This window comes from Hevea brasiliensis, chromosome 10 (genome assembly GCF_030052815.1).
Source record: "Hevea brasiliensis isolate MT/VB/25A 57/8 chromosome 10, ASM3005281v1, whole genome shotgun sequence".
NCBI classification, from domain to species: domain Eukaryota; kingdom Viridiplantae; phylum Streptophyta; class Magnoliopsida; order Malpighiales; family Euphorbiaceae; genus Hevea; species Hevea brasiliensis.
In genome coordinates this window covers 12077886-12149974 of record NC_079502.1, presented here as the reverse complement: position 1 = coordinate 12149974, position 72089 = coordinate 12077886, and the positions used below count along the sequence as shown (strand labels likewise).

At 32.0% G+C, this 72089-nt stretch overlaps 4 protein-coding genes across 7 annotated transcripts; 2 read left to right on the top strand and 2 right to left on the bottom strand.

Annotated features, from left to right (window-relative positions):
• Nucleotides 1–29610: 29610 nt before the first annotated feature.
• Nucleotides 29611–34023, top strand: LOC110661399 (WRKY transcription factor 1). 2 transcript variants are annotated; one of them, XM_021820011.2, is made up of 5 exons: nucleotides 29611–29939; nucleotides 31674–32364; nucleotides 32458–32605; nucleotides 32693–32851; nucleotides 33336–34023. In XM_021820011.2, the coding sequence occupies exons 2-5, from the start codon at nucleotides 31764–31766 to the stop codon at nucleotides 33865–33867; spliced, it is 1440 nt and encodes a 479-aa protein (XP_021675703.2). In that variant the 5' UTR covers nucleotides 29611–29939; nucleotides 31674–31763; the 3' UTR covers nucleotides 33868–34023. The 2 variants fall into 2 exon arrangements, with proteins under 2 accessions (XP_021675703.2, XP_021675704.2); XM_021820012.2 differs by having other exon boundaries at nucleotides 29662–29939; nucleotides 32461–32605.
• A 626-nt stretch (nucleotides 34024–34649) lies between these two features.
• Nucleotides 34650–38620, bottom strand: LOC110661397 (scarecrow-like transcription factor PAT1). Of its 3 annotated transcripts, XM_021820008.2 has the most exons (3): nucleotides 38464–38618; nucleotides 38261–38315; nucleotides 34650–36873 (listed from the first exon to the last, which is right to left on the bottom strand). In XM_021820008.2, exon 3 carries the CDS (start codon nucleotides 36659–36661, stop codon nucleotides 35018–35020), a length of 1644 nt encoding a protein of 547 aa, XP_021675700.2. In that variant the 5' UTR covers nucleotides 36662–36873; nucleotides 38261–38315; nucleotides 38464–38618; the 3' UTR covers nucleotides 34650–35017. The 3 variants fall into 3 exon arrangements, with proteins under 3 accessions (XP_021675700.2, XP_021675701.2, XP_021675702.2); XM_021820009.2 differs by lacking the exon at nucleotides 38261–38315 and having other exon boundaries at nucleotides 38464–38620; XM_021820010.2 differs by lacking the exons at nucleotides 38261–38315; nucleotides 38464–38618 and adding an exon at nucleotides 37890–38233.
• A 9199-nt stretch (nucleotides 38621–47819) lies between these two features.
• LOC110661395 (uncharacterized) lies at nucleotides 47820–50643 on the top strand. Its single transcript, XM_021820006.2, has 5 exons — nucleotides 47820–48150; nucleotides 48246–48316; nucleotides 48498–48578; nucleotides 48723–48766; nucleotides 50311–50643. Exons 1-5 carry the CDS (start codon nucleotides 48048–48050, stop codon nucleotides 50408–50410), a joined length of 399 nt encoding a protein of 132 aa, XP_021675698.1. The 5' UTR covers nucleotides 47820–48047; the 3' UTR covers nucleotides 50411–50643.
• A 2432-nt stretch (nucleotides 50644–53075) lies between these two features.
• Nucleotides 53076–66588, bottom strand: LOC110661394 (histidine kinase 2). Its single transcript, XM_058129182.1, has 15 exons — nucleotides 65368–66588; nucleotides 63567–63776; nucleotides 62327–62821; nucleotides 58759–59034; nucleotides 57763–57932; nucleotides 57426–57638; nucleotides 57142–57328; nucleotides 56964–57015; nucleotides 56650–56879; nucleotides 56460–56558; nucleotides 55507–56174; nucleotides 54702–55208; nucleotides 54180–54582; nucleotides 53614–53742; nucleotides 53076–53540 (listed from the first exon to the last, which is right to left on the bottom strand). The coding sequence occupies exons 1-13, from the start codon at nucleotides 65761–65763 to the stop codon at nucleotides 54333–54335; spliced, it is 3753 nt and encodes a 1250-aa protein (XP_057985165.1). The 5' UTR covers nucleotides 65764–66588; the 3' UTR covers nucleotides 53076–53540; nucleotides 53614–53742; nucleotides 54180–54332.
• Between the last annotated feature and the right edge of the window lie 5501 nt (nucleotides 66589–72089).

Sequence of the window (72089 nt, the reverse complement as noted above, 5' to 3'; positions counted from 1 at the left end):
ACCGAACAGAACTTAAGATTATTAAAATTGGAAACCCGATTTAAACATTTAAGATCGGAAGCACCATTAAGCCGGATTGAAACCTTAATTTTATTAAACGATTATCCTCAATATATATATAAAAAAAAAAGGAGATGGAAAATAAGACTGGATAGCACGAAGACTTAATGTTGGTTTGATTTCGTTTGACTAGAGATTGAAAATGTGATCGACTGGCAAGGCGACTTGATAATTGGTTTGAGAGAATAGTAATGAAGACTTGGTGTTGGTTTTATCCCTTTGAAGAGAGATCGGTAATGAATTGAACGACATGGAGACTTGGTGTTGGGAATCGATTTCAAAGTCTATTGATTTCGGGGATCGGCCAAAATATGGTGTCGACAATTGCTATTATTATTTTATTTGTTATTTGTTTTATTATTATTATTATTGAAAATATATTTTCTATATATATATATATATATATATATATATATATATATATATATATATATATATATATATGTAAAAGAGATAAATGAATGAAATGAAAAAGTAATGATAGTGACAAGTGAGGATCTTGGGCAGTGTGTGTGTGTAGGAAATAAAAAATAAATAAAATAAAAAAATCCAGCTGTTCTCTCTCTCTCTCTTTCTCCCTCCCACATTCTTCCCTCTCCCTCTCATCACACTCTCCTCCCCCCTCCCTCTTTTGTGCACACTAGCAGTGGCTGGCAGGGGAGCCCCGCCACCCCACGATGCTGGCGAGCCACCAGCTAGCCAGAGCAGTTCCAGCAGCTGCGCGAATGGAGGAATTTCCTCCTTCAATGCACGCGCAAGGGTAGTAACTTCCAGATGTGATTCCAGCTTCATCTAATGCCCGATCAAAAGGATTTTAGTGGCGTTGCAAAGCTTATTCCGAGAGCTTTCTTTTAATACCAATTTTGCAGTATTTGGTGGTCAGTTGAGTGTGATAAAGAGGAGAGAAGTTTCAGGTTTTCTTGATTTTCTGGCTAGATCTCGGCCAACTGGCAGCCAATTTTGATGATCGGACCCTGGGATCATGATCTACACTCATCAAGCTTCATTTTGATACCAATTACACCTTGATCGGAGATCGAATGGAGAAGATGCTCATTGGAGAACCTAAATTAAATCGGTTGATATCGGGTGATCGGTGCATAGTCTGATGAACCGTCAGTGAACTCATCACCAATAGCTAATGGGCACCCTAAATATGCACTAGGATCAATGATAGCTCACCAGCACCTGAGACTAAGTTTTCAGCCTGATCTGACTGTCAAGCAGCTTGTCCCAGAATATAGTCAATATTACAGTTGATCTCAGTATTTTCAGACATCTCGAATGAAGGAGCGGAAGCATGAAAATTATTAGATTAGAACATTGAATTTAAAAATTTTCTTCTAGGGTCTCATGCATTATGCAAGATTCAATTTTTACCTATTGATTTCAATATTCAATTACATATTAAAACTCTTTTAATATGTATTTGGATCTATGTTTTCCATTTAATATTTTAGAATTAATAAATTAATTCATTAGAACCATAGATTAAATTAAAAACATATGCACTAACCTTTTGATGCACTGTAGTTGTGTTTGGTACCTTTGTGAAGCGTCTAGGACCCCAGATGTTGTCCCTCTAGCTTGTCCACACCAAGATCACTAATGGCAGCCCCTTGAACAGCTTCTAAAGCCTTGCCAACCAATTAGAAAATAGGGATTTGCCTTTAGAGAGGTTGTAGATATATACAGGACACTAGAAACGATTTCTACCAATTTTAATTCAAGAGAATATTGGCAATTCTCTTTGAATTGATGAGAGATGAAGAAGAAGAGAGGAAGAGAGGCTCAAAGGTGGCGGCACATATGAGAGAATAGCAAATTATTCTTTTACTTTTTCATAACATCACATTATATAATTAGGTCATCACTTAAAACCCTTGCTACATGTCATCTTCTGATTAGCCAGAATTTTAATTGACCTAATCACATTAAGCCAAGTGTCAAAGCTAAATTTAATCTTGACTTTGATCATATTATATGATTGGAAGATAAATGACAAGCTTATATGGTGCTATGTGTCACCATCTCATGATGCCACATGTCACCCTGTGAAATGACTAAATTATTCTTGTATTATAATTTTGAGTTCTAAATCCAAAATAATTATTTCTTCTCTTCTAATCAATTTATATCAAATATAAATTAATTAATTAATCTCTATTAATTAATTTATCATAATTAAATTCATATTTAAACACTTTAAATATAAATTTAACTTATACTATACATCCAATAACCTAGATTTGGTTTCAAGCCATGCTAGGGACTTTGCAATCTTATTGCAAACCAAACCTATTTAATTAATCAATTAAACTCTTTAATTAATTAATTAAATCATATTTAATTTGATGATTACTTGTGTATGTGTGTGACTCACTAGGCTCATCACTAATTGGCAATGAGATATGATATTAACTTTTAATATCATCAGAACTCTTTCTTACCATAAATGATTTCTCTAAATCATTTTATGTACCTCATAGACCATGGTTAACACCTACCATAGCATGCCATGGCCACCCAATTAGTAACAAGGAATACCTTAAATAAACATTTTATCATATATTACCATGCACTAGAATCTCTCTGTTACAAAATCCCAATTCGAGCTGGAGTTATAGTTTATGTCAAACTCCATTTGCTATGAATATTATACTCTCTTTTAATTCCACTTCTTGATTAAAAAGATTTTCTCATCAGAAACTCTTTCTGATTAAATCTGTTTATCATGACCAGGAACTTGAAACATCAAGAACAATTAAATGAACATAAGATTTTATCCCTATTTACTTAGAGCAACAGATTCCATCTTGATCAACACCTACCTCCATATATAAGTAGTAGGAGCCAACACATGCCCATATATTCATACACAGTACAAGTATGAAAGCAATATCAAACTCAAACCACCTATATACAAGATAACTGTGCTATCTCAGGTCTAAAGATTATATGCACTTATATGATTTATGACAATACATTGATAAGAGTAAACTCCATGTGCTTGTCATAAGTGTCACTGGTTCAGCCTACTTATCATGTATAAGTGCCTATCATGTTTGTTATATGGCATGAGACTCACAATTCCATCTTATTTATATCTCATATAAATAACTTGGGAACAAACATGATTACAATCTTTCTGGATAAGTCATGTTATTATTGTGAAGTATCCTCAATTGTGAACCAATTTATGATACTTTGTACTAGAAATACTGTCACTCATATTCTTAATAACTTAAGAATAGAATTTCTAACAAAATATCAATGGACCTTTTCTATTACACATAAATATATTATGTAAACGGAAAAGTGAAAATGTCTTTTTATTAATAAAACATGTATAAGATACATACTAAATGATGTGCTATAGGGCATACTACTAACAATCTCCCACTAGCACTAGAGCCATTCATTACAATATCTTAGACCCATCTTCTCAAGATGTCGGTTTAGTTGAGTTTGCGATATAGGCTTAGTGAATGGATCAGCTGGATTTTCAGCTGATGCTTTTTTCTGCATGGCTACATCGCCTCGTCCAATTATTTCTCTGATAATGTGGTAGCGCCTTCTATGTGATTGGATTTCTAGTGAGACCGGGGTTTCTTAGCCTGTATGACTGCTCCATTATTATTACAGTGAAGTGGAACTGCTGACTCAATGGAAGGAACTACTGCAAGTTCTGTCACGAACTTCTTTATCCAAACAACTTCCTTTGCAGCATCTGATGCAGTAATATACTCAGCCTTGATAGTGGAATCTGCAGTTGTACTCTATTTAGAACTCTTCCAACTGACTGCACCTCCATTACAAATGAACACATACCCAGAGGTAAACTTTCTATCATCGATATCTGATTAGAAATCAGAATCAGTATAACCATCCAATTGCAAGTCACCACCTCCATATATCAAGAATAAATCCTTAGTTCTTCTCAAGTACTTAAGGATATTCTTGACAGCTATGCAGTGTTCCAAACCTGGATTGGATTGATACCTGCTAGTCAAACTAATAGCATATGTGATATCCGGCCTAGTACACAACATTGCATATATCAAACTTCCAATAGCCGAAGCATATGGAATCCTGACCATTTTATCTATGTTTTCAGGAGTCGTAGGAGAGATCTCTTTAGAAAGGTGGATACCATGTCTCACTGGTAATAATCCTCTCTTGGAATCAAGCATGTTAAACCTCTTTAACACCTTTTCCAAGTATAGACTTTGGGATAAACCAATTATTCTTTTCGCTCTATCTCTATAGATGCGAATCCCAAGAATATAGGTTGTCACCCTAAATCTTTCATGGAAAATGTATTTGACAACCATACCTTTACAGTTGTTTACAGTTGTCAACATACCTGTGTCATTACCCATCAACAAAATGTCATCCACATATAAGACAAGGAAAGTGACAGCACTATCACTAACCTTCTTATATACACATGGCTCATCCTCATTTTTGATAAAATCAAATGACTTAATGGCTTCATCAAAACGGATGTTCTAACTCCTCGAGACTTGTTTCAACCCATAAATGGATTGCTTTAGTTTGCATACTTTGGAACTATCTTGGGATTCAAAATCCTTAGGTTGTTCCATGAACATGTTTTCTTCAATGTATCCATTGAGAAAAGCTATTTTGACATCCATCTGCTAAATCTCATAATTATAGTATACAGCTATTGCTAATAGAATCCTAATTTATTTAAGCATGGCAATAGGCGCAAAAGTCTCCTCATAGTCGATTCTTTACCTTTGGTGAAACCCTTTTGCTACCAGCCTTGCTTTATAGATCTCTACCTTTCCATTAGAACTAATTTTCTTCTTGAAAACCCATTTGTTCCCTATAGGTACAATACCTTCAGGTGAGTTAACAAGATCCCAAACTTGATTCTGATACATGGAATCATTCTCGGATTTCATAGCTTTAATCCATTTTGAAGAGTCTATATCTGATATAGCTTCTTCATAGGTAAGTGAATCATCTTCATAATCTGCTTCTTCATGAGTAAACAACTCTTGTTCATCTTCATGAAGGAAACCATATCTCACTGGTGGGTGAGATATCCTGGTTGATCTGCGAGGAATTATTGTAGATGTTTCATCAATAGGTGTAGGTTGACTAGATGGATCTATATCCATTTGATCTGTTGGTTGGTTAGAATTCTCCAATTCTAATTCTATTTGCCTTCCTTTACCTCCTTAAATAAACTGTTGTTCAAGAAATGTGGCATCTCTACTTACCACAACCTTTTGTGATGTAGGCAAATAAAAATAATATCCAAAACTCTCTTTTGGATATTCAACAAATCGACATTTTTCTGATCTGGTTTCCAATTTATCAGTGTTTAGCTTTTTGATATAAGCTGGACAACCCCAAATCCTAACATGCTTAAGACTTGGTTTTCTTCCATGCCATATCTCATAAGGTGTGGAAGATACTGATTTTGATGGAATCATATTCAAAATATGCAACGCTGATTCTAATGCAAATCCCCAAAAGGAGATTAGCATATCAGTATAGCTCATCATACTACGTACCATATCTAATAGGGTACGATTTCTCCTTTCAGATACACCATTTAGCTGCGGTGTTCCTAGAGAAGTTAGCTGGGAAATAATGCCATGCTCTTTCAAGTATTCATCAAATTCAGTACTCAAGTATTCACCTCCACGATCTGATCGAAGAGCTTTAATACTTTTTCCTGTTTGATTTTCTACTTCATATTCAAATTCTTTAAACTTTTAAAAGGATTCATGTTTGTATTTCATCAAATACAAATACCCAAACCTTGATTTATCATCAGTAAAGGTAATAAAATAATAAAAATCGCCTCTAGCCATTTTTCTAAATGGGCCATATACATCACTATGTATTAGCTCCAAAATATTTTCAGCTCTTAGCCCTTGTCTAACAAAGGGTGATCTAGTTATTTTGCCCTGAAGGTAGGATTCACAATTTGGAGTAGGCTCAGAACCCAATGAGGATAAAATCTCCATTTTCTTCAGTTTTGTAATCTTATCTTCAGTAACATGACTTAATCTTAAGTGCCAAATATATTTTGTACTTGAGTTTATTTTCACAATGGCATTGCATTCATTTGCATCTCTTGCATTCAATTTGTGTTTGTCATTATTATCCAAATAATAAAGACCATCATGCATACAACCCGAGCCAACATATTTATTTCTAAAATAAATATTGTAAATATCATCTGTGAACTGAAATTCATAACCATCTCTAGTCAAACTAGATATCGAAATGATGTTCTTTAAAGCATCAGGTACATATAAAATATTATCCAAACACAAAATATGTCCAGACATGTACAAAGATTTAGATCCCATGGCTAAAACTTCAACAGTTGAGCTAGCGCCAATCCGAAGTCTAACATCTCCAGAACGCAAGCTACTATTATTTACTAGTTCCTGCATATCATAAGAAATGTTAGAACTGGCACCAGTATCTAAAACCCAAGCTGTAGATGAACTATGAGCATCATCAACATCTAAATTACAAGATATAGACATACCTTCTAAAGGTGTATCCTTCTTGTTCTTCAGAGAAGTAAGATACTCTGGGCAGTTCCTTTTCCAGTGCCCATCTTTCGAGCTGTGGAAACACTTTCCTTTGCCTCCATCAGCTTTGGTCTTCCCTTTCTGTTTAGCTATCTTCTTGAAGGACCAAGAACTTGAGGTTTCTTTTCCTTATTGCCCTTCTTCTTGTTGGATTTTCTAATAGCAGAAGATGCAATCAAAGCTACCTCTTTCCCTTTATTACCCGGCATATTCTTTTGAGCAATAACCAGCATGTTAAGTAAACCAGCCAAGGTGTATTCTTGCTTAGTCATATGGAAATTTGTTACAAAATTCCCAAATGACTCAGGAAGGGACTGAAGAATCAAATCCATCTGCAGTTGAAAATCCATGTTAAAGTCAAGATGTTCCAACTGCTCAATAAGCTGAATCATCTTGTGGACATGATCCCCAATATTTTGTCCCTCAGACATCCTCATGCTAAATAGCTGACTAGATATCTCATACCTAGCATTCCTGCTATGTTCACCATACAACTCTTATAGGTGGAGGAGGATCTCATTTATACTCTGCATGATCTCATGCTGCTTCTGTAACTCATTACTCATAGAAGTAAGCATGTAACACTTAGCTCTCATATCATGCTCCTTCCACTTGTCCAAAGTTTCATGTTCCTCTTGAGTGGCCTCTGGAGGTAAGGGACCAGAAACATTCGAGTCTAAAATATATCCAAATCGTTCTAACTTCAGGACAAGTTTTAAATTTCTTAGCCAATCAGAAATATTAGGTTCTGTTAACCTATTGTGATCAAGTATGCACGCAAGGATATTGGATGGTGGTGGTTGTGGCGTGCTCATTATTATTAGAAAATTAACTACTGAAAATAACCAGATTAATTAGTAAATATATCATGTTTTTAACCAAAATGATTATGGTCTTTTAATCAAATTGGTCCTCCCACTAACTTAGCGAATCCTACACTTCCAAAGATAGAAAACGGATATCCTAGTTGGATGTATTTCTAGTGGGTGATTGAATTTTTATAATCTTATTGACCATCCTCAGGCACATCCATTATTGGAATTATAATAAACTATAAGTGAGCAACTCCTTGCTCATCACATCTCATGTGAGGTTCAATCCTTTACCTAGCCATAATGCTCAAAATCTCAGGTACATCTATTATTGACTTATCTTGCATTAGCTAAGTTGATCCCATTGAGCCAGTAAACATGCAAATAATTTTAATGTCCTCAGGCACATCCATTTTTGGCCACCAAATCATTTACATATTTACAACATCTCATGCTTAACAATTATTCTTAAGAAAATCTCTTAAATTAATTGCATCATATGCAAGTATTTAAAATTTCTTAAAATAATTGCCTCAATGGAGGGGTCATGATATAATTACCTTTAATTATACAATTTCCAACTTAATTATTTGTTTGGAAGATTTTGTGGTCAGCCTAATTACTATTATGGTCTCACTTTGCACATTATCCAATCGGCATGCATATATCATATACTTGTGTGACACCCCTTACTTATTTACAGTATAGCCGGATAAGATATGTCACACAGTGTACTGGAACACCCTATTTTATTTTAATCATTTTTATTCTTCCTAATTTATTTCTTTCATAGTTATGAAGTAAAGTATAATTCATTTAAGTCATTTATTGAAATCATAAATTTATTTGAGGTTCCGCAAATTTTATAGAAAATCCGGCAGAGTATCGGCTAAAAATGGAGAAAACAGTTCTTCGAAACTTGTGAAAAACACTTCCAAAATTTTCAATCAATCCTAAACTCCATTTCACCAAAAAAATCTCAATATTTTTCAACAACATTTCCATTTCTCAATCATTCATCTCATATGATATTCATGTAAAAGTCATAAATAAATATTCACTTTTTCATTCATAAACACAATTTTCACTATTTACATTAATACCAAAATATATTACATAAGTTTCAATTACATATGAGAAAATAAAAAGTAATTACAAAATACCCAAAATGAAACCTAGTGTCCTACCAATGCACTGACGTCGTTGAGGTGACACGAATACTATGCAGAGCTGCAGATGATCTCACCCAGTCTGTGGTCTACTGAGCTCTCTATCGGTCTCTTCAGAACCTACGCGTGGCAAAAGCAATGCACTAAGCAATAATACTTAGTGGTGCCAATAATAGAATAAAAAGAAATAACATAAAATAAATATGCAGTGCATGTTCTGATGTCTTATGCAGATAATTTTTCGATCATTATTGGTAATCTTATTTATTTTGTACTCATTATATTCATAATTTCATTAAATTTATTCACTTTCATTTTTTTGGTTGCCCAAGTAACCTACACTGGATGACTGGACTGGATAAATGGGTAAACTGACACTGGGTATCAAATACCTCGGGCCGTCACACCATCGGTCACATATGTATCTCCCGGTATGTAACAGAATAGCTAATGAGCTGTGATAAATATTAGGCACAAGGCCAAGTATCATCACATTGTCAGAATGGCTAAAAGCTATAAAATCATAGAATGCCATAATGCTATGTGTAGTACTGCTAACTGAACCCTATTGACATGCCAACCTATCCAAATCAATCTTGCTAGTTGTACTAGGGCGTGTTACACTTTTAAATTGTACAATTCTTGAAATTTAAGTTTATGTGTTACTATTTATTTCATTGGTCAACTAAAATATTGACTTTTGCATAGACAATAGATACATTAGTTCTAATACTTCCAACATACCACATTTTGCATTCTAAAATTGTTGGTATTGGTTGCCAATACCATTTCTAAGCTTAGTGTTAGTTATTCAAAATTTTCAGATTTCAAGCCTTATATTTACTGTTCCATTGGTCATTTGTACAATAGAAATTTGGTAAAATTGTCTTCACGAAAGTTATTCCTTATTTTGTCAAGTTACATTTTTTTTTTAATCACTCCATTTGGAGTTTTGTAGCTCAAGTTATGGCCTAAACACCATAACTGGCCGGATTGGACAGAATCCAAAATTCTAGGCAAAACTGGTTCTACCAAATTTGGTAATCTAAGTTTGGTTGGCAATTTGACTAGGTTATGGTCAGAATTTGGATTTGTGTTCTTCATAAAAGTTGTAGGTCTATGTCTCAGCTTTTTGCTAGTAAAATTTCAGGTAAGTTATGACCAAATGAATAGACACTATGCATTTAGTCATTTTGCCGAGGCAGAATGCAAGTCACCCAGATTAGGGCAATTTTTTGGTCAACTTGGTTTGGTTTTCTGAGCAGGGTTTCTTCACCAAAGTTGTGCCATTATGTGTCTAGTTTCATGTCCAATTGGCTTTGCACCAATTAAACCTATACAACTCCATTTATGGCTGCCCAAACCTACTAGACTCACAACCAGTCCTACAGGTCACCAAGGGCAGCATACCTAAGGTCCACTTGGTTATCCTTACTCACTTCAATTCCTCCTCACACACATTCAAATGGTCACTAATTGACCATTACAACATCATTTTGTGTCCAATTATATCTACTCACATATTTGAGTTTCAAACCCTAACCCTAACATTCCAAAGTTACATCTTCTTGCACTAAACTCATAAACTAATGTTTTGAGTGATATAATCATATCAAGGGCAGCCCATTCACTCATTTAATCCAAAGATACCATCAAGACCACAACAAATCCATGGCTGCCAAAAATAGGGTAACACCTTAACATGTTTATCTTCAATGAACTTACACATATCCTAGCTCAAATTTGCATTCTAACAAAAATTTAAAGGAAAGAATCAAAGATTTGGACACTAACCTCTTTTGCTAACTATTCCAAGTCTTCAAAACTTCCTTCTTTCTTCTTCTTTTTGCTGGCTAGAAGTTGTTCAAGATGCAAGATCACTTTTTTATGAAGTAAGGTAGTGGTTTCAAGGTGATTTTGTGGGTGGTTCCAAGCTTACCTTAAGCTTTCATGGAGGTTGGGTTGGGGAAATGGGTTATAGCTGGAATGTTGAGGAAGAAAGGAGAAGATTGCTTTTCCAATTTTTGATCTCATTTATCCTCTTTTATTAGTTAATTAAGTGGTTATCTAATGGGGATTGGTGGCTAAGTGTTTAATGACATCATATGATGTCATAATTAGCATTTTCTTTCATTTTCTTTTCTTCTCTTCTCTACTCATTTTCAATTTATTTTTTAGCAATATTTATTCACATTTTATATTATAATAATTATTTATTTAACTGGACAAGTCGGCCAAAAATCACCTCTGAAGGCGAAATGACCAAAATGCCCTCCGTTTGACTTAACAGACTAAAATTGTCTGTACCGATTGAAAAATTTTTCTAAGCATTTTCTTGGAATTCTAATGCCATAAAATCCTCAATGACTCTTCTCTGAAGTCTCAAAAATTATTTTATAAATTTTTCCCCTGGTCTAGGGCTCCTAGTTGCGAGAACCACAACTTCCCACTAGGTTACCCATCGTTAGGGCACCGGCTCATTTAACTTGGTTGTATTTTATTTCTAAAATTTTTCCTAAATTTTTCTTCTTAATATTTGAGTTAATTATGGTTCCTCACTTTAGTTTAAATATTTTTCCGGATGTTCTAACTGTTCAGACCGATACTGGTCACCGGAACAGTAAAATGTACGGAGTTGCTACAATGAGGGTGTTACAACTTGCATACATTCTCATACATCTCATGCATACATGGATAAATAATAAATATGGTATGATCATGGACTTTCTAAGAGATTCAATTCTGAGCCACCAAGAATTGAATCAGGGCATTCCTAGGTGCATTTCATTCATTCATTTTACAAGAGTTGCTGAAGGAGTACATAATCAACACTTGATCTTGAATTCCTATCATTGGTCCCACCAATGCTCTTGACCTTCTTGATCTTCTTGCAATCCAATTACATAATAATTCTTGACATACCAAGGTGAATTTATAAGACCAATGTGATTGGATTTATTTCTTTTATGTTTCTTTAGGTTGTAAATTAATTAATTTATTTTAATTTATTTTGGTGACATGTATTATAAAGGTTGTAATATTTTTTGGGTTGTAATTTCATTTATTTGGTTCTTGTAAATTCACCTTGGTATGCCAAGGATTACTATGTAATTGGATTGCAAGAAGATCAAAGAGGTCAAGAGCATTGGCGGGACCAGTGGGAAGAATTCAAGATCAAGTGTTGATTATGTACTCCTTCTGCAACTCTTGTAATATGAATGAATGAAATACACCTAGGAATGCCCTGATTCAATTCTTGGTGGCTCAGAATTGAATCCCTTAGAAAGTTCATGATCATACCATATTTATATGTTTATCCATGAATGCATGAGATGTATGGGAATGTATGCAAGTATATGATATATGCATGCTAATTGGATAATGTGCAAAGTGGGACCATAATAGTAATTAGGCCGACCACAAAATCTTCCAAACAAATAATTAAGTTAGAAATGGTATAATTAAAGATAATTATATCATGGGCCCTCCATTGAGGTAATTATTTTAAGAAATTTTAAATACTTGCATATGATGCAATTAATTTAAGAGATTTTCTTAAGAATAATTGTTAAGCATGAGATGTTGTAAATATGTAAATGGTTTGGTGGCCAATAATGGATGTGCCTGAGGACATTAAAATTTTTTGCATGTTTACTGGCTCAATGGGATCAACTTAACTAATGCAAGATAAGTCAATAATGGAAGTGCCTCAGATTTTGAGCATTAGGGGCTAGGTCAAGGATTGAACCTCACATGAGATGTGATAGGCAAGGAGTTGCTCACTTATAGTTTATTGTAATTCCAATAATGGATGTGCCTGAGGATGATCAATAAGATTATAAGAATTCAATCACCCACTAGAAATCCATCCAATTAGGATTTCCGTTTTCTGCTTTGGAAGTGTAGGATTCGCTAAGTTAGTAGGAGGACCAGTTTGATTAAAAGACCATAATCATTTTAGTTAAAAACATGATACATTTACTAATTAATCTAGTTATTTTCTACAGTTAATTTTCTGATAATAATGAGCACACCACAACCACCACCATCCAATATCCTTGCGAGCATACTTGATCACAATAGGTTGACAGGACCTAATCTTTCTGATTGGCAAACATATTTGAAACTTGTCTTGAACCTTGAACATATAGGATATGTTCTAGACTCACAGGTTCCTGGTCCCTTACCTCCAGAGGCCACTCAAGAGGAACATGAAACTTTGGACAAGTGGAAGGAGCATGATATGAGAGCCAAGTGTTACATGCTTCCTTCTATGAGTAATGAGTTACAGAAGCAACATGAGAACATGCAATATGCAAGTGAGATCCTCCTTCACCTACAAGAGTTGTATGGTGAACATAGCAGGAATGCTAGGCATGAGATATCTAGGCAGCTATTTCGCATGAGGATGTCTGAGGGATAAAATGTTGAGGATCATGTCCACAAGATGATTTGGCTTATTGAGCAACTGGAACATCTTGACTTTAACATGGATTTCCAACTGCAGACGGATTTGATCCTTCAGTCCCTTTCTGAGTTATTTGAGAATTTTGTGATAAATTTCTATATGACTAAGTAGGAATACACCTTGGCTGGTCTACTTAACATGTTGGTTATTGCCCAAAAGAATATGCCAGGCAATAAAGGGAAAGAGATAGCTTTGATTACATCTTCTTCTGCTAGAAAGTCCAATAAGAAAAAGGGCAATAAGAAAAAGAAATCTCAAATTCTTGGTCCTTCCAAGAAGATAGCTAAACAGAAAGGGAAGACTAAAGCTGATGGAGGCAAAGGAAAATGTTTCCACTACTAGAAAGATGGGCACTGGAAAAGGAACTGCCCAGAGTATCTTGCTTCTCTGAAGGACAAAAAGGATACACCTTCAGAAGGTATGTCTATATCTTGTTATTTAGATGTTGATGATGCTCATAGTTCATCTACAGCTTGGGTTTTAGATACTGGTGCCAGTTCTCACATTTCTTATGATATGCAGGAACTAGTAAACAGTAGCAGCATGTGTTCTCAAGATGTTAGACTCCGAATTGGCGATGGCTCAACTTTTAAAGCTTTAGCCATAGGATCTAAATTTTTTTACATGTCTGAACATATTTTGTGTTTGGATAATATTTTATATGTACCTGATGCTTTTAAGAACATCATTTCGATATCTAGTTTGACTAGAAATGGCTATGAATTTCAGTTCACAGATGATGTTTGCAATATTTATTTTGAAAATAAATATATTGGCTCGGGTTATATGCATGCTGGTCTTTATTATTTGGATAATAATGATAAACACAAATTGAATGCAAGTAATCTAAATGAATGCAATGCCATTGTGAAAATCAACTCAAGTTCAAAATATATTTGGCACTTAAGATTAGGTGATGTTGCAGAAGATAGGATTGCAAAAATGGAGAAAATGGGGATCTATCCTCATTGGGTCCTGAACCTACTCCAACTTGTGAATCCTGCCTTCAGGGAAAAATGACTAGATCACCCTTTGTTCGACAAGGGCTAAGAGCTGAAAATATTTTGGAGCTAATACATAGTGATGTATGTGGCCTATTTAGAGAAATGGCTAGAGGCGGTTGTCATTATTTTATTACCTTTACTAATGACAAATTAATGTTTGGGTATTTGTATTTGATGAAATACAAACATGAATCCTTTGAAAAGTTCAAAGAATTTAAATCTGAAGTAGAAAATCAAACAGAAAAAAGTATTAAAGCTCTTTGATCAGATCATGGAGGTGAATACTTGAGTACTGAATTTGATGAATACTTGAAAGAGCATAACATTATTTCCCAGCTGACTCTTCTAGGAACACTATAGCTGAATGGTGTATCTGAAAGGAGATATCGCACCCTATTAGATATGGTACGTAGTATGATGAGCTATACTAATATGCCAATCTCCTTTTGGGGATTTGCATTAGAATCAGCTTTGCATATTCTGAATAGGATTCCCTCAAAATCAGTATTTTCCATACCTTATGAGATATGGCATGGAAGAAAACCAAGTCTTAAGCATGTTAAGATTTGGGGTTGTCCAGCTTATATCAAAAAGCTGAATACTGATAAATTGGAAACCATATCAGAAAAAGGTCGATTTGTTGGATATCCAAAAGAGAGTTTTAGATATTATTTTTATTTCCGTACATCACAAAAGGTTGTGGTAAGTAGAGATGCCATATTTCTTGAACAACAGTTTGTTCAAGAAGGAGGCAAAGGAAGGCAAATAGAATTAGAATTTGAGAATTCTAACTAACCAACAGATCATATGGATATAGATCCATCTAGTCAACCTACACCTATTGATGAAACATCTGCAATAATTCCTCGCAGATCAACCAAGATATCTCACCCAACAGTGAGATATGGTTTCCTTCATGAAGATGAACAAGAGTTATTTACTCATGAAGAAGTAGATCCTAGAGATGATCCACTTACCTATGAAGAACCTATATCAGATATAGGCTCTTCAAAATGGATTGAAGCTATGAAATCCGAGATTGATTCCATGTATAAGAATCAAGTTTGGGATCTTGTTGACCCACCTAAAGGTATTGTGCCTATAGGGAACAAATGGGCTTTCTAGAAGAAAATTGGTTCTGATGGAAAGGTAGAGACCTATAAAGCAAGGTTAGTAGCGAAAGGGTTTCGCCAAAGGCAAGGAATCGACTATGAGGAGACTTTCTCGCCTGTTGCCATGCTTAAATCAATTAGGATTCTATTAGCAATAGCTGCATACTATGATTATGAGATTTGGTAGATGGATGTCAAAACAGCTTTTCTCAATGGATATACTAAAGAAAACATTTTCATGGAATAACCTAAGGGCTATGAATCCCAAGATAGTTCTAAAGTATGCAAGCTAAAGTAATCTATTTATGGGTTGAAACAAGTCTCGAGGAGTTGGAACATCCGTTTTGATGAAGACATTAAGTCATTTGGTTTTATAAAAAATGAGGATGAGCCATGTGTTTATAAGAAGGTTAGTGATAGTGCTGTCATTTCCTTATCTTATATGTGGATGACATTTTGTTGATGGGTAATGACACAGGTATGTTGACAACTGTAAAGGTATGGTTGTCAAATACATTCTCCATGAAAGACTTAGGGATTAAATCCTATGTTCATTTAATTATTCTTGATGTTTCAAGTTCCTAGCGAGGGCAGATAGATTTAATCAGAAAAGAGTTTCTGATGAGAAAATCTTTTTAATCAAGAATTGGAATTAAAAAAGAACATAATATTCATAGCAAATGGAGTTTAACATAAACCATGACTCCAGTTCAAATTGGGATTTTATAACAGAGAGATTCTAGTGTATGGTAACATATGATAAAAGGTTCGTTTAAGGTATTCCTTATTACTAATTGGGTGGCTATGGCATGCTATGCTAGGTGTTAACCATAGTCTTTGAGGTGCATAAAATGATTTAAAGAAATCATTTATGGTAAGAAAGAGTTCTGATGATATTAAGAGTTAATATCATATCTCATTGCCAATTAGTGATGAGCATAGTGAGTCACACACATATATAAGTAATCACCAAATTAAATGTGATGTAATTAATTAATTAAAGAGTTTAATTGATTAATTAAATAGGTTTGGTTTACAATAAGATTGCAAAGTCTCTAGCATGGCTTGAAACCAAATCTAGGTTATTGGATGTATAATATAAGTTAAATTTATATTTAAAGTATTTAAATATGAATTTAATTATGAGAAATTAATTAATAGAGATTAATTAATTAATTTGTATTTGATATAAATTGATTAAAAGAGGAGAAATATTTATTTTGGGTTGAGAACTCAAAATTACAACGCAAGGGTAATTTGGTCATTTCACAGGGTGACATGTAGCACCATGAGATGGTGACACTTGGTACCATATATGCTTGCCATTTGTCTTTTAATCATGTAATATGATCAAAGTCAAGATTAAATATAGCCTTGACACTTGGCTTAATGTGATTAGATCAATTAAAATTCTGGCCAATCAGAAGAAGATATGTGGCAAGAGTTTTAAGTGATGACTTAATTATATAATGTGATATTATGAAAGAGTAAAATAACAATCTGCTATTCTCTCATATGTGCCGCCACCTTTGAGCCTCTCTTCCTCTGTTTTCTTCATCTCTCATCAATTCAAAGAGAATTGCCAATATTCTCTTAAATTAAAATTGTTGGAAATCATTTCTAGTTTCCTGTATATATCTACAACCTCTCTAAAGGTAAATTCCTATTTTCTAATTGGTTGGCAATGCTTTAGAAGCTGTTCAAGGGGCTGTCATTGGTGATCTTGGTGTGGACAAGTTAGAGGGACAACATCTGGGGTCCTAGGTGCTTCACAAAGGTATCAAACACAACTACAGTGCATTAAAAAGTTAGTGCACATATTTTTTATTTAATCTAGGGTTCTAATGAATTAATATGTTAATTCTAAAATCTTAAATGACAAACATAGATCCAAATACATATTAAAAGAGTTTTAATATGCAATTGAACATTGAAATCAATAGGTAAAAATTGAATCTTGGATGATGCATGAGACCCTAGAAGAAAATATGCATGAAACCCTAGAAGAAAATTTTTTAATTCAATATTCTAATCTAATAATTTTCATGCTTTCGCTCCTTCAATTGGTATCAGAGCCACTATATTTGCCATTTAGATTGTTTAATATCTGATTTAATTGCGTGATTCGATCAAAAGTTGATTGATTCATTGCTGGTTGCAAAGAATAGGTAGCGGCATACTTGGTTGAGTACCACCATGGTGCGGATGGTTTGAGCACCACCATGGTGCGCATGGTATTGGTCTACAATTGTGCAATTGTTGTATGCTTGATGTCCATAATTATGCCTATGTCTAATTAAATTATTTAATTAGAATTATATTCACACAATTAAATTTGTTTGAATGTGATTCAAATCTGAATTTTTAAATTTGTTTGAATGTGATTCAAATCTGGATTTTTAAGTTGAATATGAGATATTCAATTTAATTTTAGTGTATACGTTTTATTTAATTGTTAAATGGTGATATGCATGATGGATGATCATGGACAATAAAAGACCAATGTGATTGGATTTATTTCTTTTATATTTCTTTGGGTTGTAAATTAATTAATTTAATTTTAGTGGCATGTATTATAAAGGTTGTAATATTTTTGAGTTGTAATTTCATTTATTTGGTTCTTGTAAATTCGCCTTGGTATGCCAAGGATTACTATGTAATTGGATTGCAAGAAGATCAATGAGGTCAAGAGCATTGGTGGGACCAGTGGGAGGAATTCAAGGTCAAGTGTTGATTATGTACTCATTCAACAACTCTTGTAAAATGAATGAATGAAATACACCTAGGAATGCCCTGATTCAATTTTTGGTGGCTCAGAATTGAATCCCTTAGAAAGTCCATGATCATACCATATTTGTTGTTTATCCATGTATGCATGAGATGTATGGGAATATATGCAAGTATATGATATATGCATGCTAATTGGATAATGTGAAAAGTGAGACCATAATAGTAATTAAGCCGACCACAAAATCTTCCAAATAAATGATTAAGTTGAAAATGGTATAATTAAAGGTAATTGTATCATGGGCCCTCCATTGAGGTAATTATTTTAAGAAATTTTAAATACTTGCATATGATGCAATTAATTTAAGAGATTTTCTTAAGAATAATTGTTAAGCATGAGATGTTGTGAATATGTAAATGGTTTGGTAGCCAATAATGGATGTGCCTGAGGACATTAAAATTATTTACATGTTTACTGGCTCAATGGGATCAACTTAACTAATGCAAGATAAGTCAATAGTGGATGTGCCTGAGATTTTGAGCATTAGGGGCTAGGTAAAGGATTGAACCTCACATGAGATGTGATGGGCAAAGAGTTGCTCACTTATAGTTTATTGTAATTCCAATAATGGATGTGCCTAAGGATGATCAATAAGATTATAAGAATTTAATCACCCACTAGAAATACATCCAACTAGGATTTCCATTTTCTACTTTGGAAGTATAGGATTCACTAAGTTAGTGGGAGGACCAATTTGATTAAAAGACCATAATCAATTTGGTTAAATACATGATATATTTACTAATTAATCTGATTATTTTCTGCAGTTAATTTTTTGATAATAATGAGCACGCCACAACCACCACCATCCAATATCCTTGCGAGCATACTTGATCACAATAGGTTGACAGGACCTAATCTTTCTGATTGACTAAGAAATTTTAAAACTTGTCTTGAACTTAGAATGTATTGTATATGTTTTAGATTCGAATGTTCCTAGTCCTTTACCTCTAGAGGCCACTCAATAGGAACATGAAACTTTGGTCAAGTGGAAGGAGCATGATATGAGAGCCAAGTGTTACATGCTTGCTTCAATGAGTAATGAGTTACAGAAGCAGCATGAGAACATGCAGAGTGCAAGTGAGATCCTCCTTCACCTACAAAAATTGTATGGTAAACATAGCAGGAATGCTAGGTATGAGATATCTAGGCAGCTATTTCGCATGAGGATATCTGAGGGACAAAATGTTGGAGATCATGTCCACAAGATGATTCAGCTTATTGAGTAGCTGGAACATCTTGACTTTAACATGGATTTCCAACTACAGACGGATTTGATTCTTCAGTCCCTTCTTGAGTCATTTGGGAATTTTGTAACAAATTTCCGTATGACTAAGCAAGAATACACCTTGGCTGATTTACTTAACATGCTGGTTATTGCCCAAAAGAATATACCGGGCAATAAAGGGAAAGAGGTAGCTTTGATTGTATCTTCTTCTGCTGGAAAGTCCAACAAGAAGAAGGGCAATAAGAAAAAGAAATCTCAAATTCCTAGTCCTTCCAAGAAGATAGCTAAACAGAAAGGGAAGACCAAAGCTGATGGAGGCAAAGGAAAGTGTTTCCATTGCTAGAAAGATGGGCACTGGAAAAGGAACTGCCCAAAAGGACAATGGGTTCAAAAAGTAATGATATATAAAATGGAAGAATTAATCATTAGATGCGCCTTTTGCTGGAATGGCCTGAAGAATTAGAAGAACTCCAGGGTTAAGCGTGCTCGCTTGAGAGAAATCCTAGGATGGGTGACCTCCTGGGAAGTTCTCCATTCCACCTATGGGACAAAACCATGAAGCTTATGGCCAAAGTGGACAATTCCTCTAGTGGTTGGAGCCCGACCGTTACAATTGGTATCAGAACCACTCACGTGTCCTCTTGGGCGATAGTGGGGCAAACCTCAGTGAGGACGCTGAGTCTCAAAAGGGGGGGAGAAAGGTCCCTTAGACAAATCCCACATCATCAAAGCACGGAGATGGTCTTGGGTTTAAAAAGTAATGATACATAAAATGGGGAAACAAATCACTAAAGGCGCCTTTTGGTAGAATGGCCTGAAGAGTTGGAAGAACTCTAGGGTTAAGCGTGCTCGCTTGAGAGAAATCCTAGGTGGGTGACTACCTAGGAAGTTCTCCATTCAACCTATGGGATAAAACTGTGAGGCTTATGGCCAAAACGGATAATTCCTCTAGTGGTTGGAGTCCGATCGTTACACTCTTGAGCGATGGTGGGGCAAACCTCAGTGAGGACGCTGAGTCCCAAAAGGGGAAGAGAAAGGTCCCTTAGGAAAATCCCACATCGGCAAAGCACGGAGATGGTCTTGAGTTCAAAAAGTAATGATATATAAAATGGGGGAACAAATCACTAGAGACGCATTTTGGTGGAATGATATGGAGAGTTGGAAGAACTGCTAACAGTTAGGCTCCAACCACTAGAGGAATTATCCACTTTGGTCATAAGCCTCACGGTTTTGTCCCATTGGCTGAATGGAGAACTTTCTAGGAGGTCACCCATCCTAGGATTTCTCTCAAGCGAGCACGCTTAACCCTGGAGTTCTTTCAACTCTCCAGATCATTCCACCAAAGTGCGCCTCTAGTGATTTGTTCCCCCATTTTATATATCATTACTTTTTAAACCCAAGACCATCTCCGTGCTTTGCCGATGTGGGATTTGCCTAAGGGACCTTTCTCTCCCCCTTTTGGGACTTAGCATCCTCGCTGAGGTTTGCCCCACCATTGCCCAAGAGGACACGCGAGTGGCACTGATACCAATTATAATGATAGGATTGCAAAACTGGAGAAAATGGGGATTCTATCCTCATTGGGTTCTGAACATACTCCAACTCATGAATCCTGCTTTCAGGGCAAAATGACTAGATCACCCTTTGTTGGACAAGGGCTAAGAGCTGAAAATATTTTGGAGCTAATACATAGTGATGTATGTGGCCCATTTAGAGAAATGTCTAAAGGCAGTTTTCATTATTTTATTACTTTTACGTATGACAAATCAAGGTTTGAGTATTTGTATTTGATGAAATACAAACATGAATTCTTTGAAAAGTTCAAAGAATTTAAATCTGAAGTAAAAAATCAAACAGGAAAAAGTATTAAAGCTCTTCGATCAGATCGCGGAGGTGAATACTTGAGTACTGAATCTGATGAATACTTGAAAGAGCATGGCATTATTTCCCAGCTGACTCCTCTAGGAACATCACAGCTGAATGGTGTGTCTGAAAGGAGAAATCGTACCCTATTAGATAGGGTACGTAGTATGATGAGCTATACTGATATGCTAATCTCCTTTTGGGGATTTGCATTAGAATCAACTTTGCATATTCTGAATAGGATTCCATCAAAATCAGTATCTTCCACACCTTATTAGATATGGCATGGAAGAAAACTAAGTCTTAAGCATGTTAAGATTTGGGGTTGTCTAGCTTATATCAAAAAGCTAAACGCTGATAAATTGGAAATCAGATTAGAAAAGAGTCGATTTGTTGGATATCTAAAAGAGAGTTTTGGATATTATTTTTATTTGCCTACATCACAAAAGGTTATGGTAAGTAGAGATGCCACATTTCTTGAACAATAGTTTGTTCAAGAAGGAGGCAAAGGAAGGCAAATAGAGTTAGAATTAGAGAATTCTGATCAACCAACAGATCAGATGGATATGGATCCATCTAGTCAACCTACACCTATTGATGAAACATCTACAGCTATTCCTCGTAGATCAATCAGGATATCTCACCCACCAGTGAGATATGGTTTTCTTCATGAAGAAGAACAAGAGTTGTCTACTCATGAAGAAGTAGATCATAGAGATGATCCACTTACCTATAAAGAAGCTATATCGGATATAGACTCTTCAAAATGGATTGATGCTATGAAATCTGATATTGATTGCATGTATAAGAATCAAGTTTGGGATCTTATTGACCCGCCTGAAGGTATTGTACCTATAGAGAACAAATGGATTTTCAAGAAGAAAATTGGTTCTGATAGAAAGGTAGAGACCTATAAAGCAAGGCTAGTAGTGAAAAGGTTTAACCAAAGGTAAGGAATCAACTATGAGGAGACTTTCTCGCCTGTTGCCATGCTTAAATCAATTAGAATTCTATTAGCAATAGTTGCATACTATAATTATGAGATTTGGTAGATGGATGTCAAAACAGCTTTTCTTAATGGATACATTGAAGAAAATATTTTCATAGAACAGCCTAGGGGTTTTGAATCCCAAGATGGTTCCAAGGTATGCAAGCTAAAACGATCCATTTATGGGTTGAAATAAGCTTCAAGGAGTTGGAACATCCGTTTTGATGAAGCCATTAAGTCATTTGATTTTATCAAAAATGAAGATGAGTCATGTATATATAAGAAGGTTAGTGATAGTGCTGTCACTTTCCTTGTCTTATATGTGGATGACATTTTGTTGATGGGTAATGACACATGTATGTTGACAACTGTAAAGGTATAGTTGTCAAATACATTCTCCATGAAAGACTTAGGAGAGGCAACCTATATTCTTGGAATTTGCATCTATAGAGATAGAGCAAAAAGAATAATTGGTTTATTCCAAAGTCTATACTTGGAAAAGGTTTTAAAGAGGTTTAACATGCTTGATTCCAAGAAAGGATTGTTACCAGTGAGACATGGTATCCACCTTTCTAAAGAGATATCTCCTAAAACTCCTGAAGAAAGAGATAAAATGGCCAGGATTCCATATGCTTTGGCTATTGGAAGTTTGATGTATGCAATGTTGTGTACTAGGCCGGATATCGCATATGCTGTTAGTTTGACTAGCAAGTATCAATCCAACCCAGGTTTGGAACATTGCATAGCTATCAAGAATATCCTTAAGTACTTGAGAAGAACTAAGGATTTTGTTCTTGATATATAGAGGTGGTGACTTACAATTGGATGGTTATACTAATTCTGATTTCCAATCAGATATCGATGATAAAAAGTCTACCTCTGGGTATGTGTTCATTTGTAATAGAGGTGTAGTCAGTTGAAAGAGTTCTAAATAGAATACGATTGCTGATTCCACTACAGAGGCTGAGTATATTGCTGCATTAGATGCTACAAAAGAAGTTATTTGGATAAAGAAGTTCGTGATAGAACTTGCAGTAGTTCCTTCCATTAAGTCAGCAGTTCCACTTCACTGTGACAATAATGGAGCAATCATACATCCTAAGGAACCCCAGTCTCACCAAAAATCCAAACAAATAGAAATGCGCTATCACATTATCAAAGAGATAGTTAGGCAAGGAGATGTAGCCATGCAGAAAATAGCATCAGCTGAAAATCCAACTGATCCATTCACTAAGCTTATGTCACAAACTCAGCTAGTCCAACATCTTGAGAAGATGAGTGTAAGATATTGTAATGAATGGCTCTAGTGCCAGTGGGAGATTGTTAGTAGTATGCCCTAGAGCATATCATTTAGTATGTATCTTATACATGTTTATTAATAAAAAGGCATTTTTACTTTTTCCGTTTACATAATATATTTTATGTGTAATAGAAAAGGTTCATTAATATTTTGTTAGAAATTTTATTCTTAAGTTGTTAAGAACATGAGTGACAGTATTTCTAGCTTAAAGTATCATAAAATGGTTCACAATCGAGGATACTTCACAATAAGGACATGACTTATCCAGAAAGATTGTAATCATGTTTGTTCCCAAGTTATTTATATGAGATATAAATAAGATGGAATGGTAAGTCTCATGTCATATAACAAACATGATAGGCACTTATACATGATAAGTAGGCCGAACCAGTGACACTTATGACAAGCACATAGAGTTTACTCTTGTCAATGTATTATCATAAATCATATCAGTGCATATAATCTTTAGACCTGAGATAGCACAGTTATCTTGTATATAGGTGGTTTGAGTTTGATACTACTTTCATACTTGTACTGTGTATGGGTATATGGGCATGTGTTGGCTCCTACTAGTTATATATGGAGGTAGATGTTGATCAAGATGGAATATGTTGCTCTAAGTAAATAGGGATAAAATCCTATGTTCATTTAATTGTTCTTGATATTTCATGTTCCTGGCCAGGACAGACAGATTTAATCAGAAAATAGTTTCTTATGAGAAAATCTTTTTAATCAAGAATTGGAATTAAAAGAGAACATAATATTCATAGTAAATAGAGTTTGACGTAAACCATGACTCCAGCTCGAATTGGGATTTTGTAACAGAGAGATTCTAGTGCATGGTAATATATGATAAAAGGTTCATTTAAGGTATTCCTTATTACTAATTCGGTGGCCATGGCATGCTATGCTAGATGTTAACCATGGTCTATGAGGTGCATAAAATGATTTAGAGAAATCATTTATGGTAAGAAAGAGTTCTGATGATATTAAGAGTTAATATCATATCTCATTGCCAATTAGTGATGAGCCTAGTGTGTCACATACATACACAAGTAATCACCAAGTTAAATATGATTTAATTAATTAGTTAAAGAGTTTAATTGATTAATTAAATAGGTTTGGTTTGCAATTAGATTGTAAAGTCTCTAGCATGACTTGAAACATAATCTAGGTTATTGGATGTATAGTATAAGTTAAATTTATATTTAAAGTGTTTCAATATGAATTTAATTATGAGAAATTAATTAATAGAGATTAATTAATTAATTTATATTTGATATAAATTGATTAGAAGAGGAGAAATAATTATTTTGGGTTGAGAACTCAAAATTACAACACAAGGGTAATTTGGTCATTTCACAGGGTGACATGTGGCACCATTAGATGGTGATAAATGGCACCATATATGGTGCCATTTGTCTTTTAATCATGTAATATGATCAAAGTCAAGATTAAATTTAGGCTTGACACTTGGCACAATGTGATTGGGTCAATTAAACTAAAAAGCAATCAGAAGATGACATGTAGCAAGAGTTTTAAGTGATGACCATATTATGTAATGTGATGTTATGAAAGAGTAAAATAACAATCTGCTATTCTCTCATTTGTGCCGCCACCTTTGAGCCTCTCTTCCTCTCTTCTTCTTCATCTCTCATCAATTCAAAGAGAATTGCAAATAGTCTCTTGAATTAAAATTACTAGAAATCGTTTCTAGTGTCTTGTATACATCTACAACCTCTCTAAAGGCAAATCCCTATGTTCTAATTGGTTGGCAAGGCTTTAGAAGTTGTTCAAGGGGCTGCCATTGGTGATCTTGGTGTGGACAAACTAGAGGGACAACATCTGGGGTCCTAGATGCTTCACAAAGGTACCAAACACAACTACAGTGTATCAAAAGGTTAGTGCACATGTTATTGATTTAATATAAGGTTCTAATGAATTAATCTGTTAATTCTAAAATCTTAAATGGCAAACATAGATCCAAATACATATTAAAAGAGTTTTAATATGTAATTGAACTTTGAAATTAATAGGTAAAAATGCATTTTAGGTAACAAAATTTGCAAAGGTCATCCCAAACTTAAGTTGTATAAGTTTACCTTGGCTAAGCTAACTGATAAATCTGTAAAATATTCATGGCTTAGTAAAATTAAATAAAATAATTTTAATTAATACAAGGATAATATGAAGGACCTCCAGGAATATTTTTATAATTTTTAAAGTGCTAAAAATAATAGGTTGGACTGTAGAGGAGTTAGGGACTCAAGGGGGAGTTTGGAGGATTGGACCTAGATAAGGATTCTTGTAGGCCCTGGATGGGTATTATAATTATTGTTATGGGCCTGAGGCTCTGTGTGTTGCTGTTATTATATTTTTCTTGTAGAGGGGTTAAGTCCAGTTGTAAGGGAGACTCTGCCAAAATTTTAACAAGACCTTAGAATTTATTTTGATTCTGTAGCATGAATTAATTATTTAATTTTATCAGTCTTTTGATAGAGGTCATTGTGTATATTTAGGTGATCGGTGCTGACCGTCTTCCCCTTTCAGCCAGACCAACTATAGTCCAATCAACTAGTCTGTGAGTTGGATATTGATTATTTTTGTAATTTTAATATTAATTATACATCTGGCATGCTTATGCATTATATAAATAATTAATTATGCACATAAATAGTTAATATATTAGGAGCATTTTAGTTGCTGCATATTTAATTATTGTTATTTATTTGTGATTACTGCTTGAGGATAATTTGAAGCCATGTGTGCGTGGTGGCGTGAGTATGGTGTGGATATGGATATGGGTAGGACGGATAGTCGTGGCTGGAGCTTGACTCTCTGGGACCCGATCCTATATGGATAAGTCGGGGGGAGTACAACTTTGAGTTAATCTCGCTGACCCCCACACTTGGATTATTAAGCGAAAGTCTAGCTTAAATTGACCTCGCAAGCAGGTATTGGATTAAAAGAGCTATGTAGGGGATCTGTTATCATATGTGTATTGATGTGATACACTGGATGTGTGAGTAGCTCCAAATTAACTTCTCAATCTAATTGTGGATGAATTATTTATTTTATGTGTTGAATATGTACTTCATGGTAGGATTGCACTAGCCTTAGATAGTTATAGAAATTGCATCTATAATCAATATCTAAACTCTTTGAGTCGAACGCTCATTCCTGTCCAAATATTTTTTTCAAGTTACATGAGGAGTGAGTTTATTTCTTCAAGTCTAACCTGCATTTTTCCTCTGTAGGTTGTGCTTCTTAGTTTAATAGTTTCTTGTATCTACTTATATATTGATGTGATACACTGAACGTGTAAGTAACTCCAAATTAACTTCTCATGCGAATATTGGGTGAATTATTTGTTTTATGTGTTGGATGTGTATTTCATGGTAGGATTGCACTAGCCTTAGATAATTATAGAAATTGCATCTATAATCAATATCTAAACTCTCTGAGTCGAACGCTCATTTCTGTTTAAATATTTTTTTCAGGTTGCAGGAGGAGTAAGTTTATTTCTTCGAGTCTAACCTGCATTTTTCCTCTGCAGGTTGTACTTCTTAGTTTAATAGTTTCTTGTATCTACTTATGTATTGATGTGATATACTGGATGTGTGAGTAGCTCCAAATTAACTTCTTATGCAAATACTGGGTGAATTATTTATTTTATGTGTTGGATGTATATTTCATGGTAGGATTGCACTATCCTTAGATAGTTATAGAAATTGCATCTATAATCAATATCTAAACTCTCTGAGTCGAACGCTCATTTCTGTTTAAATATTTTTTTTTAGATTGCAGGAGGAGCGAATTTATTTCTTCTAGTCTAACCTGCATTTTTCCTTCATAGGTTGTGCTTCTTAGTTTAATAGTTTCTTGTATCTACTTATTATTTATTTACTTATTTATTTGTTTAATAACTAAAACTCTGCTGTGATATTAGACTATGTTTTTATGATATTAATTAATGAAAAATTATTATGATATTAAATAGTTATTCATGATGGCATCAGGGTTGAGCTGAGCTCCCCTAAGTTTAGTTTCTGATGGTTATTGGGTTCGATTGGCTCAAATAAAAATATAATATTTTATTTTATTTACATATTGGACCTTAATTTTGGCCCTAGTTATGAGTTTAGGAATAGTGAGGCTTACTATATGTCTCGGGAGCTTTATACAGGCTCAGGTCCTAATGTCGATTCGATTCGTTGAATTGGATCGTGATATGGGCAAAGAAGAAATGAAATGGAAGAAAATAGCAAAGAACAAAAGAAGAGGCGAAAAGTAAAGGAGGTAATCGGTAACATTGAGTAGAGAAGAAATAAGGATAAGAGAATATATATATATATATATATATGAATTGGACGGCTGAGATTAGTTTGATAGGATGGATGGTTCAAATTAAAAGTTAAGTAAAACTTAGGGAGAAAAAAAAAAAACAAAAACAAAAAATGTGGCTACTAGGTCTCAAAACCAAAACTTCTTAATGCTCATAAATGCTCCTTGGGTATGAGATAGGAATGTGTCAAAGTAGTCTTTAAATTAGATTTTATTCGATTCAATTTCACGAAATTTTTTTTTTTAAATTGAATCAAATTGAATAAATCAAAATTCTCAAGAATCAAAATTGAATCAAACTAATTGATCATATAAACTAAATCAAATTACTAAACTAAATCAATTCGATTAATTATTTCAATTAAAATCAAACAGTGCTATTCTTTAAATGTAATTGGCAAAAAGAGGGAAGCGATGGGAGAGCAGTGGCAATACGAAGAAGAAAAACGAGATAGTAAAAATTAGAGGAGTTAAAACATTTAATGTGAAAGAGATATTTTATTTTATTCATTCAATGCTAAATGGAGTGTGTTATTAGTTAAATAGGAAACATTCAGTATTAAGTAAAAATGATTTTACAACTACTAAAATTAAATTTGAAAGTTTTAAAATATAAATTAATATTTAATAACAAAATTGCTAGATATTTTACACTAAAAGTGAAATTAATTCCATTGATATTTATCACAAAAATATAAATTAGGTTTGGATAAGGGTGGCATGGGCTGAGTCAATGGTTTTGGACCTAAATCATAGAGCTGTGCATGATTTTTAAAGGGTCCTAAACTGAATTGATAAGAATTATATCAACATTTTTAATAATTTAATTTGATTTTAATTTTTTACTAAAAATTAAATTACAATCATATCAAAATTGAATTAGTTTCGTATCGAATGAAAACCGAAAACTCATTTAATATATACATTTTAATCTATTTTATACTTTTATGGAATATATTCAACCTAATATTATTATCTTTCATTTCTTTGCTTTTTCTTTTATATATATATATATATATATATATATATATATATATATATATATATATATATATGCTGATTAAGAAAAAGTTAAAAAATATATTATATTATATACATGTACTACTATGTCACATACAAGAACAACTAAACTTTAATTATAAATATTATATAATATAATTAATTATAAATTATATATAAATTTTGATTATATAATTTAAAAATTATTAAAATATATTATATATTATGAATTAATAATTAATTTTAAAAATTAAATATTAATTTGAATATGACTTTTATATAAAAAAAATTATATAAAATTATTTTAAGAATCAAAGCGGAAATAGAAGAATTGAATGGAATTGAAATATTAAATAATTGAACTAAAATTCTATTGAAATTTTGGTTCAATTCTGAAACCAGAAATTGAACCAACTATAGGAGATAGGATATGGCCCCCTCTTGAGGAATCGGGATTGGACTAAAACTAGTGGTTCAAACAACCGGTTTGGCTTGGTTAAGACCCATTTCATTTCGAATAAATTCTGTGGCAGCTTTAAAGAACGCCAAATAGACAAAATTAAGGTCGGACCAAAATTGAAAGTCATAAATCAAAATAAAAACCGTCCTTAAATCAGACCAAAAACGATTAAATACGAGTACAAGCTAGAATCAGTCCAATCTGCTTCCAGTTCAACCGCTCTCTAAGCATTGAATTGCCGGTTCCGACCCCGGAACCGATGGCCAAGCTTGAGTTTGGATCTTCACTGTTAATATTGATCCAACGGGTCATATGAGAGAGTAAAATTAAAAAAGCGCGCATACGCTAGAGGCAGGCAATCAGAGCCTCAAATTCGCCATCGGAACCTACAAACATCACAGATTCTTGTACTGTTCCCTCACCACACCAAATCATTTTCCCTGCTCTTCTTCTCTTCCCAACACACCCCCCCCCCCCCCCCCCTCTTTTCTCTCTCTCTCTCTCTCTCTCTCTCTCTCTCTCTTCCTCTTCAGTTTCTGATTATGGATTAGACTTTTTCCTCTTTTTTTTATCTTTTTATTTTGTTAATTTTTCTTGGTAACCTTGAAACTTCCAACTTACCTAAACTCAATTGCAAAATTTCTCGAACCTTCCACTCGCCGGCTAGGATCCCGAGACCGGCGTGATCTGCGGCCCTGATTCAGTCAAAATTCAACCGATTCATGTGGAAGCGGGAGCACCTGATCATCCCTCTGCTGTAAGTTCATCCACTCAAGCTCTGAAATTAAAAAGTTTGGTTCTTTTTGGTGCTTCTACAGATGTAGATGGTTAGTTCCTTTAATCATTTAATTATTATTTTTTACTATTTCAAAAAAATTTTTAGTTCTTTGTGGCCTGATTGGTGTGTGGCTGTTGATTGATTTGAATTCGCTCTCTACTGAGTGTGGAAATTGGAGCTCTCAGTTAGTGTATGGTGTTTGGTTGCTGAGAAAAATTGTAAGAAATGGACAGAAATTGAATTTTTGAGCCTAACATTATCTTTGGTCTTACCACAGTTGAACTGCTCGATTTTTATTTTTTTTTTTTCTTAAGAAGGTTGTTCGAAGAAATCATGGGCAAAAAGTAATTTGATTTCAATTCTCCTGCTTCTTTTATTCAATTTTATTTGAACCATACACTGTCTGCGCAGATTCTTTTCTCATCATTCTTAGTATTTGGGAAAATTTAGTGCAATTTTTTTTTGTAGAGGTTCTTGAAAAAATTCCTGAATTTTTCTTGTCCTTGAAAAGGAAATACTCCCTCCATCCCACAAGTAGACTTGCTTCTATATTAATTAAACAATAAATTTAGTTTAATGTTTTACTAATATACCCAAATTCTGATCCATATTGCTACGTTAAAAATTAAAGAAGTGAAAAATAATTTGAATATGGAAAATGTTCTCATAGGAAATATTTTTAAAAAAAATATTTTTTATGAAAATATTTTCAGTTATTCGGTTATAATGATAAATTATTTAGTATGTATTTATACATATATGTATATATGTATAAGAGTTTTCACATTTCAATAAAATTATCAAAATTTAAAAAATTGAAAATAACTCTCTTTTTAAAAAAATAAAGTTATTTTTCCTTAAAAATGGTTTAGTTTTACTTTTGATTTGAAAAATATTTTATATTGACTCATTTTCTTGGGTGCAAACACTAAAAAATACGAAAAATATTTTTTAAGAAATTATTTTTCGTAAAACAAATTAAGCCTTATATTACTAAATTATTCTTGAACATAATGAAAAAGATAAGTAAGCTTATATTTATGGGATGGAGAGAGTACTAAAATTAGACATTATTTTAAATATAGGAAACTGGGTTTATTGTGTTGGAAAGAGAAATTTGCTTGTTATAAGCTTAATAATATTTCATAAATGTAAAATTTTTTGAAGTTTTATTTGTAATATTTCAACAAAAAAAATAGTATGCATAAGAAAATTCTGAATTTGCATTATTCTGTTAGGATTGTTCATAATGTGTTTTTGTTTGGTTTATTAAGTGCAAAGTTGGTGTACATAAGCATTGTTTATGTGTTAGATGTAATGTTATTTTGTTAGGATAAACTGCATCGTAACTTTGGACCTAATTTCAGGCTGTCACTAAAATTCAGTTTGTTCGAATTTCATCATTGAACTTCTATTTTATACACAATTTGGTCATGATAAACATTTTTTTGGTTTACTTAATAAAAAACTATACCTAAAGCTTGAAGAGAGTGTGCATCTGGCAGACTGATGCATGGTAATTTAATGAATATGAACTTGTTTATAGAATCTCAAAATTAGACAATATGACTCTGACATGCAAATTTAAACCTTTTTTTTATCAAGTCTTAAAATATCTCTATTATGATCCTCGGTCTCTGAATTTCTGTTGACTGGCAAATTTGATTTCATTTGTTTTTGGTACGTGAATTGACTTCTTTGATACTTTCACAGGTATCAACAACCAGCAGCATGTAGCATTTATTCAAGTTTGTGGTGAATTGCAGCAACGGCACTTTGATTTGATCTCTTCCTGTTTCTGCTATGACTTCCAAAGTTCTCATGGTTTCTTCAAGGGAAGGTACAGATGAATTTGCTTCTGATGAATTGCAGAAGCGGCAGAGCCCAGATAATGGAAGTCACACAACACAAGAGATTGATGATAATGGAATTCATACATCACAAAATGAAGAAGTCACACCGGTTACCTCTGACAAAACTATGCAGGATGCTAATGCTGGGGTCCATATATCGCAGTTAGATAAAGAAGGAAGTATCTCCTCTATAATACCAGGTAAAGTCTCACAGACCCCTGGCCCTCGCTCCAGTGCCTTGCAATCTGGTCAGGAAGGTAGAATTCCTATTGTTCGTGAAAAAGTGTCAGAAGATGGATATCATTGGCGAAAATATGGCCAAAAACTTGTTAAAGGAAATGAGTTCATTCGGAGCTATTACAAATGTACACATCCAAGCTGTCAGGTGAAAAAGCAATTGGAGCATTCACAGGATGGCCAGATTGCTGATATTATTTACTTTGGTCAGCATGATCATCCTAAACCTGAACATAATCTTCCACAAGCAGTGGGGTTCGTGCTGCCTGTTGTTAAAGAAACAGCCGATGAACCTTCATCAACTGGCACAGAAGGTAAGGGAAAAAAATAATTGATCTCTATTTTTGGCTCTTAATTAATAAATGATATATTTTAATCATTGTAACTAACTAAATGATAAAATGCAGAAGATCGTGCACCTCATCTACTCAAGTCAACAAGTACCTCCAAGATTTCAGTTGGTACAAGAAGTGAGAATGCAAAAGGTGCACTATCAGAATCAAATAAGATAAAAGATGAGGTTGATAATGATGAAGAACCACGCTCAAAACGACAGTACGTTAAAAAGTAGTTCTATTTATTTATTACTTTACTGGTTATTTGTGAGGTAACCTTTGTTTTTGTCTACCAATAAATTAACAGGAAGAAAGGCAACCACAACGTTGAGCTTATGGTTGTAGATAAGCCAACTAGTGAACCACGTCATGTTATTCAAACTTTAAGTGAGATTGATATTGTGAATGATGGGTACCGTTGGCGCAAATATGGGCAGAAATTGGTTAAAGGCAATCCAAACCCAAGGTAATTATTAATTATATAAGTTTAATGATCACATGCAGGGTCATTCAGACATTCACTTGGCAGATAAATTACATGAGAAGTCCTAATATTTTATAGTATTTTTTTGATTAATTCCTGATGCTTTATTTATACATTTATTTCTATTATGTTGTGATACTTCTTAAACATAAATGGCAAGAATGTTCGTTAGCTCGTTCATTTTGATGCCACTAGGTAGTACTTTTTCCACAGCAGTCTCCTACCCGGCAAAAATAATGTTTCTTGATTGAAAAACGATGTAAAGTATTAGGAATTTAAATATTGTTAATTTTGCACTGCATTACAACTCATCTCACTCCAAAGAAGTGATCCTTACATTGGTAATACATTCAGGAGTTGCATCTATGCAGAGAGAGCAATACCTCTTTTTATGTCATGTAATGCTTGAGGATGCGCTTACTTTAGCTCTGCCTGCTTACTTTAGTTCTGCCCTTGCATCATGTAGGAGCTACTACAGGTGCTCAAGTCCTGGTTGCCCCGTTAAGAAACATGTAGAGAGGGCATCTCATGACCCAAAAGTGGTTATAACCAGTTACGAGGGACAACATGATCACGATGTACCTCCTTCAAGGACAGTAACTCATAATGCAACTGGTGTAAGCGCTTCTAACATGAACAGTGGTGAGTCGGGCACTAAATCAGGAGCGAGTGATGGGGTTCCTAACAATAGTTTGGATCCAAGCGGAAATTCAAAGGAGCAACTGAATAGCAAGTCAGATTCAGGTGATGATGGTAAATCAAGCAAGCCGTGGAATGGCAAGTCCAGTGCTAAAGAGGGAAGTGGTGCTGCTGTCATGGACACAGTTGACAATACCAGTTCGATGTCTGAATGTCGATCAATTGAACAACATGATGGTGAGTCCAGAACTGAGTCAAAAGTGAATTGTGCTGCTTATAGTGCTCATGCTATTACTCCAGTTCCAGAAACTAATCCAAATGAGCAACGCATACCGAATGCAGAGCCTGTCCAAAGCTAATTGAAACATATTGATTTTTGAGAGATAGGTAAGTACATACAGCTGTGTAAATTATTACAATAGATCAAATAATCCTTACAGATGTATAGCGTATCAGTGAAATCTAATATGTAACCAACTTCAATTTTTAACTGCATCCTTTCCTTCAGTATCTTATTTTTTTTGTTCTTGTAGAGTTGAGTCCGGTTCAGGCAATCTAATTGAGAAGATGATTCCAAACTCTCTAGTTTGACAGCCTATTGCAACTGCTAATCCTTTTACAGAATCTTTGCACCTTTTGCACCTTCTACAATTAATATGAAAATTTTAAAAATAAAAAAAAAAAATTGAAATAAAAATAACCTGTAATTTTATTTTATTGGTTCCTTGAAGTGCCATCCATGTAAACATCAATGGTAAAATAATCTCATAATACTTTTTTACAGTTTTCTCTGAATTTTTTTTATAATTTTAAATATATTTTATATTATATTTAAATAATAAATTATATTACTGATCATTTTACTTTCTATATATATTAAGGGATTAGAGAAAGGGAATCAAACCTAAGTCGGTTGATTGATATTCCTTTAGTCATGAACCAAGCCAGACGGGTGATGTTAAGTCTCAATTATACTTGATTTGTTGAAAGTGATCCTCTTCCCATGATTTTTAAGGTAAAGCCCATGCAAAGACAAATTAATCCCAACGTTGATTGACAGAATGTTAAGAGGAACAAACTTCCCAATCTCAAATTGATTGTGCAAGTACTCAAGTCAATGGTTGGTTAATTCTCAGAACAATAAAAACAGAAAATATTCCTGCATTTCATTAGGAAATTCCAACGGCCAGAGGATAACACTTTGGAATCCAAAACCTAATTCTCGAAGAACCTGCATATATTCTGATCATGCAAAAGCACCAAATTTGGTTCTTCCAAGGACAGGCAAAAACCATAAAAAAAAAAAAAAAAAAAAGGGTTCGAGGCATTGAAATGGTGGTTTCAAAAGAAAATGGCCAACTTTCCACATTTAAAAGAGAAGTGCACAGTTGAGGCCATCATCTTCCTCAAACCCTCAAAGCAAAAGGTGAAAAAACAATCGAAATACTAGAGGTTCTACCTCAGCTGGCCGCCCACGTTCCAAAAAGAGAGCGGATTGGTATGCAATTTTCATTTCCATGCACAAGATGCCACCAAATCTCTGTTCATCCAACCAAGATACAGAGCCCCATCTCTCTCTTCAAGTCTATATTTATCACAATAGTTCTCTAGCAGAGTTTTGATGGTGGCATTTACCAAGGAGCTTAAAGGGTAAGGAGTAAACCCTGCCATTCTGAACCGTGACCTCCACTTCCCAAGAAGCTCATGTCGCTCCACCCTTTCAGTTCCCTCACATGCTATTATGTTAACAACATCCCTTGCCAGGCAGTGCTGCTCGACATTGATCCGCTCCTTGTGATCTCTCGGAAGAGTTACATCAATCGATTCAAACATAGCCATGTAATAGTTTAGTGTCTCGAGGAACCGAGGGAAGAATGCAGCGGTATTTGTGTTAGATTCCTGCTCAACAAGGGTCACAACCTTTGGAGACAGGCTTTTAACCAGCCTCAGAAGCCGGTCCCGATGATTCTGAGTGCTGACACTTTCATCAGGCATGTGGTGAAGCACAAATGCAAAATTCACAGCCAGGGCCTCCCCAGGACGAACATCAAGGTTCTCTACCTGAACCTCGCAACCAGACATGGCAGCAGCATGAAATTCAAATGGCACTTTAACTATCTCAGCAAGCCTAGATAGCCTCTTTCCCACAATACTCAGACCTCCTCCACGGGCATATGCTGATGTGGAATCATCAATACCTGTAATACGGATGTGGGGTGGCCCACCAGGTCTAGCAGCAAAGGCCTGGATTAAAGTGATCCACTGACTCCCCTGACCAATTTGGAAATCAATTATGTGAACTCTGTTCTCATCCTTCATGGCTTCTGCGATGGCACCATTTGCAGACATGTATCCGAACTTGAAATAGGGACACACCTCATAAAGAATGTGCATATAAGAAAGAAGCTCAGCGCTGGCTGGTTCTTTGCATCTCAAAGCTTTGTAGATGGAACTTCCTGAGGAGGCTAGCCGAGCAACAAGCCCCTCCAACATGTATGCACCCAATCTTTGAATTGGTTCACCAGAAACAGACACCATTTGTCTCAGTTCATCCATTAACCATTGAGCCTTTAACAGATCATTATCTGATACTGCTTGTGCACAGACAACAAGGACATGCTTTAGGTCCCTTCTAGAAATTGCATCCATTATTTGTCTCAAGCTATCCATTTCTGGTGACTCCAAGCTTGTCCCATTCCGCAAGGTGCTTTCAATGCTGTCAATAATATCAGAATCAGGACCAAACATTGCATTTTCTAATTCTCTCAATTTATTCTGGAAGTCATGGACATCATCAGTTATGCAGGAACCACTTATTGGAGAGCCACATTTATTGTCAGGAGAATGGTGGGTATCAGGTGGGTATGACTGAGATTCCTGCTGTGACACAGGACTTCCATTGGGAGAGAAACTAATGGTTGACGGAGAGTTGTAAATGTTATAACTGTGATTTGCTGAAGATGACTCCAGGGTGCAGTATTGTTCACGGGAATTCAGAATGGATAAACGGGTTCCATGGCTGCTCCCACTGTAGCATAGCTGGTGGTCCAAAGTTTGGAACTGAGGCATGCAGTAGGCCTCAACTTCCTGCATTGGCTGATAGTACAATCTACTAGACATGCCTTTACTTCCGAGTTGTTGTGATGCTTGCATTGAACACTCAATCAGTTTGGACTGCCTTTGGAACTTAACTGATAACTGAACCACAAAAATGCGGCATCTAATCAGGGACTCTTGGATTTTCTCTGAAAAAATCAGCTAAACGAGCCTTGTAACTTTATTACACTGCAACAAGCTGCTCCAAGATCATTTATCTATATTTCCATATGAGACAAATCTGGCAGAATGCCATAAACCAACATAATCTGCAACAACAGGACTCGTAATGGTAAGAGAGAAATTTAAAAATAAAAAGAGGAAGACATTTGGGCAATTAAGTTGAGCATTTCTTTTGTTATAGATTAGAAAAAAAATATCCTTGCCCAAACAACAGTATATCACTGAAAATAGGAATCATGTATTAAACTATTAGCTCACATTCTCTTAATCATTTAGCAGTAATCAGCTTCCTTAATGAACAGCAAAAAAAAAAAATTCTAGTTCAGGGATCAGACCGCTAAGCTAATGCTCCTTTATTAGGCTAAGAGTTGCATCAGCTCCCTCCAAAAAAGCACTGATACTAGCTAAACTATGAGAGGGAGTGAATAATAAAAGACAAACATATATAATGGATTAGGCAATAGTTCATCTGAAACCTAGAAATAGAGAATTTTCATTTTTTTTCCCTTCACAAGGAAAATGCATGAATAGCACATTTTAGACTCAAAGAATTTGTTCCTTAAATACTTTCTACTTCTCCCAACCTACGCATTCATCTGTTGATTTAATATGCCAGTGCCACAAATAAACATACAGAAAAGAGGGATTGAGCATATAACAGTTCATTAACAAACTAATATAATGAAAATAAGAATATTATAGCCTAGCTCATTTTCATCCAAATAGGATGGTTCAAAAACTCATATCAGTTTATACAGGAAGCTCCAAGAACAAACTCACAAACATAAAAACTGATTCATTTTCTTTATTTCCTCTCCAATTCCTTTTCAATACACCATGCAGCTCCTTTTTCCCCTGCAATCTTACTACTAAAATGATAAATTCCATCTATATAATCTGTCACATTCTTTTAAATCCCACAAAAGAAAAATAAACTGTCATGCCAGCCAAGACAAGAAACCTCAGAAGCAACCATAAAAACCCAAAACTCCAATTCCGGCCTAGTCACAAAACAGCAACCCCCTCCTCCCACCCCTCTCTCTAAGATCAAGTTCCTATGCATATAAAAAATATGAATATAACTGGGGAAGGTAAGTATTACCAGATAAAGCAAAGATAAATTTTCAGTTCATCAAAACACCAATTCATCCAAAGGGAACAATTACTCTTCACGAACAATAAAATCCATGGTTCTTTTCATGAAATAAAGGGAATTGTACCAAAAAAATAAATAAATAGACTTTGCAGAAATTTTCATTTCTTTAATTATTCACCAATTATTACCCACACAGTTAAAAACAAGCAACAGACCCTTCCAATCCCAAAATGAGAGCACATTTCAGGGCGAAACAAAACCGAACCTCTAAAATTCAAAGATAAACAGCAATGATTACTGACACAGAGTCCCAAAAAGAAGAAAGAAACAAAAACAGAAACAAAACATTGAAAAACAGGATAAAAAAAAAATCCTACCATTAACAGATCCACCACCGACCCATTTCTCGCATTACTGTATAATCCATAGAAACTGAATTTCACAAGCAAAACTTTCTCAGAAAAATAATAAACACTTCAATTCTATCCAAAACAGAGAATTTAAAGTCCAGAAAACAATTTTCTTTTTTTTTTGCCTTTTTTAGATAATGAATTCACTTTCAACGTGTTGGCATGCCCACCTTGTCTTGAGGAATCCTCAATTTTGTGGTATATCACTGTCCCAAGAGGCTCTGATATAGAGAAGGAGAGAGAGAGAGCAGAGTCTGTGAGAAGAAGAAGAAGAGAGAGTAATAATATTATTTTAAAGAAATAAAAAAAAATATATAGAAATAGTATTTTTATGGTAAAACTACATTTCCACCTCTTATTATGTACAAAATCAAGCTGTCTAATGGAATCTCGTGCCATTGAATTGACAAAATTGCCCTTCTACTAATAGTAGTAATATTTTGCTTTTTAGAAATATTTATTTTCTTAATTTTAATTTTAGCTTTAAAACTCTCTTAATTCTTAAAGCTCATTGAACATTAGCATAGCATGCACCATTATTTTCAAAGCCTTGTCCAAAAATAAATAAATAAATTATTATTTTCAAAGAATAATTATACCTAAAATAAAGACAAAATGAAGATATAATGATGAATATATGGGTAAATTCTATGATATTTTTCATTTATTTGGAATTTTATTGGGTTGAATTTTTAGGGCAAGTTTGATATCCATTATGATTTTATTTTTTTATTTTTCAATTATCAAAAAAAATTATAAATAAAATATTTTTATTTTAAAATATTTTTACAATATAAAAAAAATATTTTTCTTGATTTTATTAATCTATTATAAAAAATAAAAATTTAAAATTAGCCAATAAAATTAAAAACAAAAAATAAAATTGATACCAAACAAAATGGAATTATTAATTAATAGAATGATGTAATTTTCAAACAAAGTCTCTCTTATTTATAAAACAAAGAGGTTGCAAAATGGAAAGTGAGAATTTAATTTTTAAAAAAATTGTAAAATATTACTTATTTTATTAAATAAATAAATAGATAAAATTAAAATTTTTCGCTTTATGAATTTAAGTATTTAATAAATTTAAAAATTCCATAAATTAATTTTAAATAATGTAAGTATTTTGCTTATAAATAAATTACTTTATTCTAAAAAAAACATAAAAATTAAGTGCACTCAATAATAAAATTTTTAAATATTTATAAATTTAAATTAACTTATAAATTATAGGTGTTTATAAGTTAATTTTGATAAATTAAGTTAAATATTCTCTTAATTTTATTAAAAAAATTAACGAAAAATCACTAATAAAATTACGTAATATTATGAATTTATAAGTAATAAAAAAAATAATAACCCAAAAGAATTATATTTTTAGACAATTCATAAAAAAAAAATTAATGAGAAAATATTTTGAGAAGAAAACTAGGATTGTCTGTATTGTGGTTGCCGTCAGCTTGGCAGCGATGGTCAAGTTGATGGAGGTCAATATGGTAAATTGATGTCAAATTTTAAAATAGAAAAAGAAAGAAGGGACCCACAGAGAGAGATGAGGAGCTTACGTTAAAGGAAAGAGATGACGTGGAAAGTAATGTCCTCCACGTCAGCTAACAGTAGCAGATGCCTTTACTCTTTTGTCATTTTTCATCTTAAAATATCATTATCTTTTTTATTATTATTTTTTATTTCCCTTTTATTGCCTCCGGGCTGTGGAACTCCAATTTAATACCAATTATTTTTTTATTTTATTTTCATAATATAATTTAATATTTATTTTTTATATTTTAAAAATATACTAAAATTTTATTTTTTTATGATTATTAAAATTAAGTTAAATTTTATTTTTTAAATGATTTTCTTTTAAATATTTAAAATAATATCGTATATTCTTAGTAGTAATATATATAATTTTATATTTATTAAACACTAAGAAAATATATATCATTTAATTTTAAATTTTAAAATAAATTAATAAATTAATTAGTTTATTATTTTTTTATAATTTTTTAAATTATATTAAATTAAGTCTTTTAATATGCTACTGGACAATTTTTGAATAAGCCAATTGGTTATTTTCTAAAGTTCAGCTTTAATATATATATATATATATATATATATATATATATATATATATATATATATATATATAAGATTAAAATTTTATTTCTTAGATATTTTTTTATGAAAATAATAATATAATATTTTATATTTTTAACAGCTTATACAATTTTATATTTGATAAATGATATAAAGATATATATTATTTGATTTTTAAAATATGTTCATTTAAGTCCTTAAAAAATTAAAAATTAAAAAATTAATTATTTTATTTTATTAATTTTTGAGTTAAATAGAAATTTTTAAATCAAATTAAATTAAATAGAAAGTAAAATTAATTAAATTAATCTTCCTAATAATTATTGTGATTTAAGCCAAAGAGCTTTTCAGATATAAATGAAAAGATAATGCCAAATAATAATTAAATATTGACAAGTTATCCAATCTTTAAGGTGAAGTTAAGTTGAGGCTATCGTTGCATTGGCTAATAACTACACCACGCCGGCTATCATATCTTATCACATGTATGCATAATCCAAGTCATGCATTTAAATACCATTGAGCGTAGTGGCTCAGTGATAAGTTTTGAGAGTTGAAAGTGTTCGATCTTGATTTAACTTTTCATATTGATGTTAATGACTTAATATTATCTCTGTTTAAATTAAATGCGAGTAGTTTACTTTTGTGACTCTTTGGAGACTCACTATAACTCGGTGATAAGACTCTCCTGTGAATGGTTAATTAAGAGCTAAAATTAGGGGTGTGCAAACCAAACTAAATCGATAAAATCAAAATTTGAAAATAAAAAATTTTAAAAACCAAACCAAATGATTAATAAGAGAAAACTGGATTGAATCGAACCGATAAATATTGATTCGGTTCGGTTTTAAACCGATCAAATCGAAATTTATAAAATCTCATATTTTAACATTAAATCTAAATAATAAAACATAAAAACAAAAAAAAATTAGAAATCAAAACTCAAAAATCTTAAGGTTCGGTTCAGTTTTCTTTAATTTTGATTCGGTTCAATTCGGTTCGATTCAATTTTCTTTGATTTCCTATATATTAATAATTTCGGTTTGGTTTGATTTTTTTTATTTTTTATGAAAATAATCAAACCGAATTGATTAACTAAAATTATTAAAATTATAAACCAAACTGAATCAATTGAATTTTAAAACCAAATCGATTGAATCGAATTAAATCGATTCGATTCGATTTTTCAGTTTAAACCGAAAACTACTCTTCCCCAGCTAAAATGAAACTATTTAACCGTTAACTATAGTCTAGGGGGCAATGATTGTCACATTTGAAGAACTCTTTCTTTTTTTTTTTCATGGTAAAAAAAGTCATATATTTAAATAAAATAAAATAAAATAAAATTTATAGACTATTAAAGATTTATAGTATAACTTACGAATCACATACTCCATCCCAAGAAAACCTCAACAGTAATCAACTCGATTCAAACTCGAGATTGAATAAGTAAAAGTTAAATTTTTAATTAATGAAGTATTTTTTTTTTTACCCAATTATGAATTTTCTTTCTATCCAAAATAGCTTTTTACTTTTTTAAAGTACACTAACTTGATAGCTATAATCCCAATTAAAAAAATCCTAAATTATTTCATTTTATTTTTTAATCCTTTATTTATATTGATTTTTTTAATTAAATAACATATTAAATTCACAGAAAATTATGTTATTTTTGAATTAAAATTTTCATGCAAAACATATTAAATTATAAAAAGAAAATCCATAAAATCTATTCCAATTAAATTTGGATGACAGAAATAGATTGTTTTTATTTATTTATTTTTTTTTAGAAATGTTTTAGTTGAATTGAACCATTATCCCATTAAAAATTAGTTGCATATATTATAAATTATTCCATTCATTCATTTTTATCAGTCATATTTTGATTTTTTTAAAATTATTTATCATATTTAAAAAATTAATAAGTATTAATTTATTTTTTAATTTTATCTTTTTATCTCTCTACCACATAAAATAAATATTTATATAATTTTTTAAAATTAATAAATTATAGTAATAAGATGAAATAACAGTAATTTAATTAATTATTAGTATATTTTATAAAAATTATATTATTTAATTATTTTCTTAATTATTATAAAAATTTAAATATGACTTGTAAATTATTAAAAAAAAATTAATATGAGTAGTATGATTAAATATGAATTGCTGGATAATCATTAATTGATAATTAAGATTAGGGATTATTAATTAATAAAATAGTTTTAGAAAGTACTAAATAAAATAAAATAAAATAACAAAGTTCATACCAATAATTACCTTAAAAATAAAGTTAAGATAAGACAGAACAACATGAAAAGAATCATTATTACATGTTCATAGAAAACTGATCTTCGATCGGTTTGCATCATGCTAATTACAATTAACGTGGTTTTGCAGCTTTTGGCTTGCATGCAGCCATCTACATAATAAAAATAAAAATAATAATAATAATAATAATAATAATAATAATAATAATAATAATCAATTTTATTTATTTTAAAATTTTTATAATCACTGTATGTAGAATCCATTTTAACAGTAAAAATAAATATATTTTTAATTACATTGTTATAATTGAAATATAATTCTTTTACAGTTGTGAGTATTTTTTCATTAATATTTACATATTAATAATAAATTTTCTTCTCATAAGATTTTAAAAATAACATAAACTTTGTTAAAAATCAAATCAATATTCTTTTAAAATTTATTATAAACATACTAATTTTGGCTCTTTCTATGATATTAACTGTTTTACTAATTTTTAACTATTTTGATAATTATTTATTATTTTATTAATTATTAAATATTAGCTATTTAATTATTTTTATAGTGATTTAAAGTTAAATATCTTATTTTTTAAGGTAGTATTAATATTTTAGTTAGAATCAAAATAATATTTTTTTTATACTATTTAGTAATATAGTAATTATATAAATATTTAGAGGTTAAGACCTCTCATAATTTTTACAGGTTGAAGAAGCGTTTTGAATAAGATTAATAAAATTTTATTATTATTTTTATATTTAATAATTAATTTAATAATTATTTTTATCAAATATTTTAACTTTGTTCAACATTATTACTTTAATTTTTAAATACTAAATAGGTACTATATCACTTAATAATATATTTTTTTTATAAAGCTAGCTTAAAAGTTATTGTTAAATTCTTTAGCACGCCATTTAAAATAATTTTTATGTAAAAATTTAATTCAATTTTATTGAAAGAATTCAATTTAAATTATTTTGTAACAAAATTTATATATTTTGAAATAAAATTTAAAATATTAGTAGAATTCATTTGAATTTATTATTTATAATATTTAGTTTATTATTTATAAAAAAAAAGTAATATTTACTGAAATATGAGTGTTTTGAATTTTTAATATAAGACTTTATTAAATAAATTAATTTTTTTATTAACAATAAAACTTGCCTGCCGTATCGTACAAAACAAATAATTGTTTTATTTTTCTGATGAAAAAAAACAAAAAGACAAGGCTGAGGCTGAGGTAAACTTCGTCTACGTTGGGGTCCATGTTAAAAAATTGTGCGCATGGCAAACGCAATGAGACTATCAAATATTTAATATTTTACGAAGTTCAATGGAAAATACCATAATGAGACCTTTGACTTTGGCATGCAAAAACGGGGAAACATCGCTGTCGTTTTGCCGACCCATATGTATGAGCTTTTAGGAGATCAAGTCCACTGATTTTAGCATATGATGTTCCAAAATGGGTCCACATAACCCATCCTTTGTTTTCCATTTTGGGTTTCATGTGGGTCCCATTCTTACACCTGTTTGTCTCTCTTTGGACCTCATTTTTTGGAATCCATTTTGCTCCAATTTTTGGGCCCTGCCTTCCTCCACTCATCATCGGCGTGACCATCGCAATTAATGTTTCTTTAAAGTTTTGTTTCCTATTTTTAATATATATATATTAATTAAATTAAAATTATTTGTCTCCACAGCCCTTTCCATTTGGAGAAGGCAAAAGATGGAATCTATTAAATCAGATTAATGGCATGTTTTGTATTGCAATTAGATGAAAAAAATATTTTTAATATTGGATTTGGAAGATTAAATATTTCAAATAAAAATTTATTATTTATATAAATAATTAAATATAAACATATATTTTTATAATAATATTTGTAATTTTATATTTTAATTAAATAAAATTAAATATTTTATATAATTTTAAATTTTAAAATATAAATTATTAATAAAAATATATAAAATTAAATGAATTCGAGTATTACTCGATAATAATAATTAGATTTTAGATGGGTGTGGATAATTTAAGATAAATTTTAATTAGATTTAGAATAAATTTAAATATTAAAAATAATAATTAAATTTAAATTTAACTAGAGCAATTTTTTGGAATTATAGGGTAAGAAAATGAAGGTAGATTTCATTTTGATCCTTTTCACTCTCATTTTAATTCTCTCACAAATATTAGATTCTTCTGATATGAAGATGGAAAGACTTCCAATTTTTTATTTTTTTTTCCCCTAAATGATATGGGATGGTAGCATTGTCCCTATCAGTGAGATGAGATTCTTTTTTGGCCCAAGCATGGTAAAATATGCAAGTGATTGCCACATGAAAAGCACAATTGAGACAAAAGTTAAGAGTCTTTGGTATTAAATTTTAAAAGTTAAAAAAGTATCTTTAAAAAAATATTATTTTAAATGTTAAATAAATTAAAATTTTAAGTGGGTAGGCTTTATTTAGTAATAATTTTTACTATTCTATAATATAGTATCCATACTAATATTTTGAGTATGATAAAAAAGATAATATCACTATTTTTATATTTAATAATTATTTTTATTAATCACTTATATTTTAAATTACTATATAAATAGTTTATTACTAACCATTAGTAAAATAATTGATAATTGCTAGAATAGCTAATACTGCCGGATAGAGCTTAATTGTTTGATTAGTGGAGTTGACAGATTGAGGAAAGTCTTGCTCTACATGTCTAGCGTTTAGCAAATTGAGGAAGTGCTTTGAGTGTAGTAAAAAAAATGATGCTATTATTTTTATATTTAATAGCTATTCTAACAGTTAATATTTCTACTTTGATTCACTGTATAAACAGTTGACTATTAATTTTTAATAAGCAATGACTAATAACTAATAAAATAATTAACAATTATTAGAACAACTAACAACTGTTATAATAGTTAATATTACCAAACAAACCTTAAGTGTTGATAAATAGAGCTGACAATTTAAGAAAAGCCTCACTTTGTATGTCTAGTGTTTGAAGAGATGAATTTTTTATCAAAACAAAACCCAAATCAATACACCTCAAAAGAAGAAGTAATTTAAAAAATTATTTTAATATTTTTATAATAAAATTATGTAAAACTTAATTTAAATTAATTTTTAATTAATATATTTTAAAAATCCTAGTAATAGTAGAAAGAGACAAGTAAAAATGTTCTCAACCATGAAATAAAAAAGTAAAAAGGCAAAGTAATCCCAAAGGGACAAAGAGGGAAGGCTTTTGTGGGCAAGTTGTGATCAATAAAATCTAAGTAATGTGGAGGATTTTTATAAGTAATAGTCATTTTCACAATCTCAATCCTCAATAAAAAGACTTGAAATTAATCTAATGTAGACATATCTTTTATTGGAACTCATATCAAGTCATTGTCGGGAAAATGTTTTCATTATAACTTTGATTATTAAACTCAATAAGCACTCTTCATGTTTATTTTAAATAATAACAACAAATTAAAGTGAGAATTGAATTTACTCAACTTGCTTATATAAAAAAATACAAACAAGACTTGTCCTTCACAAATGATTCGCAATGACTATCGCATGAAATGCCTTACACTTGTTATATGAAAAAGTGGGTATGTATTGATTCCTTATAATAATAATAATAATAATTTTGACAATAGGCTGTATGATAGGAGATAGTCAGTTCCCTTTCTTATTATAAAGCTGAATTATCATAAAATAAATAACTAAAAATACTCGAATTTGAGATTTCTTCACGCTCTATACCTTAAAAGTAAAGAAAAATCAATTGGGTTACCCTGATTGGTTGAATTGTGTTAATTTTGAAAAAAATTAAAGAATATCTTTCTTTCTTTGATCCTCATTTATGAGTTCATATTCGATTGGTGTTATTTTGTAGTTAAGTTTTTATTTTATGAATTGATCCCCAAGTTTCATTGACATGGATTGATATCCATTCGATTGGTATTTTTGAAGAATTTGTAATTGAACTTCTCATCATAAAAGTTAATTATGTTAGAATAGATAGCTAGAAGATTCGAATTTAAGACCACCCTACGTTCTACACTTTAATTGATTGGATTGTGTTGTTTTTGAAGAAATTAAAGAATATCTCTCATTATCTTTGTTTATGAACGGTGAACCCATATTCGATTGGTATTGCTTTGTGGTTGAACTTTATGTTATGAATTTATTCCCCAAGCTTTATTGATATTGGATACCCATTCGCGATGCTGGCCTTTCTTCATCATGTGCTCTCTCTCGTATGTGGAAATGGAATCACTTACTTTGATTAATAATATTAATATATGAATTTAATTAAAATTAATTTATTCAAAATTATTCAAAAATATTTTAAATTATGTGTTAATTTGAAGGATAGCATATTAAGAATATATGTTTTAGCAAAATACTAGATTGTTTGTAAAATTTAAGAGAATAGACTCTTGAAAAACATCAAATCGATTTTCCCTCTTCTATTCCAGCACTGCTATCTGCTTTCGTATGCAAGCAACATTTTAGGCATACAGGAAAGTGTAAGAAAACAAGCAATTCTAGAACCCTTTTGTCTAGCAAATTGATAAGGATGACAAAAGTGTCCAAATTCTATCCTGTACAGACTGAATTTAAATATATATTAATCTTGTCTTAACTTTACTTTAATTAGTGTGATGTGAGGATAAGAAGATATTCTCAATTCAAATTCCTGTAATTTTTCTGTAAGGTAATAAGTTATTAATTTTTATTAAAAAATAATTTATTTTTATATATTTATATATTTAAATAGTAAGATTTTAAGAAAAATATATAAATAATAAAATTAGACTTCATTTATTGAGACACAAATTAAAATAATAAAATAAATTTAATTTGATATGATTTTTTTATTTGATTTGAAATCTCATAAAGTATGCACGTCATAAATCAATTTTATATGCCGTTGAAAAATATAGTTTAAAAAATTATTTTATTATTTTAATATTTTTATGATTAAAAATTATTAAATTTAATTTTTAATTATTTTTTAATACTCTTTAATTAATATATTTAAATAAATAATTTTCTCAATAACAATTTCAATAACAATATCAAACAGGTCTATAAACAGTCTCCAAGTGAAAGGCTTAAGCAATCAGGGGGAAGATAAACCTGAGAAAAAAGATGTAAGCTGTCCTACAACAGTTGTTGAGATACAATTAGGCTAGAGTAAACTCCAATTTAGGCCCAAACTATTATCGGCCCAATTTCCCTAATTCCAATTACGCCCTTCAATAGCTGCTTTCAGTTCAGAGTCCAGAGGCCCATCTGTAGAGTTTCCGAAAGCTGCCTTCTGTTTGAAGCTGAGGATGGACGTCTTTGCTCGCCTAAAGTTTTAATGATCAAGTGTTTGTTTCCTGCAAAAAATTCAGAGAGACAACAGAGAAACCAGTGCACAACAATGGATGCTTATACGTGGCACAAAGTTGCTGCTCTTTCGGGTACTGTTTATTTTTCCGTTGATCATATTTGCTGGTTTTTATTTATTGAATTTGACATGTTTTTTGTAATTCTATTTGGGATTGACCATAAACAGGAGTTGCAGCTCTTGGGTTGGGCACATATGGTGCCCATGTCTTCAAGCCCCAGAATCCCGCTTACAAGGAGGTCTCTCTCTCTCTCTCTCTCTCTCTCTCTCTCGGGTAGCCTTTTTATTGTGATAATTACATTCACCTTCTATATGGATTCTTTCTGCCCTGAAATTTGTTTGGTTTCCAAGAAAAGAACTAATAAATGTGTTTGTTTTCTTACTGATTGTATTTGTTGCAAATGTAATTTTATTGTGAAGGTATGGCATACAGCATCTCTATACCATCTGGTTCATACTGCAGCTCTTCTTGCTGCCCCTATCACCAAAAATCCCAATGTTGTAAGTTTCCCACTTACCATTTCTCGCTCGTTTTATTTTTGGTTCTTTTGGTTCATCCCTGAAGATGTTTATTATTAGCGATCTTTATTATCACTCTGCCTAAAAGCATGTGTCTTTAAACTTTGTTCTTTTCTTTTGTCTCAGTTTGGGGGCCTCTTAACAACTGGGATTCTTGCATTCTCTGGGACGTAAGTGATCATTTTCTGCTCTTTGATGGGTTTTATTGCAGTTTGTGTAAACATTTAAATTGATATAGTCAAGCTTTCATTCTTTCAAGGCTACAAACTGTCCTGAGAAGTGAACTGTGAAGTGCTGTCAATTGGCATTTCTATGCTTTTGATATGTTGGTAGTGGAATGCTATTGAATTTTATCAAATTTGTATTTGCAACATGACATGTGGAATTGCAAATGAATTCCATGAAATTTTATGGGATCTTTTGAACTTGTGAGCAATCTTGAATTCCTGAATTGATCCTTAGCCTTTTCTTTAAAAGTAATCTTATAATTTTGAGTTTCCGGAATTAAGATGAGGATCTCAGAATGAGATTTGGTTTTTATGTGTACTTGATCATATTTGGGGCGCCTATGCCAGAATAGGTCAGCCTAGTTGCAAATATTTGTAGAGTAGTAACTCACTTTCAAACAAGGACTTGCCTTGGGACAATAAAGAATTGTTTTGGAGATTGTAAAAGTTGTGACTATAGCATTTCTCATGTTTGACAGGTAATGAGATAGCAATGACTAATCTAGGTATTAAAGTTAGGAAGCGAGATACTAAAATTGAATATCAATCATGATCCTGAGATGTTGCTCCGGAATATGGTGAAACTATCGCCTAATTCCATTTTCTTTACTTAGCTGTGGTTCAAGGTGTGCCATTCATGCACAGGCATTGCCTAATTGCCTTGCATGTGCAGTTCATTAATCTCCCATAAAGCATTACTCAAATAATTATAGCACATGGTCTCTCTCTGGATTGAAAATGCCAAACTTGGGTAGGGTTAGACCTTCAAGTATGTTTATGTCAAACTGATGTGAAGTATCAAGTCTTATTAGTTTAGCTATTGCAATGGTTTAGCTATAGCAATGGCATGAGAACCATACACGTTTCTCAGAATTGTATATGATATTTGTTCTTTAAACATGTGTTGGGATAATACTGTCTGATATACTATAGATGACTTCTTTGCTTCAGTCAGAGAGTCACTGGAACTGTTTTTCAATTTGTTATCTTTTATACAATGTACTGGGATAATAGTATATTTATACTTGATTTATGGAGCCATTGCTTTCCACTTGCGGTACTTGGAAAAGGCTGTGAAGTGTGAACTAAGCATCTCGTTATACTAGATTTAAATGTAGGCAGCAATGTATTCAGCCTAGCTGTGTTACACAGCAAGTGGCTTCTTTTTTGGCCAGCTAGAAATTTTTTCCTTCTAGGATTTGGCTTTGAAAGACCTTATTTTAGCTCAAACATCACAAATTTTTTTGCAGCATGGATTTTCTAACTTTTCTTAGATGTAGTGGGTTTGGTGAGAATAAACTGATTACAAAATAGGTATCAATTACTGTTCTTTCTACAACAAACATGCATTGATTGGAGGACTTTCTTTGTCATCTAAAATTCTTTTCTTATTATCATTATTATTCTGCTTTGTTAAAGCCATTTTTACATTTGCAATTTACATAACTACAGGTAAAGAATCAAAAACTTTGTATGGAATTGTGTAGGTGTTATGCTGTGGCTTTACTTGAGGACAGAAAGTACGCTACCTTGGCTCCATTTGGTGGCTTTGCCTTTATTGCTGCTTGGGCAAGCTTGCTTTTCTGAAGCATATGTTTCATTTGTGCATCACTTGTCCCATCCATCTCTGTCAAGTGAGATTTATAATTCAATTGCTGTAAAATTCATGCTATGTACATTAATCTCAGAACTTGTGCTGCATATATGTTACTATTATGATGGATTCACCATGCTTTGAAGAAAATGAAGAGCCAACTCATTTGATTTATTGACCCTAGAACTATTAATCTAGTAATAATAAGGGAGAGCTTTTATCTGAATTGTGGGAAAGATTGGATTGGTTAAAATTTTTCTAGTTTCATTTAAGTCTTCATCTTACTAATGAGATTTAGTTCGGTAGTAGTGAAGTTGTCTACCGAGCTGTGAGGTTTGTAAATTTGCAATTTGTTAATGCTATTACTTTTTCTGGAAATGCATTCATGATTGCTGATCAGATGCCATGGATACAGTCATGTTGTCTGTGTTTATAATTTTTACTCATTCACTATACAATAAAAGCTGTATAAATGTATGCATTTTAGGCTTTCTTTAGAAGTCTAGACTCTAGAGCATAGGAACTGCTATTTGTTGAAAACAAGTCTTTTCACAATCAAGTGATGTTATTATGTGAAATTCTGAAGCTGTTTCTTAGGAGAAAATTCAATTCTGCTACAGTACTAGAAATCCATAACTAAAACAACAACAATAATTAAGCTTTAATTCTAAACTAGTAGGGATCGATTACAAGGTTTTTTTTTTTTAATTTTTTTTTAAAGCTCTGTTTGAGACCAATTCCGCGATAATAATCCACAATAATAAATCTAAAACTCCAGCCGTTAGAAAATGCTCAACCTTGATGTTTATTCTTCTCTTTGCCTGCAGGTCATAACTCTTGCCACTACGAGTTGGCAAGAGTTATGACCTGCAGGCAAAATTTCCAAACATCAAAGTCATTATTCAAAGAAATTGAGTAACAAAAATAATAATAAAAAAAAAGGAACAACTGTTTGAGATTAAGCATCATGTAATATTCATTCTCATTGGACGATTGTAATCTCGTCACACGGTTGAATATTACAGTAGTGCCCACATGGGATTTGTTTTCCTTGTCTATAGTTTTCACTTTTTGTTGCGTGATTAGAGGCAAGTTTGCTACTGTTATCACACGGACTTGCCTGACTTTAATTTTTTTTTTTTAATTTATTTTGCATTGCATAAGCAAGTTGATAATTGTTTATATACTGCAAGTTTGGTTTACAAGGGGGTGAGGGGGAAGAGATTCAAAGTAATAATAATAATACTGGGATGAAGCATTTTCTAGTAGAGCTTACTGGGATCAAGTTCAGTAATAATGGCAGCTCCTTTGAAGTAGCAAGATCCACCTTTGTGCTTGAATTTCTGGAAGTAGTTGTTGAAAGCAAAAGAAGCATGGTCTCTTACTGTGTTTGGTAAATAGCAAGTCTGGTTCTCCTGAATCATACTGCAATCTGCACCACCTCCCTCACATGCCCAATCTAAGGCTGCCTGCAACTCTCCATCTGGGGTCTCCTCATCTGCTATGCACCATTGCTCCAACTCCCCATCTTTTATATATTATAGCAGAGCAGATGGTGATGTTATCGGATAAACTTCCAAACCAGGAAAAAAAAAATGAAATTGCCCTATATCATATCAATGTACCTCAGATGCTTACCTGAGCTTGGAGAAGTCATTAACATGATTAGAAGAACAAGCATTAGCTTTAGCCAAAAGATTGCCATCTTGCGCAGAGAGGGAGGTCGCAATGGCATAGTTTATAAGAGAGAGAGAGAGAGAGAGAGAGAGAGAGGTCGCAATGGCACAGTAACCTATCTAAAACAGCAGTGGTACATCCACACTACAATTGGGGCTTCATTTTATTCACCATCCCTCAATTTTGAAATTGTTTTATCATTGTCCTTAAACTTCAATTTGTATAATAAAAATACTCAAAATCTTGTTGGATATTCTAGTTAGAAAATGATCTTGATATGTCTAAATCAGTTAAGACACTAAAAAATATTTCTCTTTACCAGGGAGATAAAACAATTTCTAATTGCGATTAAAATATTACTGATAACTCTTTCATTTTATATAATTTTTTCTAATCCTAAATTGGCCACTTAGTTATGTCTAAATCAGTTACGAAATTCTTTTGAGTATTATTAAATTAAAATTTTAAATTTTTTATGATATAAATTAAAATTAAGAAATAATAATAAAATAATCTCAAAATTAAGGAGAGTTGGTGAAATTATCCCACAATTGGCTTGTTGCCTAGCTCCAATATATAGAGTCAAAAGATGAAAAAAATTTATACGGACGTGGAAATTTACTTGCTGTACGCAAAAGAATCTTGTGCCAAAAGCCACATGAAGAGTGAGCAGGAGAATGCGTTCTCCATAAGCTGCGTATATCCTAACAAGAGAATGGTTATGCTTCTTTAAACTTTATAGGAAAAGGACAATGGATATCACTTGCATGATGAGAAAAAATTTATAAGTACAAATTCTTAGCTCTCAAATCTCAATGTGCAGCTTCTTTCTATTATTCCTGTAAAATTTTTGCTCCAATTTTTTCCCATGACGTATAGCCTCTCAGTCTTGGCTTATCAGTTGATACTTTCCTGGCACAATTCCAAGGAAGAATAAAACTTACAGAAGACCAGTGACAAGCAATATCAATCAAACTCCAGTTAAAAAAGCATAGTGAGTACAGTATCAATAGATCCTGTCTCAACTTTTTGTTCTGTTTATCAAAAATGTTAATGTTTATATACATTGAAGAAAAATTTATTTACAACAAATTGCACCTTCATAACAAATTGACGAACAGTGACATACAACAGTTCTTTCTCTTCGGAACCATCAATCTCAATTTACATTTTTCAACTAAGAAAAGCTACTGGTACATCTTTTTGTTTGCATAAATGGGTGTGCAGCATTGTGTGTGCATCAACCCCCTTGTTTTATTTTGATCTTCCTCAGGAAGAGAAAATAAGAGGATAATTATTATACTGTCGCAACCGCTATTGGCAGTGCTAAAATCATTCCTTCTTTCATCTTTCATGCATAAGTTAGCAGAAGATCAAAAGTTGAATTGATTGTCTCATCAGCATTCAAAAAAGGATCACTGCTAGCATTTTTACCATCTGCCTACTCTGTGAAGAAATTACAAAAATATAAATGAGGGAGAACAAATTATAGAGAAAAGGGCTCTGTGCAGAAAGCTACCATGTTAGTCATTGTCTTCTTCAATTTCTCATATGGTAAGCAACCAGTGACAACAAACTGGCCACAAGCATTTGCTTGCACTTCCCAGATCATGCATACTTGAATCTAGTCACCTTCAGTCTCAGATTCCTGAAATCAGAATAACTATGTATTACACATCCACAATTGAATGAGAATTTCTTCAATAACAAAATTCATAGAATATGGGTAAAGATTCTGCAGTTGCCATAGGCACTAGTAACATTCTAGACATATAGAATTCACATCTTAAACAAAGAAATTGCATCTCTAGGAGACTTTCCATATGCTTAGAAAGTATAATAGAAGTCGGTGAAAGTTTATGGAAACATTTAAGCAACTTTCATGAGAAACTCTTCTACTTTTTCAGATCAATAAAAGAAACGTTTTAAAGAAAAAATGAAAGAAAATGCGATGCAAATAATTAATGAAACAAGTTTCCCCAAGAATATTGAAGATGATGAATAGAGTAGCACATAAAAAAGAAAAATTTAAATGCATACGTCCATTTCATAACAAAAATTAATAAGAGTAATGCTAAGTATTACCATGGCTGGAAAGATGATAAGAAAGTGTTGGGGATCATTCTATCCATCGTTAGTCGGCTAACCAAATGCTTTGGGGTCAATGCAAATTCAGCACAGATCAGCCAGCCGGCTGAAGGTCAAATGAGCAATAACTGACATCTAAATCCACTCTTATCAATCAGACTCAAAAAAGCGAGCCACTGCATTGTAAAGCTGCTCTTCTTCAAATGGCTTTGAAACATAATCATCCATCCCACACTTAATGCATTCTTCATTCGTTGCCTGAATCACATCAGCTGTCATTGCCAATATTGGAGTGTGCCAATAAGCCACATTTCCAAACATCTCTGCCAATGCTTCCCTAGATGCAATTTGCTCATTAAATTGCCTTTCCCTTGACCTAATTTGCCTGGTAGCTTCAAAGCTGCATCATTAGAGGGAGAATCAATTTATAATTCTTGCTATAGGCATATGTTGAAGGAAGCATCACCAAAGAGAGGATAAGATTCAAATGCATTAGCTTTTTAAGGACAAAAAGATTACCCATCCATCTCTGGCATATGGCGATCCATGAAACAAGCATCAAATGTGTGTGGTGGTTTTAGCAGTTCCAAGGCATCCTTGCCACTCTCCACACAGGTAACAATTGCTCCATATTTCTTTAGAGCTCCTTCTGCCACCCTTCTGTTCACTTTATTGTCATCTACCACCAAAATTCTCTTTCCTCTTAGTAGATTCTGAAGAGCTGATGGTTTCTTTCTCTTTGCTTGACTCTTCTTACCACTTCCAATGGCTTCTTGAAAGCAAGCAATTAAGACACTTAATCGAAGAGGCTTCATAATTACATTATCTACTAAACCAGCCGATAAGAGTTCACAGCGTTCATCAGGACTGACAGTGGTAGCCAAGAGAAAAATCTTAGGAAGGTTTACTTCGATTTCTTTCCCACCATTTTGCTTGGATTCTTTCAACAAATGATTGAAAGCAATACCAGTTTCGTCATGCCAAACATCTTTGTCGATAAGAACCATAGCAAAATCTGCTGGAACACTGTTAAGAACAATCAACAAATTAGCTTTATCAAACAGAATTATCATGTACTATGGTAAGTAATTTTTTTTTTTTCTGGATCTCAGCTCATTGTAAATTGTTATACATTTCTTAGTTTTGAGATAATGGAACAATTTTTTTATGGTCATCACATGAATGAAATTTTTATGATAAAAGGTTTTTTTTTTTTTTATCACAGGTATCAGGATTTTTTTTTTTTATCAGAGACTTATTCTACGTTTTAAATTCAAGTAAATCTCAACCTTCTGCACAACTATACTAGTAAAGGCAAATATACCTTGTGTAGCAACCTCCCAATATATAAGAACATGCAGACTTCGGGCTAGAAGCTATATCCACAGATATTCCCAACCTCTGAAGATGATACCTAGTAACCTCAGCTCGGATTCTTCTTTTATCAACTACCAATGCTCTCCATCCTTGGAACTCCATAACAGTAGGATCATGAGGTTGCCACTTTGTATCAAGAGAACTCAATTCTCCTTTTCTGAAAGCAGCAGTGAATGAGAAGGTACTGCCAGTGCCAGGTTCACTAACAAACCCGATCTCACCACCCATGAGATCCACAAGACATTTGCTGATGCTCAAGCCTATCCCAGTCCCACCATAGGTTCGTGAAGTGGAACTGTCAGCCTGCATAAAAGGAGTGAAAATGCGACTTTGTGCATCTAGTGGTATTCCCACACCTGTATCCTCAACTGTAACTAGTAATCTAATCATTTCAGGGTCCCCCATTGTATCTGTGTTGTTTAACCTTTTAAAGCTTGCCCAACTTTTCCATCTGTCAACCACAGGACACCCACTCAATGTATTATCCATTTCATTTGACAAGTCCTGAAATAAATTCAAGCCTTGCTCCAGCACTGCATCTCTAACACCAAGAGGGCTTCGCACTTCATCTGCCAGATGAACTGAGACAAATATATGCCCTTTGTCTCTTGTGAACTGAAATTAAAATGAGTAAAATATAGTCAACAGATTTATGAACCAACAGATAACCAACAAGATCTTATATACGAATGCAACACTGCATAGACCACAAGGTTCTAACCACTACCATCAAAATGGCCAGATTTCCAGCATAGGTATAAGCATTGGAAAATGATGAAATACTATATTGTCTAACATTATCCACAAGTGGCAATGTAGTTTATAACCATATTGGTTATATCAAATGTTATATTGAATTTCCAACAAGAAATATGAACATATTTATCTGCTGAAACCAACCTTTACAGAATTTCCAACAAGATTTGTAATTATCTGCCGGAACCGTCCAGGGTCGCCAATAACAACTTCAGGCACTTGGTTGGAGACATAAATGGCCAACTGCCCTCAGCCACAACAACAACATTGGCAAAGATTATGTAAGAAATTATATCAACCAAAACAGGAGAAAAGAAACCATCTTGGAATTTACCTCAATCCCTTTTTCATTGGATTTGCCCGAAAAAAGTGATAGAACGTTGTCAAGAACTGAGCGCAGATCAAAAGGAACAGCTTCCAGTTCTAGCCTGCCTGATTCTATCTTAGCCTGATCAAGAACCCCATTTATCAGTGAGATAAGATCTTTTCCACTAGCATGAGCAGTCTGGGCATAGTCCATTTGATTTGCATCAAGGTCTGTATCCATTAGCATTTGCAGCATACCTGAAATATGATTCAAAGAAGCATTTGTTACTAAAACTTGTCATATTGTCAGAATAAGCATTGTGAATTAGATTTCTTAATCACCTAAAACACCATTCATTGGGGTCCTGATTTCGTGGGAAACAGTTGCAAGAAACTGCAAGATAGAGAACAACTCAGTCCCAAGAACCATGCAGAACTTTCAGTGAAGAAGAAGATAAATAAACCAAAGCACAAGTGAAACTTCCAGGTAGAAACCGATCAAAAGCACCAGGAAGTGCACCTGAGATTTTGCCACATCTGCAGCTTCAGCACGAACTTTGAGCTCCATCATCTCACGATAATCCTCCTCAACTTTTGCAATTCTACTTATGGCTGCATAAAAGATATGGCCAACAAGAAGAGTAATAACTAGGACTCCAACCGAAGCATTTATTGCTGTCCAAGGCAAGGTAGGTTTATGCTTGAACCTGTATACCCAGAGGAAAACAAATTAAACCCAAGGGAAATAAGTCATCACTCATCTGTATGCTAATAAGTAAACCTCATTATTTTCCAAAAAATAACCTGCAATGCATTTCATGCTTCCGCAATGGATCCCCAAAGTCAAGGATGCTGATGTGCAAAAGACCCGTATCAGTAACATCAGTGCCATACATAAGAATTGGAGCAGATGCATTAGTTGTGTCATAAACATTCACAACAATTGTTTGCTTGCTAGCAAGTTGGTGTAGAAGCTTCTCAACCAGTGATGGGACATCATAAGATGCACCAAGATACCTATATAAGAAGTGAGAAACAAAGTAGAAATTAATTTCATCTCATTGAGATGAAACAAGGAACAATAGATTAAAAGTATGAGCTAATGTGCAAAATAAAGAAATTTTCAAGGCAATAGATATACCCCACAGTAGCTTCAACTCGAAGTTCTGGTGTTGCATCTGGAGGAAGATCAGCATCATAAACAGCAAAAGTGAGTACAACTCCCAGGTGATTGGATTTTAAAAGCTTAAAAGGAGATGTTAACACTCCCTTTCCAGACGCCCTTGCTCGCAAGATGTTCTCCCGGTCTTCCTATATGTAGATAGAAGTTGATGTTAGAATCATCATCTTATAGAAGGAAATCAGTACATGCACATAGAAGAAATGTTTCCAAATGTAAATACCACCAATGAACTCACATTCATGACCAGTGATTATAGAATTCCAAGCAATCCAACAAAAAACTAAAACAGCATAAAAAATGAACATGATATTGCTGTAAAAAGATTCCTACAACTTTCTGCCAAAACTGCCATAAAGAAAGAGCAAAAAATGTTTAACTTAGAAGGCAAAAGCAAGAACAAACAAATTAATGGAATGGTAAAAATAGATCTATAATGGATCTTCAACAGGTAATGTCAAAAATTAATGAAATGGTCCAGATGATTACTAATTTACTATAGCCAACTTGGTAAGATCAACTATTTTGGCTCTTATACATATAAGGGAAAGCTGTAAATTTCAGAAATAGCAGCTTCATAGTTCACAAATTACTGATCAAAAGATTTATGGCAATTATAAACAGGTTGTGTCCTATAAAACAGCAAAGGTCTAGCTATATGATATCTCTTACTCCACTCCTTTCTTCCAAACAAAGATATGCAAAAGAAGAGGAAAGTTTTTGTTCTGCAGTGCTATCACCCACATATGATGGTTATAATCTTAAGTTACCAGTAACCAGACAAACAAATAAAGAATTCCCCTCTAATTCCATCTTTGCATTAATTCATTAGATGCTTATCGAAGATGAAAGATGCACTAAAAGCTAAAAAATATAAATTTTTGGTCTAATTAGAGAGGAAGTAGCTGAGGAACACGAAACAGAACAAGCAAAAGAACAAAGCTATATTAGGTGCACCTTTCCAGACATCATGTCAATAGAGACAATATGAGAGACAGTTTCTTGAGAAAATATCACAGGTGCATATTCATCTTGAATGGGTGCAGGATCCAACTTTTCCGGAATACAATCTTGAACTAGAGTCTGGTCCTCCGTCTCCATTTTCTTTATCGTCCAGCCATGCTGCTTCTCAAATTGCTCCCTCTCTGAATGTAGAACTTTCAAAGCATATGCAACACCGCTAGTAAGTGGCCTCTCAAAAGCTGTTCTCTCAGTATATTCACCAAATGTTTTCTGTGAAATAAAACAGAGCTTAGAATAACATCAGTTTGCCTAGCATTACATATCAGTTTGGTAACAATTTGTTTCTCTGTGTAAAAGCTATATCAATTCTCAAGCAGTAGTGTTGCATTTCCTGCCTCTTGTATGGTTATGCATGATTCTTTGTTTATAAAAGAATAATATAGAAAAAGCTATCAGCAAGAATTAGGGGTGGGTATGGGTTTGGCAGTAAATGATCCACATGCCCATTTGAATATTATATGGTTATCCATACCCATTTAACCCTTATTGGTTAACCCACCTGTTTACCATCTTAGTGTCCAAATTAGTGATGTTACCACAATGACCATTGACCACCCCCACTGTCACCATTATCATTATCACCACCTCTCCCACCACCACCACCACCACCATCATGCCACCATAATATTTAATTTTAATGCACATAATTTTTGGATTAGTAAAAAATTATTAAAAAAATATAATTCAATAATTGTTTTATTACCAAAATTTCATCATGAGACTTTCCAATGAATCTTCTAAATAGTTTGCATCATTACATTTAACTAGGCTTGGCCACCGGTCCAGTTCCTAACAGTTTTCCAGCCCCGTCAGTTTCAGTTTCAGTTCTGGCCAGTTATGGTTCCGATTTTTGGAGCCAGCGATCTGGTTCGGTCCTGTTTTGAACCAGCCAGAAATATTTTTAAAAAAATTACAAAAAATAATTTTTATTTTGGACCAATTTTTTTATTACAAAGAAATAAAAAAAATTACACGTGTACCTAAATATTGAAAAAAAGTAAATGTATTTTTTTTGTAATCGATTCCATTAAAAACTATTTTTCCTTTTTTTATTATGTTAATTTTATGTACTTGTATCAATTGTATTGATTTTCTATTTATTGATTTTCTATTTCCTTAGTTATATTATAATTGTAAGTATTTAATATATTTTTTCCTTAATGATATTGATTCTCATTATTTAATGCCTTAATTGAATTGAAGAAGAGCTAATTATAAGATATTGAATTAGGTGTAAAAAAAATTTCATTAAAAGCTAGTTTCCTCCCACTTTTTTAAATTTAACCAAAATACCTTACATTAATTGATTTTATTTCTTTTTTTTATTCTGTTAATTTTTCGTCTTTATGTTAATTATAATTAAAATATTTTTCCTTAATCGCATTGATTCACATTATTTAGATTCCATTTATTTTTCAGAAAATATTTTCCTTGAAAATATTTTTTTCATTTTTTAGCGTTTGGGCACTCAAAAAATGGGTCAACGAAAAATATTTTCGCTATTTTTAAGAAAAATGACTTCTTAGTTCTTATACAGGTAAGACATAAACACTTATAATTAATTTAATATTGCAACCAAATAATGAAAAATATTTTGTAAAGAATATTTTCTTAGAAAATATTTTCCCTGGAAACATTTTTCATATACAAATTATTTTCCGCGAAACAAAATGAGTCTTAATGTCCTAATATTTTTCTTAACTGTTTTTGTCAAATTTCCTTATAATTAACAAAAGATTTTTTTCTCTCAATATAAATAAATTGCCTTAATTATATTGCGAGTTATAATTAATAAAAAAAATCTCCTGATTACGTGTGGTGCCCCCAACACACTCCACGTAATAATTATATATATATATATATATATATATATATATATATAATAAAAAAAATTAAAAAAAAAAAACTAGTTGGACCAAATAGGAGGTTCTGATCCAATTCATGGGCTGGGGGGAACGTAACCGGCCGACCCTTGGTGCAGGTCCCCGACCTAACCCGAACTGTAGCCAAGCCTACACTTAACATCGTGTTTTTAAAATTATTTAGTTATATTTTAATTTTGATATCATGTCTCTTTATATAGAGGATTGTTTTTAACTGAGATTTTAATTCCATATGATATCTTTCCAATATAGGACAAAAGCAAAAAAAACTAATGTTTATTTTTTATAATTCAAGAGACTCTGAGAAAAAAAAAAAAAACTACTTATATCTTTTGCATGTTGCATTATAAAATAAAGTTGATTATTGAATGACCAATCTAATAACCAAAAGAATTCTTGATTTAACTTTAAATCAGTAATAATAATTAAATTGTAAAAATACTTCCATCAATATGCAATTCTCAAAAAATTATTTTTTTCTCGATTTAAATTTTAATCAACAATTATAATTAAATTATAAAAACGTTTCTATTGATATGCAACTCTACCTAAAAGATACATAAAAAATATCTATCAAACTACTTGACCATATAAGAGATGTTAATCATAGATGACTGAGCTATGGTGAAAATATTTATAAAACCTTTATTATCCTTGTGGAAAATAAGAAATAGTATCCACTGCAAATATATAGTTCCCACTTCCCAAAGTTGACAAATATAAAATAGTTCCCAATATTCAGTTTATAAAACCAGGTCATCATAGTTGACCATATATACAAAACCAAGGTTATGTAGTCTTATTTATTTATGAATGGGCAGAGTTATCATTTGACACACACACACACCCCACAACCTTCATATTTGTGTTGGTCCCAACAGACTCCCTTCTTTACCCCAAATCCAACAAACTACTGTTGATTAGAGTTGATTTAAGGATCTTGATAGTTGTTAAAGATAAATTTTGTAATAAGTCCCAGAAGTTCTTCAACTTTCTTTTGATTTTATTTTGCTGGACTAAATGTAATATTTAATTGTACGAATCCATCAATTAAGCTTCATAATGTGTTTCATAATTTTTAATTCATAATGTATTTTTCCACAAGTCAAGAGTTTGAATTAATAAGAAAAAGAGTAGTCTAAAAAACATTATTTTTGTTATGTGCCATTTCTTTTTATATTCAACTTGCTACTTAAGAGATATTATCAATGAGCCGGCAATGCCAATATGAAATGGTGGTGGTGTTGTAAAATTTGTATGAATTAGTTAAAATATGGGTATCCTTAACCCACCCATGTATTAATGGGTTTGTTGGGTTACAACCCATTTAATATCCATTTAAAATGTAAGAAGGCCGTTTGCCACCCATATCTTTTTTGTAAACAATGGATATGGATGGGTAAATAGGTGTGGGTGAGTTATGCTACCCCTAGCAAGAATTCATTTCCCAAACATTTTCATACAGGAAATACCAAAACAAATTTGTTGGGTTCATCAAGGCAAAACCAAGTTATCTAAAAGATGGTTTATCACAAGCTATGCATTATCACAGAATGCTGTACTTAATTAAAAACTAAAGCATCAAACAGATTAACAAATTATGGAGATGAGAAGATCACCTGATCGATTGCAGAGGGATCTTTTCCATGGTGAAAGGTGGATACAAGAATAGCCAAGGCATGAACATGGTTCATGCTCACATTAAACTGATCCTGCAACATTCGTGCTCGCTCATCACACATGTTGGCAAGAGTCTCTTCCCTTCTTAGCTTGATTTTTCCATTCAAGTGCCAAAACAACCAAATAGAAGTAAGAATCCCAAGCATGACAAAAATTATAAGAAGCTTCTTCCTCCACTTTCCAGCACCCTTAGGAGGACTCTGTGATAGCTGTTGCTGCTTGAGCTGCATCAGCTGGTGCCGCTGCTGAGTCACTGGCTCTAGATGAACTAGCTTCAGCTTTTTCTTCCTCCAAAATTGCACATGTAAACTAAATAATGTGCAGCTCACAATCATTGCAAAAAGGAACCACCAACAAACTTTTTCCAAACCACAAGAAAAAATATTACAGTGATCTTCTGTGCGGTCCCTCATTTCCCTTGTTCGGATGATGTTCTAGTAAAAACCCAAAAAACAAATTATTTATATGACTTAACTCAAGGATATAAGTTTTTGCTTTTCTTCATTTAATATTCTATTAAAATAGACACTGTTTTGTTTGCATGTGAGCTTTCTTGGGGCTAAAAAAAAAGTCACTCTCCAGATCTTCATATTTTTGCAGAAATGTGGAAAACTCGATTGCATTACCCTAAGAATATATTTAACAAAATTAATGGAACATTGAAAACATGTAAGCCATTCTGATAGTTTGTTTTTTAGTAGTACCTATCAAACAGTGCAAATTTACTAAATAATTTTTTTCATTAGTATCACTATTGCCAACTTTCTATGTTATTTCCTGACTGGTATTTTGATTGTGGGCCAATTGCACCTCTTCAGCATTATCTGAGGTTTGCTTATTTAAGATTAATACTTGTGGCCAAACCAAAACCTAAAAAAAATGAGGAAATGCCTTTTCATCTCCAAAATCTCCATGTTGTTAGAAGTTTGAAGGAGCTCAGAATATGTGTAAGAAGTAGAATTAATGCCTACCATACCCAATAAGTTGCCAGGGTAATTTTTTAAAAACTTTTTACTTGGTGTGTGCATGTGGAGTTGGGGACTATTGCATAATTACTTGCATTGTTTATTCAAACACAAAATTTAAGGGAATTAAATTGACAACTTCAAATCTAAAACTTTCAAGCAAGAGATTCATGTTCAGTTGTTATCAGCAAACAAGTTGCAAAACAAAAGATACCAATTTGTCTCTCAATGATTGTTCAAGTTTCTTCAGGATGTTCTTATCTTGAGCTGGGCATTGGTTGTTAGGTTCTACACCTTCAGCAGCCCATCCACCTTGTGGTTGAAACTCCTGCTTCTTCAAACACAGTACCTTCAGAGCACAGGCAATGCCATCGGTCATTTCCATTTCAGGTCCCAGTTCTTTGGAGCATTCAAGGGATGTTATCTGTACCACACAGGTTTGTGAGTATACAAACAGAGATGAAAATGATCTTGTAACTAAGCAATCTTATTAATTTTTGTAGAGAGAGAGAGAGAGAGAGAGAGAGAGAGAGAGAGTCAATTCATTCGCAAACTATCCCTTCAAGTTTGCATACAATCATCAAAGGGCTAAAGAATGAGATCAAATCAACTAAGCAAAAGGGTAGTGACAAGAATCAAAACATCCTATTTACTAAATTTAGGGTTAATCACCAGAACTTTTACTCAATCTGCAATAATGGCCTATATTCTGGAAATTGCCAATTTTAACTTGTACTTGAGCTATTTGGTGCAATCATGGCCAGGCTACCCAAAATCATTTACTCACATGTTGTGAATGAACAAAATTAAGTGCACATACCAACAGATTTGGTGGGCTATTATCAATGCATCCTTTTGTTGATATATCCTTCAATAATGATCATATTAAAAGTTGATTTTACATTCGCCAGGCTGCAAATGCACCTCATAGTTAAAGTTCACTACAGTTGATCAAAGTATAGGCTGTAATTTCAATAAGGTAGGTAAAAGTTCAGGATAATTTGTGACTAATGTGTGCATTTAATTTAAATGGCCGTTCAGTTGGCCCCAAGAGTTGCCTAGTTGGCAAGTGGGTTTACTAACCACATTGTTGACCATGGCTTAAATCTTAAAGCCACACAAGGGAAGCATTTTCTTCCCTTCTGAATCTCCTTGTGCTAGCATAGATGGTCTACCTTTAACCAAACTAAAGAAGTGGTATGATCTACAAACGCAAACTTGTAATGCTAAAAAGGGGGAAATTGAGAAAAAAGGGTCATTTAGTTTCCGTATCCTGGAATGACAAGCCATCTCACTCCTCTTGTCCAAACATGAGAACTACTATGCTCCCTAAATCCTACACAATTTATACACTAACATTCAAGTTTATGTATGAAGTCCACGATTTCCTGTGAGTTCATCAGACTATTAAAAAATCCTACATCCTAATACAACTTTCATGCCAACAAAATTTTGAGGAAAATAATAAAACTAAATGATAAATATATAAACAAATATGTGAAGATTTCTAATTTCCCTATTTTAGCATCAAGAGTGTATGACAGTGACATGACCCAACTCAATAGCAATTAACCCATCAAAAATTGGCCTAAGAATAAGAGTTCTAAAAGAATGCATTCTACTTGCAACTTCATTTTTTAATATAGCTGTGAGTTTTGACACACAATTACTATTCAACAATACATAAACCAAGTTTACTATGTCTTCCAATTCGTAAAGTCATGCCTGCCTGCATTGTAGATTTGTAGTCCATCTGATTTGTAACCATTTTCCCATTCAGTATGTCATATAGCGGCCATAAGTTAAATTTCAGAGAACTAACTTATAGTGTCTCGTTCTCCATCATTGTTTATGTTCAGCCAACTTCTCAAGCAAAAACAATTAACTTGTAAACCTGAATAGTTCTTATCAAAAGCAGCTAACAGCTTACAAACAAACAAAATTTAAACATAAAACAGGAAAATCCAGACATATTGAAGATAAATCTAGTTCAAGAGAGATTAGCAGTGCAGCACCTGATCTGATTCAGAAAACAAAGAAACCAATGCATGAAGCTGGCTCTCGCTGACGTTGAAATGCTGGAGCAAGACTTGAGCTTTGTCTTCACAAGAATCTAAACTCTTGTCTTTGCTCCTCAATTCCCCATTTTCAAAACTCAAAAGGAACCAAATGCTGGCTATGGTGAGAACACATAATAGCCAAAGACACAGAATCTTTCTCCTCCATTTCCTGACAGAATTAGGCCCATGCAAAGGATCATTTTGCTTCTTCAGCTTGAAACTTGCTGACAATGTGCCATTTGAGCCAGAGAGCTTGGAATTCATAGACATTTCAATCCAAGCCCACCTGTGTATCTTCACAAAGCGCCTTGAAAGCTTGATAAAAACCCCAGTTCTAGCAGCACAACTCATCAAAGTTGCACCTCCGAGAGAAGAACCCCTGAGAAATTCAAATTGAGAAACAAAAATTGCTAGATGCGCACTTCACACAGCTTGTAAAAATCAATGCTTTATAAACAAAACCAATCTAGAAGCCACAAATAATGATGCGAAAACTTCATGAAACCGACACCAACTATTCAACAGACTAAGAAAACAAGGTGGTCCACCTCTCTGATCTCTTCTTAGTATTCCACTTTACGGTTCAATACTAAGTTTGCTTCCTATTGTTGTATTGAGCATTTAAATCCCATCAAAACCTCCTATCAGGAACACAAAAGAACCAAACTAATCATAACAAACAGCAAGTTGAACAGAACCCAATTGCTATTTAGGGGGAACCTGTGAGGGAATCATTAATGAGGTAAGGAAAAAATTGGCTGTTTTCTATATCCGGTTCTTTTGTAGCTCTTACGGCTTTGTGAAGCCAAAAGTAGCATCAAGAGTGAAAACTTTTTCAAAGAATACCCATCACCAACAAGTAAAACTAAATCTGACCCAGTTGGCGTCTGTTTAAAACCCAAACTGGAATCAATAATCAGAGAGTAAGAGAATGCCCTGTCCTCTCTCCTCTCTCTCTCTCTAACCTTTTTCCTCAACACTCACTGTCCCTCTCGGGCTTCAGTTTGCTGTCCGGCATTTGAATTGAGTTTGGCACATCATTATCTCATCATCTAGGTGGGAAGTAAAGCAAACCCCAAGATCATAAATCACCCCTAAAACAATATTATTATATTATCAAAATTATTTTCAATTTTTTAATATTTTCTTTATTATATTTTCTACTAAATCATTTATGTTTTAATAAATTTCACACATTATTTCTTTAAATTTCTTCTTGCTCAGGCCTGCCTCTCTCCTTCTTTTACTTTTTGTGTGAGTCTTGAAAGTGACTGATCTATACAGCGTTTAAAGATTAGTGTATTTGTTTCCTTCTGTGCAGCTATACGGAGACTCCTTTAGCCCACAAGACACTGCCACAGATTTTACTTTTCAAAATAATAATAATAATAATAACAGTGAGAGAGTTAAAGGGTAAAATTGGCATTTAACCCGTGACCTTTCCAGCTCCATGTCTTCAGACTTTCAGTTGTATTATAAAAATATAAGACATTTATTGATTTTATAAAATTCCAAAATTTAATTAATAAATTATTAATTTTGAATAATAAAATTAAAATTATATTATGATAATTTTTTTAAAACATCGTTTTCTATACGGCAAAGAATCGGGAATGGGTCGGGAAATTTGGGGGAGGCTAAGATGCGCGGGGAGCTTAAGAGAGTTAACGTGCGCAGAGTGTGTTAATTATTTTATTTGGAAGATTACGTGTTTGATGTGAAGATGAATGAAAGCATGTCGGCTTGCCCACTCTTTCATTTTTAATTCTTAATCATTTGATTAAATAAAAAAGTAAACCCCATTAAACTAATCACTTTAAACAATGATATGATTAGTTTGACCCTAGTTTCCTCTCTCTCTCTCTCTCTCTCTCTCTCTCTCTCTCTCTATATATATATATATATATATCATGAGCCTTTTTAAAAAAATAATATTATATAATTCAATGAAAACTAATTCATGAAGATAAATATTCAAACTCTTATAAGAAATATATTTTTCTATCTCACGTCAATAAGAGATATTAATAGGTTTCATTTATTTAATTAAGATCTAATGTATGATCTTACAGTCTATAAATAATTTGATGATATAACGTAATCATCATGAAGAATGTGACTTGTGTTGCATCAGTGAGTTGAACTTGGATCTTCAGGACAGTGCTAAGATATGGATCTCTTAGTGAGAGATTGTAATTAGGAAAAAACATCAATACTACACTTTTTATATGCAAGGTAGTAAGACATGTTTCTATTACTGCATGTTCATATTGTAGGAATCTTATGTCAAGAAGAGACACTGTTGCTGTTACTGGAAGCCCATGCCTTCCATGCAAACTGAGAATAAGTCTCACAGCTTCAAAGTGGAGGTAAGAAAATCCATGTGATTTTTTATTTTTCTCTTCATTATAATAAATTAATATCACAATTTTTTTTAATTTTAATTTTTTTATTAAATTAAAAATAAATAGTCTATTCATTGACAAAGCCAATCTTATCACGTTTTGACTATTTTATTTTTCTTTTTAATTTTAATTAAATCGATTAAAATTTTAAATGTATAAAAAATTTTCAAATTTTTTTAAAATTTAAAAATTTATTGAATTTTATCTTTTTATTAACATATTCTTTCACTTTCATTTTTCAACTGATTTTACCTTATCAATATCATCAATTGCTTTTAAAATTTATTTTGATATTCATAATGTATTAAAATTTTTAGTCATTTGATTAAATTAAATCGTTTTAGTTACACACTTTCTTTTTTTACTATCACTAAATCTCATTACTATTTTAATTATCAAAACAAAATTATGAAAGAGTTAATCGATGCGATAATGTTGAATTTTAATGGTAGTTATAAATAAATTGAAAAATGTAGTTTAAAATCCTATTCATAAAAATTGGATAAAATTTTAACAATTTTACTTTTTTATCAACAGGCCAAAATAAATCATGTATGTTTATTTATTTATATTTAGGGAATATTCAAATAAAGTTTAATACATTTTAATTAATTTAGCTCTCTAAACATATTTAAAAACACATTATCCATAATTTATGCATAAAAAATTATTTTTTTGTGAGTGTTTGATTGTTGAAAGTGATTAGAAATGTTAATTTCTAATGTTTGATTTATTTATGGATTTCACATTTATTTTTTCATCTACATGGACAATTAAAAAAAAATTACTTTTTTTTTAATCTTAAAATAGAAAAATTGTATGAACTTATCGCCTGTTAAGTTTCAAGTTTAAGTTTTCACTCTAATTTTTTTTTTAAATATTTTTAAAAAATACTAAAATTCCTTCTCACAAAAGATTCTAGATGTTTGTCATAGGCATGCTATAAAATGTTATAGTCTTTAGCTGATTTTTAATAGTTTGCCTTTTTTATTTTAATTTTAGTTTTAAATTATATATCCTAAATAAGTATATAATATTTTCTAAATAATAGTTATATCACAGTATAGCTATCATGATAAATTTTATTAATTGTGTAATGTCTCTATATTTATAAGATATATTATATTTAAACTATATTTGTAACATCCCTCAATTTATATTTTTTTTAGTATATATTGAATTTTTAGATTTTAAATAAAAAAAATTTTATGAATTATTTGTAATTCTTAAGTTTTTATTCCATTTTATTTTATGCACGTGATTTAAGTCAGATAGTAGTTTTATTTATTTTGAGTCTATAGAATATTTTATAGGCATTATATTTTTTCTTATATTTTTAATAATGTAAAATTAACATTTTTTTTTAATGCGGAGAGGAGAGAGATATCAGGTGTTCAAATCTATCTATATATAAAATAGAAAGATATTTTCCAAGAGTTAACATATGGTATTTGTTTTTTATGATATTGTCACACAACATTATTTATGATATTGCCATATGGTGCTCTACGTTTAATTCTCTTTCGTTCTTCTTTTAAGTATATTATTATTAGCATTACTAAATTTTGAAGATATAAATTATTATTTTTTTAAGAAATAATTGATGCTACTCGTCCGAATCTCACCTACCCATAGGGTGATCGCCCGTATCACTCGCCTAATAATACTATGAGAAATCTCCACAAGTATGGATCTATAAAACAAGAACACACCGGTGGGTTTTAGACACCCATTGTAATTAGGGATGTTAGGTATTAGATTCCCACTAGGATTAAGAGTTTCGAGCCATGATAGGGGGTTGACCCCAGGTATGTCGAACTTGTCTTGTTGATAGAGTTTTTGTGGGCGTAAGAGTCTTCTTTTATTAGGATTCTAACTCATATCTTGGAGCCCCATCTTGGGAGAGGGGTCTCTCATGTTTGAGTGTCGCTTATGCCTAATAATTGGGCGAACACCCGCATTACAAATGGATAGGCGAACACCCCATGGATGAGTGATACAGGTAATCACTCCATGAGCAAGTGAGATTCGGGTGAGTAGCATTAATAATTATCAAAACTCAAGATTTTTTTTATTAAATTTGTTATTTACAAATTGTTATATTACTTTTTAATAATAATAATAATAATGTTTTTATTTAATATATATATATATATATATATATATATATATATATATATAACGAGTAAATTTTTTCTGATATTTTCACATATGATTATAAAATTATGTAAAGTGACAATTTATTTATAAGGTATAATTAAAATTTGACATGATTAAAAATAATAATTTTATTTAAAAATATAAAATATTTATAATTTAAAAAAAATAAAATATATATTTAAAAAATTAATTTTTAACTTACTTTTAATTTTATATATATATATATATATATATATATATATATATATATATATATATATATATATAAGCTAAAGATTCAAAAACTTTTAACCAAAATTTGATTTGTAATTAGAAATTTAATTATTAATTTTAAATAGTGTTTAATTAAATAATTTTATCTTAAAATATATAATTATTTAAATTTAAAATATAAGATAAAATGAAGGAGAATATATTTAATATTAATATGATTTCAGCTTATTTCAATTATATATATATATATATATATATATATAAGAATTATATGTTTTATAAAAGAAATTAATAATTTATTTTATACATACTGCATATAAGATATATATAATTAATATAATAAAAGTTCTATTTTTTAATATTCCAAAAGTTTTCAAATTTTGATATTTTTTAGTGTGCATAAATATGTATAAAACAAATGTCAATATAATATCAAATAAATATTGTATAAAAAACGCTGAAATAAACATTTTATCAAAAATAAAATATGAGTACTTTTAAACTTTAGTTTTCTTTAAAAACATTAATTTTGTGTTTATAATTGATATTAATGTATAATAAATAATTAATAATATTAAAAAATTGGGCATCTAAGATATATATATATATATATATATATATATATATATATATATATATATATATATATATACACACACACACACGAAAGCTAAGACTAAAAAATATAAACAATTATTTGACATTTATATCCATCGTTAACTAATAGTTGAAATAATTAAAAAATAATAATTTTATTTAAAAAATTTCATTTTAACTTATATTTTTCTAATTATAAATTTAATTATTAGTATTAGATAATACTTAAATTAATAGTTTTATTATCTAAGTATGAAATTTGTTTTAAATTTTTTTAATTATAATTTTAATTATTAATATTAGATACTGCTTAATTAATATAATTTTAACTTATTTTAAAGTTTCGTTTTAATTTATTTTTAATTATAAATTTAATTTTTATTAAGTCTATTATTATAATTAAGAACTGACAATTTAATGTATTAAGAGCTTATTATAAAATATTATATGATATCTTCAAAACTTTATTTTTAAATGATCGTTAAAAATATCTTCAAACTTTATTTTCAAATGACCGTTAAAAATAACTAAATTTCGCGACTAATTTCCCAATGAGCTTGACATCGAAATGACGCGAGACCATCGACACTCAACTCACTTTATCAAAGTGCTTCTTGTTCAGCTGGTCTTGCCTCTTGACATTGTTGGAATCACCACATCGCCTTCACTTCCTCCACCATTTTTCAACAAATCGGCCAATCAAATGGACAATTCAAGATCACAATAATGATCCTCTTATCCCTAGCATCCATTTGGCATTAGTCTTGTGCATTTTTGAAATCAGATGATCAAGATACCCTAAGGACGATTGAGATTTTATCGATCAATTCTTAGCAATCAACAAGGAATTTAGAGAAACAAATTGGTATTTATTATAAGTAGCTTATGGGTTTTTGGAGATACCTTCAGATCTGAAATTAGTCCCTCAAATAATAAAATGGTGCATCTAATATCAACTCGAGTTTAATAACTGTTAAATTAAATAATTATATTGAGATATGTGTAAAACTAATTAAAGTATATATATAAAGTGTACGAATTTATAGGGGTGAGCACTATTTGGTTTAAACCTAAAAATCGAATTGAATCGCCTTAAATTCAGTAATTCAATTCGGTTTTTTATATAATTCGGTTCGGTTCGATTCAGTTTTATATTTTAAAAAATTCGGTTATTTTGGTTCGATTCAATTTTGGATAAAAAATTGATTTGAACCGAACTGAACTAAATAATATTTTTTATTTTTTAATTAATTTTTTATAGGAAATTTATGAATTATATGTAATGTTATATATATAAATTGC

Excerpts from the sequence above, each read along its gene's own strand:
- LOC110661399 (XM_021820011.2), top strand. The coding sequence starts at position 31,764 with ATGACTTCCAAAGTTCTCATGGTTTCTTCAAGGGAAGGTACAGATGAA. Across the intron at positions 32,365-32,457 it reads TTCATCAACTGGCACAGAAG|AAGATCGTGCACCTCATCTA; the intron begins GTAAGGGAAAAA and ends GATAAAATGCAG. Across the intron at positions 32,606-32,692 it reads GAACCACGCTCAAAACGACA|GAAGAAAGGCAACCACAACG; the intron begins GTACGTTAAAAA and ends ATAAATTAACAG.
- LOC110661397 (XM_021820009.2), bottom strand. The coding sequence starts at position 36,661 with ATGCAAGCATCACAACAACTCGGAAGTAAAGGCATGTCTAGTAGATTG.
- LOC110661395 (XM_021820006.2), top strand. The coding sequence starts at position 48,048 with ATGATCAAGTGTTTGTTTCCTGCAAAAAATTCAGAGAGACAACAGAGA. Across the intron at positions 48,151-48,245 it reads CAAAGTTGCTGCTCTTTCGG|GAGTTGCAGCTCTTGGGTTG; the intron begins GTACTGTTTATT and ends GACCATAAACAG. Across the intron at positions 48,579-48,722 it reads TCACCAAAAATCCCAATGTT|TTTGGGGGCCTCTTAACAAC; the intron begins GTAAGTTTCCCA and ends CTTTTGTCTCAG.
- LOC110661394 (XM_058129182.1), bottom strand. The coding sequence starts at position 65,763 with ATGAGTTGTGCTGCTAGAACTGGGGTTTTTATCAAGCTTTCAAGGCGC. Across the intron at positions 57,639-57,762 it reads CGAGTTGAAGCTACTGTGGG|GTATCTTGGTGCATCTTATG; the intron begins GTATATCTATTG and ends CTTCTTATATAG. Across the intron at positions 57,016-57,141 it reads CAGATGTGGCAAAATCTCAG|TTTCTTGCAACTGTTTCCCA; the intron begins GTGCACTTCCTG and ends TCTATCTTGCAG.